Consider the following 72,089-nt stretch of genomic DNA (forward strand, 5'->3'; position numbering starts at 1 on the left):
ATATAAAGTTTGAGATCTAAATGGGGCAGTCAAAGTCTTTCAGTGGTGCCAGGATCTTAATGTTTCACTCCAGAGCTAGTGTGTTCACCACTAATCTATATTGAGCTGCCTTAACTATCTTAGGATATATCACTTCGGATGATCATGGTAAGGAGTTAAATATGTTTACAATATGACTTAATTAGTAAGTAATCAATTTTAGTTCGTCAGGGGAGTGTCTCTTTGCTAAAGTATTTAAGCAAGTTTGCCCATTTATATACATTGACTTAGAGTACTTGAAAACCAAGTTTCCTAGAAACCAAAGAGTATGATTAGAAGAATATAGAATAGGAGATGCCACCATGAGTCACTTTATTTGTCCACCTAGACTAATATTTGCTAGTAGTGCCATCAAAAGATGACTTAAGGATGAATGAGGAACAGAATGTGTGCTTAAAATTGTTCTTTTTGTTCATAGTCCATTCCTCAAACTAGTATTTTAAAATATTCTTCAATTTATTTGTACTTTAGTCTATGAAAATGGGCTAGTTATAGCAAATTTAACTCAGGGATTCTCTATCTTTATGTGGAATTTGATCATTAAGACTTTGAAAGGGAGAGTTCTTTTACCAAAGCCTTTCCCCCAGAATTCTTAGATATTACTATGTATTTTTCAATTCTCTTCTTGATATATTTTCAAGGTTCTAGAAGCTCCCAAATATTTGTCAAATTTCAAAAAGCCCAACAATGCTAAGAATCCATGCTGATAATACTTCAGCACCTGTAATTCCCATCCATGTTTCTCACATAGCTTTCTCCTATTCAAAACCATCCCCCTGGGAAGGGTGTAAGAAAGTTGTATCCTGGTGAAATGGTTATCATTTGGATTGGTAAGAGAGAAAGTATACGTATATGCAAAATAGATGTCTGAAGGGCCATATGCAAGAGCATAAGTTTCAGAGCATGCATTTGAGTATAGTTTGGAGCCTTTTAAGTAGGAGTAACAATTTTTTTCTATGTTGTTTTGTTTTGTAATCTATATGCTGTGGATCATATAAAACAGCTGAGACTCCTCATCAAATAGCTAACCTGTATTGACTGAGAACATCTTGGTAACTTAAGCTAAAAAAATATTCCATTATTTCCCCCTCTTAATTAAGGAGTTTGTGGTAATGGCTACAGCAGCAGTATTTAACGTTTATGCCAAGTCAGCAATAAATTAGGGTCAAGTCTGAATGCATCTAACTGCATTCCCAGCCTGTGTTGTCACAGTACAGAAAAGATTAAGATTTATGCCACTGCTTATGTTAGTTTTTCTTGTGGACTTATTATGGACATTTGTATACACTCTACTCAGTCTTCCATTCGGCAATTTGATATTTCCCACACATTTTATGTGACTTGAAAAGTAGCAGAAGATGTTTCATGGAAAGATTGATTATATTGAATTAGCTCTCATACATTTGGTTTTCAAATATTTTTAGACAAATTTCCTTAGAAGTTTCAGTACAGTAATTATCATGTTTATGACCCAAACTCTATTTAGTCATTTCTAAAAAAATATCAGATTGATATGTGCTGAACCATGTTACCTGCATTCTAGAAATACCTACTGGGTAAATGTTGGAAACATGAACTTACTCTATAATGCATTCCTTCAATTGCAGTGCAGGGAGATGCATTTTTAAAAAGTATTTATCATGGATTCCCATGTTGTCTGAACTCTTAGGAGATAGCCTGTGAGAGGCAAAGTATAGAAGATGAAACAGAGCTAGTTGCTTGCACCAAAGGGACCAGTGTCTATCTCCAAAATATTATCTCTTGGATTAGTGAGCACTTTTAACTTTGGGCTTTCTTCCAGCCAAAGCAGGACTTTGCTTGTTATTTCTGTAGTTTACTGTATATATTGTTAACATTTTCACCCTATACCTTCTTATTACACTGACTTGATGCCAACTTCCTCTGGAACTGCCCCTGCCCTCCCTGCTTGGCACCAAGCACAATTCTCCATTTGTCTCAACCAAGTCAGCGCCCTTAATAGGAGAATACTAAGCCTTACAAAAGGATTCTAGCTGTATGTTCCAACTCATCAGGGAATGACTATAGATTCTGTCTCCTGCCTGCAGGTTATTATTTTATATTATTCTTTTAAAAAATTATATTTAGTGTTTTGTTCCTTGGAAATTGGGATTGTATTTCATGAGTTAAAGGAGAGTTAGTTCAAGATGTCCTTATGGCATTAAAGGAGTATTTGGTTGGAGGCCTATTATGACCAGTGCACTGCTGAATGTAAAAGGAGATAATCTTTCATGTACATGAGGGAATAGGCTTTTTTTTTTTTTAAGATTTTATTTATTTATTCATCAGACACAGAGAGACAGAGACAGAGGCACAGGCAGAGGGAGAAGCAGGCTTCATGCAGGGAGCGCAATACAGGACTCGATCCCGGGTCTCCAGGATCACACCCTGGGCTGAAGGCAGTGATAAACTGCTGAGCCACCCGGGCTGCCCAGGGAATAGACTGAAAACAGAAATGTAAACAACAGGAAGCAATACACACACACACACACACACACACACACACACACGTGAGCAGACGCATCAATGTGTGTATATGTATTTTCCTTTGTTGGGGGGGGTCAGAGGAAATTTCTAGGGATAAGTTCTTGATTGCAATAAATGTACCTTTTCTCTAAGTGACACAAAACAACTCTAGTTTTTATGAGACTCAATTATTCAATAAATATTTACCAAGCTCTGGTTACTTCACATCCACCGTTTGTAACACTAATTGCCAGTGCACTCTTGTTCCAATAACGGGACTTACTTCACTTGAGTGTAAGAAATTGGTGCACAGAATCTTTTACTTGTCACCACTATGCCTGTTTTCTTCAAGAAAATGATTGGGCTCAACAGCAACCAGCACTTCTCTCAAGCAGGTTGTTGGAAGAGGTTAGCAGCAGGACCCAACATTTCAGTTCTGCAGGATTCCTACCCAGACATCAGAAGATATCCTCAACCTTCTTCCTTCCTATTAAATTGATGTCTTTCCAGACAAACTGGAAGTTATTTTGAAGCCTCATGCTTTTATTTCTGCCACAAAAGTTAGTCATTAGGAGCTGTGTCACTTGGCCCCATAATTAAAGCCATGAAACCTGTGCCATACCAGTTGGATGGAGTGCCAAGAACAGTGATTAGGCAGTAGTAGAACTTTCAGAATCACTCCCTCTAAAGCTAGTTAAGAGCAAGTTTATTTTATTTTTTTGAAACATGTATCTCTGAATATATATGTCAGACCCCAGAAGTAGATACCAGGTCCCCTCCTGTTCTCAAGCCTCCTAACATTTACACTTACAATGCTACACAGGCCCCATAGGGTTTACATAACCTGGTTGCTTGTTGTACTGTTTCAGCTAAGCAAGGTGGGATATTGTGCGTATGAGGGGTTGCTGAAATTCTGTTTATGTTTGGATTCTCATCCAGTGATTACGTGTTTCAGGATTGTTGCATACAACCACTGTGTAGTTTCTAGAACAACAGAAGACTCTTTAAATACTTGATCACTATGACCAGTATGTACATACTCCCTTCTCCAAGCTATCAAAATCATATATCATCAGCTTCCCTGTCTCCTTCCATCTCCTTCATGAGTATTTTTTATCTTACTAGGTCATGGTGATCTTTTCTTCCTGTGAATTCCATTATCATCTATTGTTATCAACATCTGACACTCATATTTTCACACTCATATTTTACATTGAAATATCGTATGTTGTCTGCCTAAATAGACTGTAAGTTCTTCAAGGGAAAGCACTGCAATTTTATTCCTTTGTATCATCCGTATTGCCAAGCACTGTGCTGTGCTCATAGAATGTACAAAAGTAAGTTGCTGGGTAAACTGACAGATAAAGAAGTGAATAGGAAGACTATGGGAACTAGTGAAACATTTTCTCAAACTTTATTGAAGATATAAAACTATTTAAATCAGGGCTAAATTATAATCAAAATAGGACTCCTGACTAATAAGAAGTTTGAAACTTTTAAATCTCTTACAAAGTTAAATAGAGTTGACGTGTAACCTTAGTGATTATCTAGGGAAAACTTTCATTTACTGATTGTGTTAGGAGTCTGTAGAGAAACAGAACCAATAGGATATATATGTTATTATATATAATGTGTATATATGTTATTATAGATAGTATTTAACTTTATCTATAATAAGCATATATGAAGAGATTTATTATATATTATATATATTTATTATATATATATAATAAGCATATATGAAGAGATTTATTATAAGGAATTGGTTTACACAGTAATGGAGGCTAGAAGTACTAAGATCTGCTTTCTGCAAGTTGGACCCCAAAGAAAGCCAGTGGTGTAATTTGGTCAGGTCTTAAAGTCCTCAGGACCAGGACTTTAAGGCAAGAAAAGATCAATGATGTTTTATCTCAAGCAATTAGGCAGGAAGGGTTGAATTCTTCCTTCCTCCAACTTTTTGTTCTGACCAGACCCTCAACAGATTGGGTAATACCCACTTATATTGGGGAGGGCAAACTGTTTTCCTAGTTCCACCAGTTCAAATACTATTTTTCAGCAGAAATACCCTCACAGACACATCCAGAAATAATATTTTGCTAAATATCTGGGCACCTCCTGACCTACTGAAATCGACACAGAAAATCACCATCACAATAATGAACCAATTGAAAAGCACAGATTTTGGTGACTTGTCCAAGGTTACTCAGCTGGTACAGGGGAATGTCATGACCCAGCTCCTTTCTCTGACTGATATTTTTTCTATCTTTCATAGAGAGGTCAGTATTTTGGAGATTGAACAAATAACGCAGACAACTGATTCATGGGTTGCCTGTGGGTTGCAGATTATAGACCATGCTTTCCCACATACTGTTCTGTAACAACACTAAGCTTAATGTTGAATTTTTGATCCATTAATATTCTTGTGGTTAGTTCTTTTTCTGTCCAATTTTGAGAAGTGGAAATTTTATTTAAGTTTAGGGCTCATTATTCTTCACAAACCAGAGAAATTTACTGCTATTCTCAGGATATTCCATTCTGCTAAAAGCCTCAGAAATGTCATAGGATGTTCCATATATCTTAAAAAGAGACATTGACAAATTGAAGTGCATCCAAAAGAAGGTGACCAGAATAGTGAGACGTCTGGGAATATGTCATGTGAGGAATGTGTCTGTCACTTTGTGTTCAAATTTGGTGATGTTGAGTCTGAAAGATGCTCCCTATTCCTGCAGGGCAATGATAACTTCCTTCAATTATTTGAAGATCTGCCATGTGAAACTAGGATTCTGTATTTTCTGAATAGGACAAGAGGGTAAAACTTGGGCCAGTGTGTGACAGGCACAAGAAGGCTGGCTTCCACTGCATACACATGTATAAAATAGAGTTCTTGTTCCAGCTCTTTTGTTGATGCCAATGGCGCTCCATCATGGGTCCCTTGTGAGCAAAAGCCTGTATCTCCATGCCAACTGGGAGAATGCTTTGGTGGTTTGTGTTGCTTATTACTTGAAGATTGTGTGATTGTTTGTCACTGAGCTATACCCAAATCGATGAGAGCCAAACTTCACTTGGCAAGTCTCATTCACCTCACTCAGGTGAAGAGCATTTTAGGAAAGGTCATGCTATTCAAAGCTAGTGTTGATACTGGAACCCCTAGTTAATTGCTCATGCTATAGGTAGAGCACAGCTTGAGGTCATTCCCTTCTCTATGTAACTTACCAGAATCCGAAGCTTTCCCTACAGCGATGAAACATTATGGCTCTTTAGGAGGCTGTCTGCATTGATCTGTATGAGGGAAGTAGAACATATTTAGAAGAAATCCTTGTACCCCCAATCTTTTTAGGTTAACAGTAGGCATTCAGGATGCTTATATGAAACAAGTGTAATTTAATGAACTACATACAGCTTTGAAAGTGTTAGAAAATGAATCAAACCATAAAATGTGCCAGAGGTTTTAAAATAAATAAAGTAAGTCATGTTTCAGTGTATTTGAAATAATGTTCACAGCCAGGCAACAGACATAAAATGAATATTCCTTCACTTCTCACCTTGATTAGAATGGAAAGTACATATTTAACAGTTATTTTTGAGTCTTAAATGTGACTCAAACTACCAATCTAGTTATAGTTTGTCTTTTATCTTTTCTTTTTTGAAATGTCACTAAAGCAGTAGTCAAAGTTTATATTTAGGTTTAATACAGATTTCATTGAACATGCAAGTTCCACGATGGAACTCATTTTATTAGACCCTGCACTCAACACAAAACATCAATTGCAGGAGGTCATACCGTATCTTTCTAGCTGTCACACCAATATCTTGCTGAGTGCTGGCTGCAGTGTCTCAGGTTTTTTATTTATACTGGAACTCATTTAGTTTGATCCAAGAGCTATTTCCAAAATACTTGCAGTACACAAAAAAGCACTTTATCAACAGATAGTCCATTGCTTTGGAGACAGGAATACCAGCATGATTCTCTGTGGTCACAGAGATCAAGACAAATGATGATAATAGATTTAATGAGAAACAGTCTTAATTCTAAGAAAAATTATTTTATACTAAATGAATCTACCTGTCCTACACTTGTGTAGCTAAAATAAGATTTGAATGCTTTGCAACTCTTAGGCTTTAAAAGATAAAGCCAATATCTGAAGCTGGCTAATTCTTCTTACTGAATGTACCTGCAGTTATGTAGCTACCACCAGATGATAGAATTGTCTTAGGGTAGAGCAGCACAAACTAGGTCTTAAATTACTACGTCTACATGACCTGCAATAACCTATGAGGGACCTGCACTCTCAGTCCACCACTTCACTACCTTTTCAGAAAAAAAAGAGGAGGGGGCAGAGAAGGAATCCCTTTTCCTCCTTTATTTCAGAGTTAACATACACATTGGATTGAACCAGAGAAAGCAACTGTGAAGATGAACCAAAGTATGGCTCTGGCCCCGTAAGTGCTTATAAATGAATGAGAGAAATAGTCAGAACATGAGTAGGTAGATTAAAGTCTGTGGAAGTCTTTGAGCCCAAGCCAAGGAGTTAGAAATTGGGCTCCCTTTTCCCCCATCTATCCCCGTATTTCATAAAGAATGGGGAGCCTTAGAAACATTGTGAAAAAAGGATTGACAGGATTCTAGCTTTGATTTGGAGAATTTAATCTGGTGAGATCAGTGAAAGACTTCTAGGAAAAAAGGAAGCAAGACCATTGTTGTTGAGGCAGATGACTCAGTTCAAAGTCTGTTGCAATAGGAGAGCTAAGAAGAAGTAGGAGTTGTAGGTATGGAGAGGTAGCAACACCCTTTGTTTTTCAGGAAAATCCATCTACCTTCTTTATATCATTGATAATAGAAATATCAAGGTCTTAAATAAGAGTTTGAATACTAAAACAAATTTAAGATAATGTAAGAAAATTGATTAGGAATCACAGAAGCATTTTAGAAATAGATTGAATAAGAAAGAGGCTTACATCTAAGAAGCCAGTTAGGAGGTGATCAGTAAAATAACCTAGGGGTATTAAATTTCTTGGATTCTTTATTCTAACAATCCTTCCACCCCCTCATCAGTATTGAACCACCACTCTACACAAGCACACTTCTATATGCAGTTTATTTTTCTCCTTAATCCTAGCTGAAGTTTAAACTATAGTCATTTTTAGCTCCATGCTTAGATCTTCCACCATGAACTTCCCCATCTGTTTTTGAAGACAATGAACTTCTCTGAGTAATTGTTTTGGAAACATCATCCACTAAGTTGCATTATATTGTGGAGCCACTAAAGTGTTTCTTTACAAAGAAATAGTTGAAGATAGCATTTGAAAATGTAGGCAAAGAAAATGGTAAGTTGGCCTTCAGGATATGAACAAGATAAAAACTGGCCAGTTCTTGTTAAACTCCTCTCAGAATGCAGCCATGTTAACCTAATGGGAAGAGACTATTCCTTTCCTGTGTTGTGAAAAAAAAATTTTTTGATTTCTTACTAAGTCTAAGTGAAATCATTATTAAACAACAATGATAATATCAACTTTTTGGAAATTAAGTGAACCCCATACGAAATCATATTAGAACATAATCTATCAAACTAGTTAAGAATAATTTAGTATGGGGTTTGAGATTCTTTTTTGAATATTCCCCTATTAAGTTTTCCTCAAAATGCATTGAGTCTTAATTCCAAAAAAAAAAAAAAAATCCCCTTATATCCATGCATGTGTCCATGCATGTATTTATGTATATATATAATGATTCCAATAGTTAAGACATGCTTCAGTAATGGTACTCACAATAGGAGAAATGGTGAATGTAGGCATGACCAATGGTGACTATTTTGTTAATGGAATTTGGAGAAATGTTTATGGAATATCTTGCTATTTGGAAATTTGGCTGAAAATGTCAGAGATAAGCATATCCTTGTTTCATTGGTCTACCATTTTCATAATTTTTAAAAAAGATTTTATTTACTTATTTGAGAGAGAGCAGGAGCAGGTGGCTGCAAGGAGGGATAGAGGGAGAGAGAGAAGCAGACTCCCTGCCAAGCAGGGAGCCTGACTTGTGGCTGGATCCCAGGACCCTAAGATCATGACCTGACCAAAAGGCAGACACTTAACCAACCAAACCACCTAGGTACCCTGGGTCCACCATTCTTAAAGCTTATTTCTTTTAATATCTAGTTATTTTCTCCTGTTTTTTTTTTTTTTCCAACAATGGTAAAAACTATGCTTTCAGGCGGATCTTCATCAGTAAAAAACCCAAGTAACATATAGCAATGAAATCACTTCCTAAATTTTGGAAACTAGGACTAGCATTCTGTAGAATTTATAGTGATTTTCCCTTGCAAATACTTCATATTTTGACATAAATATTTTCCTTTAATAAACTATATAGTATAAAAGTTGAGTCCTCTGTTTTCTTTTATGATGTTTTGGCTACCTTAAATATCTTTTATCAGGGAAGATATTTACTTAAGTATTCAAAAACTATTGATTTTCTCTTGGTTATAAAAAATAAGGTCTAGCATACTTGGATTTGAATCTCACTTTTGCCACTCTTAAGCCAGTTAACCTCAAACTTATCTCTCCACCTAATAACTCAGCATGTTAATGGTTTATTTCATTTTAGTGAGGATTAAATGAATTAACACATGCAAACCATTAATATAATATCTGGCCATTAGTAAATGCCTAAAAATTATAAATTTTTATTAGCATTTTATAAACATAAACTAAATGAGATAATATCACATACATATGAAATTATACAAACACAGTGTATTATAAGACAATAAATTGTAGCTAAAATTTGTCAGGTATAAGATATAGGAAACAAAAATGTTCAGAAGAAAGAAAAGTTACCTAAAATCTTACTAGCCAGTAACAAAAAGTCAATGTTTAATTTATTTTGTTATATATTATTAAATTCAAGGGAGTGTGTGCTAGATACACATTTATTTTCAAAATTATCAATAAATTATAAATAAGAACAGAAGTATGTACATTTGCTAACTGCTTATTTAGTATTATTGACCTCACAATAATGGCACTTTTTTGAAAAAAAAGATTGTAAATTTAAAAAATATTAGTTATAATAAGTTTTTCAAATGGAAAACACAGATATACACTCATGTACCATGAATTAGTCAAGTATTGTTTTGAAATCATCTGAAACTATTATCTGAATTCTTGGTACTCAAAGTATGGTCACTTGGATCAGCACCACCAGTGAAATAAGCTTGTGATAAATATAGACACTTGAGTCTTGCCTTAAACTCATTTAGGCAAAAATCTGCAGTTTGATTAATGTGCATATAAATATCACTCATATATCTTTACATTTGAGAATCAATGTTTTAAACCAAACCAAAAAGGGAGAAAATAGAAATAAAGTTTAGTAGGGTTCCACATAGATTATCAGAATGATTCAGATAAGAAGAAAATAAAAAGTGTTGCTAGTTAAGTTAATCAGATCTTTATATGTCATTGTTTTGTGTGAATAAAATCAAAGCATATGCCCTGTAATAATAATACTGGTGCCTCAATTGTACAAGCTGGTATCAGTATTGTTTGACAATTACTGGTTTCCCTTATTGGTCAGAGCTACAAATAGGACACAAGTGACTTAATGATCTCTAAATATTTGACCCTGGCTTATGCACTCACAAAAATTCCTGCTCAAATCCAAAATTAATAGTACATGTGTATCAGCTATTGTGTACTGAATGCCACACTGAGAGTATTACAGTGAGGAAACTTTTACAAAATAATGTAGACTGATGCATACAATTAGAGTCTTCTTTTTAAGGAAAAAAGTATAAATAAATTTATTTTATTTTTTTAATGGGAATTGTTTTAATATCTCAAAAGAGGTATACATGCAGGAATATGAAAAAAATGATACTTTCATGATTTTCTATTTACTAATTCTTTAAATGCAAGGTTTTTTGTCTTCCTTTCAGGAATGAATGGAAATAAGGAAGAATAATTAGAATATACTTTAACATGTTTACATTCATCTATACATTCATTAAGCAGGAATTTTAAGCAGAGGCTGTAATCTTGTCCACATGGGTTCTACATTCCAGTGAGGAAAAGAGATTATAGACAAATTAAGAATATGACTATATGTTTGATAAGAGGGGGCCATGTTGGGATTTCAGGAAAAACCTCTTTCGAGAAAGTGACTTGAACTGAGACATAAGGCATAAAGAGGATCCAATTGCAGAGCATTCCAGGCTTGATTTCCTGAAAAGCAAAGTCCTTAGGTGCTTGAGACCCGGGTTTATTAAGAGAAGAGCATGCAGAAGCTCAATAAAAATGAGAGAAAAAGAATATTTGAGAGGTAGACTGTAGCCTGTTCATGTCAGAATTTGTAGGCCATGATAAGATAATTAGATTTTATTCCAAGTACAATACAAAACCACTGGGTAGTGAAATTATGATTTATGCTATGAAGTCTACCCTGGTTAGAGTGTGAGCAGTGGATTGTAGAAGGGGTCATGAGCAGGATCAGTGAGAATAAGTAGAAGGCTTTGCGATAGTCTAGATGATCAATTATGGTGGCTTCAACTGGTGAGAGGAGAGAACTCTGTGGATTCTAGCTATATTTAGTGTACATAATAACCATGGAAAACAAAGTTAGTTAAAAAGATATTCACATTTCTGACTTGAGTACAAAGCATATGTGTTAATTTCCTAGGAAGCAAGGATGACCTAGGAGGGCATGAGAGGAAATTTAGGAGTTCAAGTTTAAAATAAGTTTAAAAGGTAATAGATACATTGGAGAGTAAGACAGTGGGCTCTGAGAAAGGTTCACATCCTACCCTAAGTGGTTAATAGTGATGGATCTTGAATAATTTATTTAAGCTATACCTCTGTTTCTCATCTTTTAAAAAAGGGAGGTTAATAATACTTACCTTACAGTGTTGTTGTAAATATTAAATTAGATAATTCCTATAAAATGGTAAAAACAGGTATAAGCAACAAAATAATAATCATCACCATTATGAATGCTCACACAAGAAGTAATGTCAAGTAGAAATGCTGGCATATAAGTTTGAGATATGAAAGAACATGGTTGACATCCCAATTCTTTTAAAAAAGCATTACTATCAAATTAACGTGTTTTACACCTTAAATTTACTCAATGTTCTATATCAAGTGTATTTCAGCTAATGGGGTGGGGAAAAAAAAGAAAGCTTTTCACCTCATTATACTTACTTTGAGTTAGTAAAAAACTATCCTAAGATAGCTTTTGCTATTTTTTTTTAAATCAACCTAACTTTCTTTTTACCCTTCTCTCTTTTTGTGAGTTGCACAGGACAGTTGACATGGAGCTGGGACATAGAGTCAGAAAAGTCATCAAGACAATGGGAAGTCATATTCTAATTCTAAAAAGAACATTTCATTTCCCTTTTTCGACTTTCCAACTATTCCAAAAGTAGATTCTAGCTTTTAATTGATTATATTGGAATTTCCTGCTTAAATAGACCATGACTATTTTCGATAAGAGATGATCCAATTTATCTAAGAATTAACTATTAAAACCACAAGGAATAATCTGGGACTTGCATATTGATTTCATTGTCAAATTAACCTTTGAAATGGCAGTTTGACACAGCAAAAATTCTTTCTTCTTTTGGTCTATACTGTAACAAATTAGAGCAAAATTTCATTTGGGCTTCTGGAGTGGAAGGTTGATTTCTTCAGCAATATAATGTACTCGAACATGAGTTTCATCCATTTATCTATTTAATAAAAAATAAAGTAATTTAATGAATGCCTGGGTGGTAGATACTTTGTCACTTTCTGAGAATTCCAAGATAAATGTGACAATATACTTGCTTTCAAGATGCAAAACCCGTATGTGAAATGGGTTCATCCCTGTTTTGTTTCTTTAAAAGCTTTATAGAACAAGTGCTATGTAAATTTGAGTTATTATTGTTGTGATCATTAATATATGGAAATCCTTTAAGAAGCAAGTATCATTTTTATAACATGTTTTATTTATTTATTTGTTTTTGGTAGCCTCCATACAGAGTCATGCAAAGAGGTTCAGAGAAGAACACAGAAAGTGGCCACCATCAGCATGAAGAACCCAACAAGTCAGACTGGTAAGTGGAAAAGTGATGCATGAGTGTATTTTTCTGTGTTTCATTACATCTGCTGATACTGTTTTTTATTCAAAAATACCTCATAGTTTACAAACAAAAATGAGAGTGTGTCTAAAAGGAAAAATGTCTACGACATTTATTCTCATTACTTTGAAGACCTTAGGAAGGTGGTATTCGTCACGAATAGTCTTGGCATTTCATTATAGACAGATATGGTGTTACAGTAGCTATATGACTTTATGAAAGCTGCTTAATTCTTTGAGTATTAGTTTCTTTGTTTGAAAATAGAAATTATGGGGATGCCTGGGTGGCTCAGTCGGTTGAGCATCACACTCTTGTTTTCAGCTTAAGTTGTGATTTCAGGGTGGTGAGATCAAGCCCTGTGTCAGGCTTTGAACTAGGCATGGGTCTTGCTTGAGATTCTCTCTCTCCCACCGCCTCCCCTGCCCCCCACTCATGCATGCATGCGCAGTCTCTCTCTACAAAAAAAAAATAAAATAAAATAATATAAAATAAATAAAAGAAAAAGAAAGAAAATAAAATGGAGATTATGGTAGTTATCTTGTTATGTTTTCCTAAGAACTAAGAAATTGCATATAAACAATCAATTTATTTAGCATAAAGAGGTTAAAGATACAAGACTAATATTTATTGAATAAATTCCATGTGCCAGGTACTAAGTGGTAACTACTTTATTGCATTGTTTTATTGAATATGCACAACAATGCTTAAGAATAGAAGCTATTATAGTTCTCCCTTTACAGATGAAGAAACTGTACTATTGTAAAACTATGTGAGTTGCCTTTAGATAGCATACTGCTCTGACAGTTGTTTGAGTGCAGTCCTTTCTGATGCCAAAGTTTCTGTACTTACATTCATTCATAAAATCAACAAACATTTATTGGGTAGCTAACAAAAGCCAGGCTTCTTTTGGCCGGAATGCCATGCTATTTCCAAAATGATTATTGCTTAGAATATAACAACTGTATGTTTATAAGACACATTATAGTTTACAAATAATTTATGAGTAAGTAATTTTGTTTACTAATGATATACCCCGTATGAAAGACAAAGTTGGGATTATTACATGTATTTTACAGATGGAAACATTAAGGTCCCAAGAGGTTAACTGACTCACTGGATGTTTTACATGCTCAGTGCTTTTCAGATTCTATGGGTAAAAAATCAGGGTTTTTCTTTGCATATTTTTTAATGTTTTTATTTAAATTCCACTTAGTTAACATACAGTGTATATTAGTTTCAGGTGTACAGTACAGTGATTCAACATTTGCCTACAACACCCAGTGCTTATCACAGCAAGTGCACTCCTTATTCCCCATCACCAATTTAATCCATCCCCCCACCTACCTCCTCTCTGGTAGGACAAACCATTAGTTGTTCTCTATAGTTAAGAGTGTTTTTTGGTTTGTCTTTCTCTATTTTTTTCTTTGCTTATTTTTTCTGTTTTTTTTATATTTTATTAAGTTTACATATAAATAAATTCATATGGTATTAGTCTTTCTCTGACTTCTTTTGCTTAGCATAATACTCTATAGCTCCATCCATGTCATTGCAAATGACAGGATTTCATTCTTTTTTTATGCCTGAGTAATATTCATTATATATATATATATATATATATATATATAAAGATTTATATATTGAAGATATATATATTCATTCTATCTTCTTTATCCATTCTTCATTTGATGGATACTTGGGCTGTTACCATAATTTGGCTATTGTAGATAATGCTGCTATAAACATTGGGATGCATGCATCCCTTAATCAATTTGAATCCATTGCAAATTGAACGTTTTTGCAAACATTAATTACCAGAGAAATAAAATGATCAAAAAATAGACACAAAATGCACATGTCCACATTTTTATTAGTTGTCATTATTCTGCAGACATAAAATTATAGAATGGCTATAAAGGGTTTTAATACTTTCTCTCCATACTCCATTTTCTGTACTCCTCATGATGTAGACCAGTTAGCATTTGCAGACTAACACTAGCCTCTAGACCAGACAGTAAGCTTTATAGCACTGATAGAGCTAATATGAGGCAAACCTAATATTCAACCTGAGACCTTTGTTCTTCAAGTCCAGGTCTTTTCATGTTACTCCATAAAGCCTCAACATACTGGAAGAAACCTGTGTTATGGTCCAAGGTATGAGAAGATCAAATTCCTAATTATTCAAATGAAACAGATATAAGAAAACTGACAATAACAAAATATCTTTAAAAAGTTATAGGAAACAACATTAAAAAAGTGGAAAACATTTGGAAGTTTACAGGAATGATTTCTTTTAAATTTACTTATCAGAAATCAAGACTTAAAATTTTTGATATGTGATATATTGTTAGACTTTCTGAAAATATGAGTTTTTTTTCTCTTCTCTTTTCATTCTGTTTATTTTTGGAAAAGAGAAGTGGGATTTTATTTAGAAGACTGGGCCTTATCAATTCCCAAGCAGCATATAGACCTTGTATAATTCTAGGAGATAAAAGTGGAACTATGCGAGCTATGAAATGAAAATGAACTCATCTTACCACTACATTGAAGGGGCCTGAAAATAAATGTTACTTCTTCATTTCAAAAACTACTAAAGAAAATTGCAGCACTTTTGGTACACAGTAAGATGCACATCGCATCAGCAATGAAAATTTACTTTGTGAGATGGTTTTGCGGCTTTCTCAGTTCTACTGAAATGGATCCAAATATTTACATGTGCTATTTTATTAATAAGTATTTTGCCATCTGTGTCAAAGTAGTATTGCACAGATGTTCAGGAATAACTTTGGTTGTGAGTAAATATTAGAGGAAGATTGAGTTTTTCTCCAAATGATGCTGATAGAATTTTTTTATCATAGTTTAAGATGTCAGAAATAGTTGTTGTTTTAAAGTTATACCAACTTAACAGTGCTTGATGAAGCTTAAAATGACTATAAGGGCATAGAGAAAGGTGGAAATTTATGACTACATTCAAAACTAGGACTTTCAGCCAATTCATTATTTTCTTCTGGAGAATTTCCACATCATCAAATAGAAGTTCAAAATCTGAAATAGAGCAAACTCATGACCTTAATAATATAGACAGATTCTGTGCCCTTCACTTACTTTCTGCCCCTTGACTCAGGTCCAAGAACTGTATCACTGAGAAAGTTAGGTAGTCATACCTAAAGTCAGTGCCTTTGTATCTATTCAAGGATTATCTTTGTTGCTTCCTCTGAAAAGGACAGAGAAGAAAGGACTTTGAGAAATGCATTGCATCCAAGGAGAAAGTTAGGTGATCCCCATAGGCATTATAGGTGTGGTAATATGTGACTAGAGACAATAGTACTCAGTGTGTGTGTGTGTGTGTGTGTGTGTGTGTGTGTGAGTGAGTGATACTTATTAGAGCAGGATCAGAGGACCAACATTTTAGCAGAATGAAGTGCTCTACGTGAATGCCTGCTACTCAATAGAATTCAGGCCTGTGGTTGTTCACAATCTACTTTTCAACAGGGAAGAATTGACACTTTCTGCTAAAAAAACAGGTTAGCAGTAAGATCAAGAGCTAAGAGTGAGTTTTATGACCTATTTGTTGAGTGTCACTACTCTTCAGTAGATTTTTATCATACTTTCCAATTGGTAACAAGCAATAGCAGCAATAACAAAGTCAAACTTGGTTTGGATAATGAGAACTCGACACAGGAAGTGAAAGCCTCAGAGATAAAGCAAATGTATAACAATGAATTAATACATAAACAAGAAAAATATTTTAGGAAAATTTTTGTCATCCTTACAAATGCATTGATTGACTTACAAGTCTTAAAATTGAAGAAGTTTAAATGCAAATGACTGAAAATAAGAAAATGTAAAGAAGGAAGCAACAAATGTCATCAGATTTGTAGCAAGAAAATGAAGAAACATTCCTAGAATGCAGGGGTCCAGGAAAAAATGAGAAAATTATGAGAGAAAAAAAGACCAACATGGAAAAGAAAAATCAAACATACAGGTAAGTATTGTGAAAAAATAGAAAAAGGATAAATAAAAGAAAAGCAGTTATCAAAGAATCATCAGGAAAAAAATCTTGGTCAAGAAAGATAAAGAGTTTCATAATTCTAGTTTTCATTTGCTAAAAATGTAAGTTTTCTGCATATTCCATCAGAATTTCCTATTTTTAAAAGTTAGGAAAATCAAGTGCTGAACAAAGATTATTTTGAATCAGAGAGTTTTGGGGGTTTGTTTGCTTGAATGTTGTTTAGTGCTTCATGCTTCAAGATTATAAAAGTTTGGTCTATTCAGGCTTTCTTGTTTTCCTTAAACAATTTTGGTAATTTGTATTAATCTAAAAAAACTATCAATGCTAGTAATTGTCCATGCATGAACATACATTTAGAAAAAAATACTTGAAGTCCATGCACCAGTGGAACAATTAAGTGATTTTTGCCTCTTTTCTAACATATAAAATAATCATACATTATTATTCAATTAAATATTTTATGAAAATATACTTAAAAGTGCACAAATAATAGGTGAACAACTCAATTAATTATCATAAACTCCACAAACATGTGTAATAACCACTCAAATTAGTAATTAAAATCTAACCAACAAAATTGAAACTTTCTTTTTTTTTCTTTCTAATCATAAATCTCAATCTTCTTTAAGGTAACCATTTTCTTAAATTCTAATACTGTACATTATTTTATATTTTTTGAATTTTATATGAATGGACTGATAGAGTTTATATTTGTTGTGGGACTTCTTGATCTCAATATTATTTTTATGAGATTTCTGTGTATAGCAGTAATTTAATTTTCAATTATGGCCAGTCAGTGGGGCACCATGTATGTGAACATTTCTGTTGGATATACAATCACTTATATGTAACTTATATGTTCACTTTTAGTAGATAGCTGATAATTTTCTGAACTGGTATACAAATTTATATTCCCACCAGCAGAGGATATGAATTCTAATTGCCCTGTATCCTTACAACACTTGGTAATTATCAGAGATTTTTATTTTAACCATTCTGGGGGATGTGCTGTGCTATCCTGTTGTGGTTTTAATTAACATTTCCACAATGACTGATAATTGTGGTGTTGCTCCCTCAGATCAACAATTCCCTTGGTACTCCTAAATTAAAAAGCAAATGAAGATTTAAAGGAGATATTAAGAAAGGTGGTAGCCTTATTCACCTCCACTGAATGAAGATTTGATCTAAAGTGAACTAAAGTTCCCCTTTACCTAGGAAATTTTTTAAAGTATGTAATAACATCTGTTATTAAATGTGTGCAAGTCCAGTAGTCTCATTCAACTTAAAATGCAGCTTACCAATTTGGCTGAACTTTTACTTTCCCTTAAGCAAATTAATGCAATGCAATCTATCAATTTTGTCTTGTTTCATTGGGTACAAACCAATCTTATGACAGTAGAATCACAGCTGAATGGTGACAACTAGAGTTTGTTGCAGGAGAGCAATTGCATACTCCATTTCTGTGTTGGGAAAACTAATTATTTGTCCAGCCATTTGAAAACTAGGGATAGCACATGGGCAGTAGGCGTGAAAAGAATCTAAGAGGGCAGCGTTCATGTCAGATTTTGAAAGAGGGTCTAGGTTTTTCACCTACGCAGCAAGTGTGACAGCTCCATCACTTTCCAGGCATTTCCTCTGGTGGGCTATGCAATGGTTCATTTGCTTCCAGCACTATTAGTTCCCAAACAGTATGAGAGGTTGGTTGATATGTTATTGAGATAATTTAGATGTGCATAATCTGATACTAAGTTGTGAAATGGCATGCTTTATTTTTAATGAAGCCATATTATCAGAGATTAGCTAGATCAGATTTGTGGTTGCTAGAGTTGAGGGTAGGTGGTGGGGGAAGTTGGATGAATGTGATCAAATGGCACAAACTTCTAGTTATAAGATAAATAAGTCCTGGAGTTGTAATGTACAACATGAGTATAGTTAACACTATTGTATGGTATATTTGAAAATTGTTAAGAGGCTAGATGTTAAGAGTTCTTGACACAAGGATAAAAAACATTTTTTTCTTTTTTGGTATCTATATGAGATGATAGGTATTAGTGTGACAAAATATGTGTAAATCAAGTCCTTATGCTGTACATCCTAAAATTACACAATGCTGTAATAATATTCCAATAAAACTAGGGAAAAAAAGAAATTAGATAATTCAACCAAATGCACTTTTTGTTGCAATAAAATGTACATAATATAAAATTTACTATTTTAACCATTTTTTAGTGTATAGTTTTGTGGTAGTGAACACCTTCCCATTGTTGTGCAACTGTTACCTCATCCATCTCCGTAACTCTTCCATACACCAACCTCAATCACATTCAGACATTCTACTGCTGTATTGTTTCATAGATAGATAGATAGACAAATATATATATATATATATATAGTGTGTATCCATTAACAGATTTACAATTACTTTTTATGAATTTGTCTTTCAATCTTTGAGAAAACCAAGTGTGAAATTACAAACCAAAATTATCTTACTGCTATTTATATTTGTTTGTATATTAACTTTTACCAGAGAATCAGTAGGCTCTTCATGTCAACATAGTCCCTACTACATTATTTGCTACATTATAATGTGATTGAAGGGAGAAAAAGCTGAGATTAAGAGTCAACCAAGTTGAAATTATTTTTTATTGGTAGATCAAGTCATTTTATTTTTGTCTCTGTGTATTAGCACCAGAGTTAGTTTGTAATTAATTCTTGGTAAGCAATAATTTTAGTAATGTTTAATCAATATCTACTGTCATTCCCATGATCAAGCAATATGCATGTTTAATCAATATCTACTGCCATTCCCATGATCAAGCAATAGTGCTGTCTGGGTAATTACACTTATGCCTTTTGTTAGATTTAATGTAAGAAAGGAAACTGGAAAATCAAGAAACAACTAGGTAAAATCAGTGCTCTACTAAAAGTCTAAGCTGTTAATAAATTTTCCATAACCATATTCTCACCCTAAAATAAAAACCTGACAAATGGCCTTAACTAAGAATTTCTGAAAACATTTTAAACAAAAGATTAAAGAGATTTGAAAGAAAATATGGAGATTATAATCCATTCATTTAGGCATATCCATTTTCCCCAAGTTGTACCCAGATGTCATTTATGGATTTTCCTGGAAACATGGCTTTCAAAACAGGACCACTTACAATTAGTTTTACATAAAGTGAATTGTATGTTCAACCTGTGCTAAAGAAACAAAAATCACTGGACATAATAGTCATGTAAAGCAAATTTAAAAACCCATTAGTGGGAATTATTAATAAGGGAATATATGAATTCCCATCCATCTTAAACAACTATAACATAAAACTTAGATGTATTTTATATTCATGTATGTTTATTCTTCAAGAAAAATGAACACATACAAGCCCTTCTGAATATATTATTATTATTTTCCTGGTAGAAAAAAGAAAGAAAAGTAGTTATATTGTAACACTGGAATGGAATTTATGCCAATCACTACAAAGCTTAGATTCTGTGATACACAGAATTCCTTTGCTTATTTAGTTATTAGAAGGAAAAAAATAGCAAACTTTGTGGTATGAAATCAGGGTTCATGGCATAGACTAGTAGGATTGCGAAGTAGGAAAAGTTTCCTTGAACAGAATGGCAGTTTCTTTTAAACTCTATATGTTAGGAAAATGTGTTATCTTGATGGAATCTACAGAAAGTCTTAGCAAGATGTTGATGCAGAAAATTCATAGAAACATTCTTGATACAATACCACTGATGGATTCTTGTCTTATAGAGGCATAATATGAATACATTAAAGTGAAAATAAGTTTGTTTCCTGTAACTTCAAATGAAGAAAAAATAATCATCTTTATTAGGACAGGAAGAAGTGAATATAAGACACCGTAAATGTATATGTTCCATTGAAATTTTTTTCCTATCAGCTGTACTCAATTGAAACAGCTAACATAGACTCCAACTAATTTCATTAAATCACTATTTAATTCCTTCACTTCTTTTTTTTAATCATTGAATTATAAAACTTTCTGATAGCTCAATTTGGCTCCTCTCCCCCACGGAAGCCATATCAACTGAGTGTTTTTTCATACAACTGCACATGCTCAACGACATACACACATATATTTGTCTGTAAATTCAAGCAAAAGTCCATGATTTTGCATTTATGGCAGCTCAGACGCCGTTCTACAAACCATTCTCTTCTAACTTCCAAGGCTAAATCTTTTCTATTTAATTCGTGTAACTTGGTTATTTTCTCAGCAGAAGTGAAAGTACTAATATACCTATAATCCAGACTATCTATAGGCCACATTAGAAGATAGATGAGTGTTTTCTTCATCTTCACTTTAAACAAAATATTTTATTTATTAGAGAGAGAGAGAGAGAGAGAGAGAGAGAGAGAGAGAGAGAGAGAGAACGAGCAGAGGAAGCAGCAGGCAGAGGGAGAGGGAGAAGCAGCCTCTCTGAAGAGCAGAGCGCCCGATGTGGGCTCTATCCAAGGACCCTGAGATCATGACCTGAGCTAAAGACAGATGCTTAGCTAACTGAGCCACCCAGGTGCCCTCATTTTCACTTTTATTCCTTTTTTCAATGTGATTATTTATTTTGTTTTGTTTTTGTTTTGTTTTGTTTGTTTTTGCCTTGTGATCCAATGTCTTTTCCTCTGACATCTCACTCCTTTAATAAATCAATTATATTTTAGGCATCTGATAAAAAGAATTTGATAAATTACTTCATATTAAATTGAAACTAATGGTCTGACTCTACTTATAATAGCATTTTCCATTAGTAAGGAATACTGCAGATCTATGCAAGGGATTATAGGCTCTCACGGCAGAAAGTAGAGGTGATATTTACTCACTCTAAAATTTGTGTAATCCTAAAATTTGTTGTTCAAACCCAGAAATCCTTGATAGTGAAAAGGGCACTATTAATAATTGCATGGGGATAGCAGTGTACACTGGAACTGTGCCTGGCAAACCAAAGCAGATGGTTCCCCAACCTACAATGTTATTTTCTAGCCCTAGGCTTCTCCATCCAGAGTATCCAGCCCTTCATGTGGTTCCCACAGTTTGCAGACATATGCTGTTTTGTAAAACTTCAGATCAAACCAAATGGAGAGTATTGCTCATTAAGGTGTCCCTGAGATGACTTAGAAATTTTAGGATAGGCAATTTTCCAAATTTTAGTACAGAAAATATGGTCAGTATTAGTATAGTACATGGTTAGTACAGTATGTGGTCCCTTGCAAAATGCACTGAACTTATTGTCTACTCTTTTCTACTTTTCAAAAGTCAAGTTATTGTTTAAATCATGCTACTTCATTGCACCTCTACTCTTTCTATAGAGCGGTGGGAAAAATAATTAAAATAGAGAATGCTTAAAGATATTTCCAGTACTGATATTCTAGGAGTCTAAGCAGGTGTTATGATAAGCTTTCCTGTTTCCAATAAATAACATCACAAACTAAAAAAGTCATTTATATATAATTAATGTGAATTTTTAGATCCCTCTAATAATGATTGAAAAATGACAGAAACCTTCAACTTCATTTTTCCCCGTTTATTATATTGTTCATGCACCAAGTGTGCTTGATTTCTATTGAAAATGAGATGCTACTGAAAACTCCAGTATAAGATTTTTTGGTGAGAGTATGATCAATGTTAGTGCCACATGTGACCCTGCTTATTGATCATGAAATGAAAATAAGGACACTAGTTTTTGTTTTATTGATTCCTAAAATATTATTTAAAACATATTGTCTCTAATAATTCCATATTATTTACACTGAAAGAATAATATCATTTGGGGGACTCTGGGATGGATTCTGGCAATAAAAATGACCACATCATTGTTTCTCTTTACCTATGCAGTAATGGGTAGAGTTAGGTTCTCTGGGAGGTTCATTCACTTTCTCTGGCTTTAAGATAAAAAACTAGCATGAGTTAGAACTAAAGTTAAGTTAGCTTTGCGCAGTGGCAGTATCGTAGCCAATGAGGTTTATCCGAGGCGCGATTATTGCTAATTGAGAACTAAAGTTAAGCAAAGATAAATATAAATACTGGTTTTAAGTTAAGGAAACTTTGGGAGAGAACCAAAACAGGTTTTAGAAGCCGACAGATCACACTTCAAATTTTGACTCCACTGATAATGGCTTTGTAACCTTAGACACAGTTACTTATCTTCTTTGAGCCTTAGTTCCCTCACATGTAAAATGGACTATTGATATTTGAGTCATGGAATAGTTGAGAAAATTATATAAGTAAGTAGAGCTGTTGCAGTCACTATAAGGTTATAGATCTCATGCCATTAATTGTTTCTTGATTGAGAATATTGGACAAATACAATCACAAACTGCTACTTCAAATACTTGTCTTTGGTCTTGGTCTATTTCTTAATCTTTATCTGTATTAGACTTTTATAAACTATCCCCGTGCCCTTGCTACCTCCCACCCCAAATAAAATAATTAATGACACTAATTTGCAAGCTCTGTTGATCTCAGACTAGGTGATGTATCAGCTGATGGGAGTGATTCCTATATTTCAAGACACCAGTGCCAAATATTTGATACCCATAGAGCAATTACATTGCATCCTAAAGAATCCAACATTCATTTTTATTATTTTTTTTTAGTTTTTTAGTCATTTGTAATAAAAAGAAATGGATATGTGTCTAGCTTAGGTCATGGGTACTTTATTTAACGCAAAATGTGTTACGATATTTGACAGAATAAATGAAAATATAAGATCCCCTACAAGGCTAGAAAACACCATTTCCTACAAATCCCCCAAATAACTGACAGTGAGGGATGAATGGTGGGGGGAGAACATGGAGGTTATGAAAAGACTACTTGCATAGTACTTTAGGCTCCCACTGAGGTCGATCAAGAATTGTCTTATTATCTCAACATTGTGTAATATGTTCCAAATGCCCATCTGGAATATTATTTTGATTTGTATTCCTTTAGAATCAACTTCAATTTCCAGTACTATCTTCTATCATTTTATGTTGTTATAAAGGTGAATCACATATTTGTGGCAGATTAGATTTCTCTTTGTATTGGGGGAAAAAAAGAAAAGGGAGATGACAAGGAAAGAGAAACAGGAGTGGATTTGTGCCCAGATGTTTAGGATCATACTATAGTTGCAATGCTATCTAGGTATTTTTAACCTATGGAGATTATTTTTTAATTCATCAACTTTTAAAATGAATTTTTAATAAAATTATAGTTAAGAGGGAAAGAGACATGGAGTTCTAGACATTTTTAATCTATTTGCATTATGAATCGCTTCTTAGCCTTTTGGCTAAGATCTAGTGTATTTGCATTATGAGGTGAAATTCTTGATAACTTTTTTTTTTTAAGTTTTTACTTAAAATCCAGTTAACATGCAGAGTAATATTAGTTTCAGGTGTACAATATAGTGATTCATCACTTCCATACATCACCCAGTGCTCATTACAGAAAGCATACTCCGTAATCCGCATCCACCTATTTAACTCATCCCCACCTCATCTTCTGTCTGGTAACCATTAGTTTGCTCTCTGTTGTTAGGAGTCGGCTTCTTGGTTTGACTCTCTCTCTCTTTGTTTTTTCCTTTACAATGTTTAGAGCAGCATTATCTACAATAGCCAAATTATGGAAATAGACCAAGTGTCCATCAACTGATGAATGGATAAAGAAAAGGATACACAGTGGAATATTAGTCATTAAAAGAATGAAATCTCACCATTTGCCACAACATGGTTGGAGCTAGAGAGTATTATGCTAAGGAAAATAGGTCAGTCAGACAAATATCATGTGATTTCACTCATATATGGAATTTAAGAAAGATAACTTTTCTTAACTCTCTCCCCACCCTCCCCTCCCTGTAACTTGTCCTGGAGACTAGGAGAAATATCTTATTTGAGATCCCTTCTCAAATACCCATACACTAAAGGAATTAATTCCCAAAGGGAAAGTAAAATGTCCTGTCATAAATGTACTGTATTTAACATTGTCTTTTCATTGAAAGAATGTTTTTCTACCTGCATGGCATTAAGATTTTCAGCTTCCTCATTTTTTCCCCACGGCACTCCATTCTTATGTATAATCCTAGTTGCATCTTTCATTTTTAGAAAGTGGCTGATAGTCCAGATTTTTTTTTTAAACTTACTTTTAAATTTTTTTTTATTTTTATTTATTTTTGATAGTCACACAGAGAAAGAGAGAGGCAGAGACACAGGCAGAGGGAGAAGCAGGCTCCATGCACCGGGAGCCCAACGTGGGACTCGATCCCGGGTCTCCAGGATCGCGCCCTGGGCCAAAGGCAGGCGCCAAACCGCTGCGCCACCCAGCGATCCCCGATAGTCCAGATTTTAAAAAGCCTTGCTCTACTACAAGGCTGTTTTCAGTTTTGGAAAATATGTTTAGATTGGCATAAAGCTAGGTTTTTCTAATAGTTCTCAGAAAGCTTACAAACACACTAATCTTTCACTTGTCCAGAGGTTATTTATTTTGTAACATTGACCACCAAGAACATGGCTAAGATTGTAAAAGGATTCTGAGATTTAAGGAAAATAGGTACCACGACTCATGTGGGTTTTTTCACACAATATATTTTCTCTTATATTAAGCATAAATCTAACTGGTTCTATCATCTGGTTCTCCAGGCCACAAAGAATTAGAAAGGCAGAATCTGTGTATTTATTTATTTTTTATATGAGCAATCATCTGATTTATAAAAAGATGCAACAACATTTAAAATGATACAAAATAACAATTTCAAAACAACCTCAAAAAATGAATATGTTTAACTATACTCAGCTCATAACAGAGCAAATGGGTAAGAAGAATAATTCACACTATAGGATATTGCTAATATGAACTGGCAACAGGAAAAGTTGGTAAAAGAAGGCAGAGAGACTCCTTTAAGAATTAGAACCGAGGGTCTCCATAATCATCTGGCATCCGCTCAATGCTGTACCTATGGTTAGAAATGTACATGTTGGGAACTCCAGGAATCTTCTGGATCTTTCCTGTAAGGTCCCAGTCAACTGTGGCCACAATATAACACTTGTGCTGAGTTACTCTCTGTACTAAGCCTTCATCTGCATAGGTTCTTTTGTGTGTGCATGGCAATCTTTCTAATCTTGGATCCTTGGTAATCCTTAGAGCCACTCGATACTTTTGCCCCAGTTTTTCAATTTCAGCCATTACACATTCAGTTATACAAGCATACACTTGGCATACAGACAGACCATCATTAACTGTACTAAGTCAAGTTTGGCTTTAATGGAAAAGTTGATAAAGTTGGTATCAAGCACGATGTGGTAAGGTGTGCCCAGCTATGTGTTATATTGGAAGAATAAGCAGGAAGGATGTTGGGGGACTTCTCTCTTTCCTTGAGTGTGCTGGGATCTTTCTTTTCTTTCTTTCTATGTTTGAATCTATTCTCTCCATGGTTGCATACTTTCTTGCTTTCTTTTGCTTCCCTATGTTCATGCCACACTCTTGTTTCTTCATGACAGAGTCTGTTTAAAGTAAATGTACTGGCAGTGTCAAAAAGGACAGCTGACAGAACAGTAATGGAGACACTCAAATGTACAGATTAGAAAATTTACAAAAATGAAATTACTGTTATATTGAAGTAAATCCCTTAGATGCCAAAAAAACAAGTATATGTCTAGTTTATTGTGTTTATGTCTAGTTTATTGTGTTTAAGAAAAATATGAATATGTGATATCCTTTTTCAAAAGAAATTGATGCAAGTCAGCTGCTGATTTTTTCTGAATGTGTTGTTCCATGTTTGTAAGTTGTCATATACAACTTATGCAGGTATTTTCTTTGAAAGTAAATAGATAAACATACTGTCTTCACTTCAAATTGCAAAGGACATACGATTATATTATAATAGTATAGAAATTTTAAGTCCTCCATATATTTCTACTCTTTTAAGAATACCAGATGATCATGTATTCATTTGATAAACACGGTATTTTCTGAGAATCTTCTATGGACCAGGAACATCGATTCTAAGAATACAACTGTGAAAAAGATATTAGCTGCACGTGGAGGAGCAAAAGTCTATATTTGACCCTAGGTCCACACCAGTTTCATACTGAATGTCTCTTTACCCACTCACAAACATTCAACGAGATAATACAAATGGAATTTTGTGGCACTTAGGAGAGGCTTACTCAGTCTTCACTGATATTGATTCAATTCACAGTACCATTTATTCTTCTCCACAACCCAATGAGGTGAGGATTACTACCATCCTTATAGACCATCCACAGGTTACTAAATATCTTGAACTCAGATTCATCACCTATAAACTAGGTATATAAATATCTAGCTTACGGGATTATTGTGAAGATTCAAGAAAAACAATTACATGTGAAATATACACTATTTGTTTTGAGTGTGCTCCATCCTAATCTTTCATTTTTTATTTTATTTATTTTAATTCCAGTGCAGTTAGCATAGAGTGCTATATTAGTTTCAGGTGTACAATACAGTGGTTCAACAATTCCATATATTACTCACTGCTGATCAAGATAAGTGAATTCTTAATCACCTTCACCTATTTCACCCATCCCCCTATCCACCTCTCCTCTGGTAGGCCTCTGTTCTCTGTACATTAGAGTCTGTTTTTTTGGTTTGTCTCTCACTTTTTCCTTTGTTCATTTGTTTTGTTTCTTAAATTGTACATATGAGTGAAGTTATATGGTATTTGTCTTTTTATGACTCGATTATTTTCCTTACCATTACACTCTCTATACTCATCCATGTTGTTGCAAATGGCAATATTTCATTATTTTTTATGGATGTACCATCTCTTCTTCATTTATTTGTCTATTGATAAGAAGTTGGATTGCTTTTACACTTTGAATCTTGTAAATGATGCTGCAATAAACATATAAAGGTACATATATCCTTTCAAATTAGAAGTGAGATTACTAGGTCGTAAAGTTGTACTTTTAATTTTTTGAGAAACCTCTGTACTGTCTTCCACAGTACTTACACCAGTTTGCATTCCCATGAGTAGTGCACAAGGGTTCCTTTTCCTCCACACCCTTGCCAACATTTGTTGTTCCTTGAGTTTTTTATTTTAGTCATTCTGACAGGTGTGAGATGATATGTCATTGTAGTTCTGATTTGCATTTCCCTGATAATGAGTGATGTTGAGCCTCTTTTCATGTATCTGTTGATCATCTGTATGTCCTCTTTGGAGAAATGTCTGTTCATGTCTTCTGCCCATTTTTGATTGGATTACTTGTTCCTGGGGTGTTGAATTGTATCAGTTTTATATATATATATATTTTGGGTACTAACCCTTTATGTGATATGCCATTTGTAATTCTCTTCTCCTATTCAGTAAGCTGTCTTTTAGTTATGTTGATTGTTTGCTTTGCTGTGCAGAAGCTTTTTATTTTGATGAAGTCCCAGTAGTTAATTTTTGCTTTTGTTTGCCTTGCCTCAGGAAACATTACTAGAAAAATATTGCTACAGCTGATGTCAGAAAAATTACCGCCTATGTTCTCTTCTAGGATTTTGAAGATTTCAGGTCTCACAGTTAGATGCTTAATCCATTTTTTGTTGTTTTGTTAGGATAAGCATTTTATTTTATGTTTTATTTATTTTTAAGTGTGTATTTAAATTCCAGTTAGTTAACATATAGCATAATATCATTTTCAGGTTTACATTGTGTTTGGTGTAAGAAAGTGGTCCAGTTTCATTATTTTACATGTAACTGTCCAGTTTTCCCAGCACCATATATTGAAAAGACTGACTTTTTCCCATTGGATATTCTTGCCTCCTTTGTCAAAGATAAATTGACCATATAATTATGGGTGTATTTCTGGATTTTCTGTTCTTTTCTGTTGATCTATAGGTCTATTTTTGTGCCAGTACCATACTGTTTTGATCACTATAGCTTTGTAGTATAACTTAAAGTTTGAAATTGTGATACCTCCAGCTTTGCTTTTATTTTTCAAGATTGCTTTACTATTTGGGGTCTTTTGTGGTTCCATGCAAATTTTAGGATTGTTTGTTTTAGCTCTGTGAGAAATGCTGGTGGTATTTTGATAGGGATTGCCTTAAATGTGTAGTTTCCTTTGGGCGGTATAAACAATATAGCAATATTTTTTTTCTTCCAATCCATGAGCATGGATTTTCTGTCTTCTGTTTCTTTCTTCAATGTTTTATAGTTTTCAGAGTACAGATCTTTCACCTCTTTGGTTAAGTTTATTCCTAAGTATTTTATTAATTTTGGTGCAACTGTGAGTGGGATTGATTCCTTAATTTCTCTTTCTGCTGCTTCATTACTAGTGTATAGAAATGAAATGAATTTCTGTACATTGACTTTGTATGCTGTGACTTTACTGAATTCATTTATCAGTTCTAGTGACTTTGATGGAGTCTTTTGGGTTTTCTATATAAATTGTCATGTCATCTAGAAATAGTGAAAATTTTACTGATTCCTTACCAGTTTGAATGCCTTCCATATCTTTTTGTTGTCTGATTGATGTGCCTAGTGTTGGAATAGAACATACATTTACTGGTGCCAGGATTTTATTTTATGGATAATTATTAAATAAATCACTGTTGTTGCATTGGCATTCTGTATTACAGAATCATATTTCATTCACATTTGGGCTCTATATCTTGTTAACAGCTTACCCCTATTTCCAAAACCCCCTAAAAATAGGTAATTTAGACTCTTCATTGCTGCTTTTGACTTGTTCTTTTCTTTAATTTTCACAGTATCTAATTTTGGGGCATTGTTCAAGATGGATGATGTGGTTAGAATGTGTAGCTAAAGATGACCTTCAAGAGCAGGTAGTTGCTCTAAATATTTTCAAGAGTAGGATGGGGGAAAATGTGAGGGTGTGTCTATGCAGAGTTAGGTAAACCTGACAGTGGTCATTAAACAGGAACCAGGAGCAAGAGATCCCAGAGAGAAAGTAACAAGGAAGCACTTACTGGAAAATTACTGGAGTAATTACTGGAGAGGAAAACTTAGGTCCCAAGAGGATCAGTGCGATGAGAATTTTAGATCCAAAGCCTCTTGAATTCTTGGCAATATCTCTAGATATGAAAAAATGACATATTAACAGTGATTCAGTTAATATAACTGAAATGAAGGCATTCTTCATGGTGAGTAAAATAATAGTTTGCCAAGAGACAAATAACAAGGTTGAAATGAAAACAATAGGAAATTTAGTTAATCAGTAGGTGGTTTTTGATTTCTGAACACGTGTCTTACACTATATTAGACATGAGGAAGTATAAACATGTAGTAGAGCATTGATTTAGCCTTCAAGAAATTTGTAATACAGTTGGAGAAGTATCATTCTTCATTCTAGAGAAATAAAAAAAATATATATATATAAAACTTCAGAGAAGTATTTGTGACAAATTGTTTGTTTGCTTCTGAGACATATGACATCTGGTACATTATGTGAACTAAAGCCAAAAGAACAATTTGTTGTTCATCTCTTAAAAGTAATCCTGCCAGTTCATAAATTCACATCAAGTCAATTTTCCCAGTAGTTCTCTCCTTACATGCTATAAACCTGAACAGCATTGAGAGAAATTGATAATTATAGGCTCCTTTGTAATTTGCCTTGTAAAATCTTCTCATTAAGATTCACTTTGTGGTACCCTGCCTGGATTGCTAATTCTTTTCAATGTGAATTCTTTGGCTGAGTTGTGTTGTTAATCAAAATGTATACCTCCAAGCAACTTTTTCTATGAGGGGCAAAGAAATAGTGATGATACAAGAGAAAAGGAAACCGGTAATGTGAAATCTGTATATAATGTTGCTCCTCTTTTCCCTGGTGGGAAACATAGTTTTAGATTTCTGGAAATAGTATTTACATAAAAACTTTCTTTGTGGCTAGGTGACAATATTGTTATGACAAGATTATGACATAAGATTTAGTTTCATTAATATATCTTAAGACTTCACTGTTTGCTTTTCCAGTATTTCAGTCCTCTGTGAACAGCCTTTTAAAACTTTTTTAAAACTATACAATGAGATGTGTAACTGGTCCTGGGTAAGAGTAAAGGTTCTGTTCTCATGGAAGGAGAATGTCATACACAGAGACCTTGAGCACTTTTTTTTTAAGATTTATTTATTTATGATAGACATAGAGAGAGAGAGAGGCAGAGACACGGGAGGAGGGAGAAGCAGGCTCCACACCGGGAGCCCGACACGGGACTCGATCCCGGGACTCCAGGATGGCTCCCTGGGCCAAAGGCAGGCGCCAAACCGCTGAGCCACCCAGGGATCCCCTTGAGCACTTTTTTAAAACCATTTTGACAGTTCAAGGTTTCTTTTATCTCCATAGCTTTCTACATTTCCATGATACTTGACTGTTTTCTTCTGGAATTAGCTCTGTGAAAGATCATGTTCACTTATGATTGAAGTAGCTATTTAATATTACTTCAACAATTTCAGGGAAGTGCTCTCTCCTCACAGATTGTAGAAAATGTTTCTTGCTTTCATGGTTCTTCCAAACTAAGGAGACACTGAAGAAAAGACAACATTTAGAAAAGAAAGAGTTAACCCACTTTTCTATCTACCCATCCATTTTCCTCTTAGGTTCTTGATTTTAACTGCACCCTGCACTCATGCATTGATTTTGATTGTGTGCTTTTTTTTTTTTTTATCATTCAACAACAAATCTGGTGTTTTTTGTTTCATTTTTTTATGACTATTAACTTTCCTGTGAGCACATTAAGGAAGGGTAGATTTGTAATCTTTGTCATCATGCAAGCATTTACGTAGAAAATCATACTAATGTTCAGATTATTTTGTAAATTAAAATTTTCTTATCAAATATATTGGATTTATTTTAAAAGTGTGTTCCCCACTTGTATATATAGTGTTTATCAGTCAGGACAAAGAACTATTTTAATAGTCTTTTATGAAACATCAGACATACAATCCTTGTATTCTAGAAAAATTGTGAACTCAGGATCACTTCAAATGTTAATGTTTTTTGTCCACTCACCAATGCCTCTCACCAGGAGTCTCCTGTATAACTCATATTCTCTCTGTGTAGCAAGCATGATGATTTTCTATATGCCAAACAGAAGGGAAATTTAATTTTAAACTTCAGGAAATAGAAAAGCAATAGAGAAAGTTAGTGAAGGGTTTTAAAAGTATACTAGAAACACCAAAGATAAAAACAAAATGATTTTGGTAATCCTTAGTGCTTGTTCTTAATACTAATGGCTGCATTCTGAAATTCGCCTAAGGAGCCTGAGAGGTGTCGAAAATGTTTCACATTGTGTTCTAGCAGATGGTTAAGTAGTGTTTTTTTCCTCCAACTCATTCATCTAAAGCTCTTTCATCTGTATTAAAATTGTCCCAAAGGAAAAAATAAGTTTCAGAAATGTTTGTGATCCTTTATTTTTTTGGGGGGAAATCCATTTTCTATGATTTCTGTCAAGTGCAAGAACCTATTTAAAGGAATTAACTGTGATAATTCACTGCTTTGAACTGATTTCTTTTGTGGTATTGCTTCCCACACTTTCATTTTATTTCATTCAATTTGAGTGTCTTTATCTTGAGGTTTTATGATCAAAAATCTATACAAAGTATATATATATTATGTGTGTATTCTAAATACCAAAAATCTACTTAAAATGTAACCTTTGAGCACCTACTTTTATTACAGACTTCCCCATCTCTACTCCACCCTCTGATGTCCATCTCTTGCCTGCTCATTGATCATTTAAATACATTATACAGCAGGGTTTATATCAACCCTTGTCAAAATTCTGTTTGAGTTCACCGTTTGAATATGATGTGTGTTGGAGGCTGGTGAGTAACATGTGCTGCTTAAAATTAAGTACAAGTGTTGAAAAACAATTTTAACAAAGTATCACAAAAGAAAACTAACATATAAGGAAAGGAAAATTAACTTGTGTTTTTTTTGTACTGAAACTTGTTATTTGTGAATCTAAGATTCTGAAAGTTAATAATGTAAGATAATAAGACTAATGTCTTAACCAGAAATTAGATCCTTCCATGTGTGCTTTAAAACAAAAAAAAAAAAGATTTTATTTATTTATTCATGAGAGACACGCAGAGAGAGAAGGAGAGACATAAGCAGGCTCCACACAGGGAGCCCTATGTGGGACTTGATCCCAGGACCCCAGGATGATGCCCTGAGCCACAGGCAGATACTCAACCGCTGAGCCACCCAGGTGTCCAACCTGTGGGCTTTTCAAGTAACCTCTTGAAGAGTGTTTTCTCTACTTCTGGTGGCACTTATTATTCAATACTGATTTTGATATGTTTTATAAGAGCCTATTTCCAAGCCCTTCTTTCATGTTAATCTTTATAGTCCTCTAACTTCACCAGTCCAACCATGAATGCAGATAGACTGCAGGACAGCTGTAGCCAAAATCAAAGGCATGTATCAATATTCAATATCTACATGATTCGGAAGAGCCATATAAGGGATTTTTTTGATGGCACTAATATGAAACAACTGTAATGTCCCTGGCACTCAGTACAGAATTAAGATAGTGTTTAAATAACATGCCATAGGCTCCGAAGGTGGTTGCCAGAGTAGTTCCAAAAGTATCTTGAGCAGCAAGAGCATCAATGAAATAAAGGGCTCAACACACATTTGGGTGAATCTGTTTCAGTGTCAGCAAGAATATGGTAAGATTTTCTAGAAATATAAATTGGACCATTTTACGCCTCTTAAATTTTTTTTTCCAGATTCCCTGTAATCTATGTAGTGATCTTAAACTTTGTAAAGTAAGTATCTCTAAAAACAAAGAAGAGCAAACATGAAATTTCTTTGTCTTGAAATTAAAAAATGTATCTGAATGATTTACTTCACAATTTAAGAGACTGTTTTAGAATTTTACTACCAAGCAGAACAGATAGACCAAAAAAATTGCATATTTCCCCTGTATATTTTAATATTGCACTGATAGTACCTTCAGCATTCATCCATTCATCCATTCTGTTCATCCAAAAAAATATCAATTGAATACTTGCTCTTCAATATAGAGTATTAAATGAGAAATTGTATTAAATGATGAAATTGTATATGCCTCACTATATTTTATCTCTTTATATGACTATCTTAATAAATTTAATTTTTTGAGAGCAAGGGCTCTTTATATTCACTCTCATATTCTAATGACTAGCATAATGCTCAGAACATAGAAGATGCTGAGAAAATATTCAATAAGTAAAAATGTTTGTTAATAATTATTTATAAGACCTTATGGTACATTATACATTACCCTTTGAGTTCTTAGTCCAGTATCATTCCCCTCAAATCTGCCATGTGTTTTTTTGAGTCATTGATCTTAAATGCAAATCCAAAACTCTCCTCAGTTTGATATATTTGGCTTATTTCTGGCCTTTCCAAGTTTTGCACCAGAAAGTGTACATTGTAAGAAAGACATGTAAGACCTTTGATTGTCTTATGCCTGTTCTCACAGTTTAAATTTCTACAACTCTCATCCACTCCATTACATTCCATTTTGTTTCACAACTATTTACGCATGATTTTTTATTTAGCCTAGACTTTCCTTCTCTCTCAGATGTAGCAAATTCCTGCTCATTATTAAAGACCCAGCTCAGTCATTTCCATGTCTATGAAAGCTTCCTTGATCCCCAGATGTAACTCCTCCTTTTTGTGTGCACTTTGCCTAATTTATACTTCTATTGAGATACTCCCCAAATCACGTTCCGAGGAATTTAGTTCTGTAGGATACTAACAAGCATTACTGCAGGGAGAAAAGGAAGTAGGGAATATCCTCAGCTCCAAAAAATTTTAGGAGTTGTGTGTTAAGTAAAATTAAACAGATGTTTTTATTCCAGGAGTAGTCACAACCTTTATATTCTCATATTCACTGTGAGTTTTTAAGAATAGGCCATATATTATATAGACTCCCATGTAGATTTCCCATGTAGATTTCCCATGTAGATTTCCCATATAGATTTCTCTATGGAATGCTTCTTTCACACAATAATGAATACCTCACGAAACTCAAGTATTCTACTAATTGTAGTTTATGAAAACTCTATTATTTTGCTTATTATTATTTCCTCAGAAACTGTAGGCTCCTTAAGGTCAGGGTCTCTGTGCTATGTATCATTTCTTACTCTTTACTTAGTAGAATGGGATGATTTTTTAAAATATAGATTTAGTTTACAAATGAAATATTATAAGTCACATGTCATCATGAGGATAAGAAAAATGTAATTTATCCATCTGTCTTATTTGTTTTGATCTTGTTTGAAGTAGTAAGTATGAACATTGGATGAATTAATAATTAAGTGAAACATGTAAATGATGATGAAAATTAATTTTTTTCCTCCACATTGTCCTTTTGGTAGTTAAAGTTTTTCATCTGCTAAATTTCACCATTACACTATATTTTTAATACTTAGAATACTTTAAAGGTAATACATACTAGAATTATGTTTTGTTAAATAAAGTATTTAATGTTGGTAATTAATGTTTTCATCATTTTAGATATTATCTGTTGGAATTTTATAGAAAAGGGTCAAATTATATAAACCACATTTAAACCTATATTTTATTTTTTTTATTTTTTTATAATAAATTTATTTTTTATTGGTGTTCAATTTACCAACATACAGAATAACACCCAGTGCTCATCCCATCAAGTGCCCCCCTCAGTGCCCATCACCCATTCACCCCCACCCCCCATCCTTCTCCCCTTCCACCACCCCTAGTTCGTTTCCCAGAGTTAGGAGTCTTTATGTTCTGTCTCCCTTTCTGATATTTCCCACACATTTCTTCTCCCTTCCCTTATATTCCCTTTCACTATTATTTATATTAGTGAAGTAAGTCAATCAGAGAAGGACAAACATTGTATGTTCTCATTCATTTAGGGAATATAAACCTATATTTTAAATATTTATTTGTTTGTTTAAAAAAATTGTTTTTGATTACAGAGGGAGAGGCAGAGAGAGGGAGAGAGATTCTTAAACAGGCTCCACACCCAGCACAGAGCCCTGATGCAGGGCTCAATCCCATGATCCTGAGATCATGACCTGAGCTGAAGTTGAGAATCAAATGCTTAAACTACTGAGCCACCCAGGAATCCCCAAATCTATATTTTAAAAGGCACGAATGTCTCTGAATTTACACTCTAACAGAAATCTCTTTACAGTATGCGATTTAACAGTAAATATTCTTACAGATGAATAGTAAAATGCTACTAAAGTGCAAACATAGGTACATAGATTTTTATTTTGTTTTCTTCCATTCTGAGTCTACATAGCCAATGGTTTGTTCTCATATGTATTTTAATGAGCAACTGGTTGAAAACATACATTGCTTCTCATTGTGTACCTAATTTGTAGCAATGTAAAAGATTTTAGTAAAACAAAACAAAACCCCTGCTTTTTTGTGAATATTAATTGATTTGAGGGAATTTTTCTGGTTGCCTTATTTAATTCACCAATCAATTTGATGAAAGAAATAAAATTTTGACCAAATTTTTTGCATATACCTTCTATCTCACTTTTTAAACATCATTTTCCCAGTGTTACACCATAGCTTGCAAGGACAGATAAGCATTCTGTTATAATTTCTCTTCTATTTTTTCCCTCTGAAATATGATTATTTTCTTGGCTGTTACTTTTTGAGAAAACAATTTTGAGAGAAATCTTAGTAAGAAACAGTACTGTTAAACAGTGATGAAACAGTTTCATCACTGAAACTCCATTCCCTATTTGGATAGAGTTCTTATGAAACATAGAGGAACATTCAAGACTCATAATAAATGATAAATCCTTATTGGTTAGGTACATGGATCTATATTATTGTTGAGTGATTTGACACAAATTCCACACTTCCGTTCAAAAATTTCATCTCTTTTCACATTGAAGTCACAGTTGTTGTCTCTTAAACTACTCTACAGATGCCCTACTCAACACATGAAAATTTCATAAGACTTTTTCTTTTCAAAACAAAGGAGAGGACTCAGGCCTATTCAAACTATTCACCTCAATTAAGTGATAAAATCAATGAGGATAATGGGCCATTTAAGTGAAAGTATTATTCATTTTTTATATGACTTGACTACATTTTTATAATGAAGAAAAGTATCAAATAAAAGCACCCAGATATCTTCCAAGAGGTGATATACACATTTAAACGTTCATGAAAATGTAAGTTATATTTTTCATTATGGCAATTCAGCTGCCAGTCAAGAACACTGTGCTCTATCCACATGATATATGGATTATTGTAACATAAAAATAATGTTTTTGGAAGAAGACAGATGTGGCCAGCGAGTACATGAAGAAGCATTCAACATCACTAATCATAACAAATTAAAAAACTACAAAGAGATCTCATCCTGCACCTGTTAGAGGCTACTATCAAAAGACCAGAGATAACAAGTGCTGGCGAGAATGTGGAGAAAAGGTAACACTTATTTACTGTTGGTAGGAATATAAATTGGTACAGCCATTATGCAAAAACAGTGTGGAGGTTCTTCTAGAGGCTGAAAATAGAACTACCATATGATCCAGCAATCCTACTTCTGGATATATATCTGAAGGAAATGAAATCACTATCTTATACCTCCATGTTCACTGAAGCACTATTTACAATAGCTAAGACATGTAAAAACCCATCAACAGATGAATGGATAAGAAAATGTGGTATATTTACATACATACTGAAATATTCTTCAGCCCTACACAAGAATGAAATCTGCCATCTGTGACATCATAGATAAATCTTCAAAGCATATGCTAAGTGAAATAAGTCAGAGAGAGAGCAAGTGAGAGAGAGAGCGGGTGATGAATACTATATAATCTCACTTATATGTGAAATTAAAAAAAATCAACTCCATAGAAACAAAGAGTAGATTAATAGTTGCCAGAGGCTGGGGGTGGGTGAAATGAGATGTTGGTAAAAGGGGACAAACTTTCAGTTACAAGTTGAATATTTCCTGGGCATCTGATATACAGCTTGATGACTATCATTACCCATACAGTATTGTATACTTGAAAGTTGCTAAGAGTAGATCTTAAATTTTCTCACCACACTTTCAAAAAGAGCACTTCTTTCAGGTGCTAGATGTGTCAACTAACCTTGTCATGATAATCATTTCACAATATATACATGTGTCCAATTACCATGTCGTACATCTTAAGCTTACACAGGGTTATATGTCAGTTATATCTAAAAAAAAAAAAAGCTGGGAAAAATAACATGCTGGAGTTAGATTAATTTTAAAAGGACACTAGATAGAAAAACATTCAACTTGCATATGAATGGTCAGGCTTCAATGTTTAAACTATTTTTATTTGGGCATTTTCTGAATTTCAGAATTAAAAAGGAACAAAGAGGCTCTAATCCAAACTGACTTCCAAATTATTGATACCATTCTAAATGTTTAAGAATGAGAATAATGGCTTCCCCCAAACCTACTCAAAATATTTTTTACCCATCTGAATAGTACCTACTTTCTTTAGCTTTCTTTAAATTAATTATGATTCATCAAAGAGGCAACTTCTTATAAACCATTAATACTCAAACTTAAGTGAACTTAAAATTTACCTGAAAAGCTTGTTAGAATGCAAATTCATAGGACACATGCCAAAAATATGATCAATAGGTCTTGGTTTTAACTTAGCAATCTGATTTTAAGGAACATCTGGATGAATCTTGTGGATGCTTTACAGATCCCATCAGGACATAATGATTGACAGTCCAAGGAACAATGTCCAAAAAGTATAACAAACAGTTCAAGTGAATTTTAGACCATCCTGCAAACAGGAAATTTTAATCCACAAGATAGACATTACAGGAAGGGAGTACAGATGATAGTGTAATTCATGAGTAATGTAGAGTGGTGGTCACTATGTGTCTAAAGATCCAAGAAGAGTCCCGCCCTCCCTCCTTCAACACAAGGACCAGAGGGTAAGAAAAAGAGATTCAACTACAGCCAGCTTTCTAAGTGAGGCAGAAACTATTGGATAGTTCAGCCTGCTTTGTAAGTTAATTTTAGGTCCCTTTGGATGTAAGATTACTTCTCTACAATGAGTATCAGAGCTGAGATTTCTCCCAACTAAATATATTGCTCTTCAGTAAGTAGCAAGGCTTTGACTAGATAGATAGATAGATAGATAGATAATAGGTAGATAGTTATGTGATTGCCATAGTCCACAAAATATGTTCTATCTTGACATACCACCTATGGCCCTATACTCTTAGTGGTATTTCTTTTCTCTGTTCCTTTGCTACTACTTTCCTTGATTTGTCCTACATTTCAGTCAAACTGGATAATGCACTTTTCCCAAACTCATCCTAATTATTATTGTGGCCATTCTTCTCTGACACTCTTTCTTCTATCTGATGTCCTATTTCCACATGTCCTATTCTACCAATCTTTCAGGACCCAACTTAAATGCCACCTCCACCTGGAAGTCATTTGTTCTTTATGATCAGAGGGAATTCTTTTCAATTTCCACAGCACTTTTATCTTTACTTTCTTTTCTGATCTTTTCCATGTTCTCATTTCTATTATGGTATCTGCATTTGGAGCCTCTCCTTTTTGAAACTGTAAGTTCTTTGGAATCAAGGACTGTGTGTGTGTGTGTGTGTGTGTGTGTGTGTGTTCCTCTTGAAATTTCCTTTTAGCACATAGGTCTATACATATGATAAGTTTGCAAAACATTTTTTTAATGGTTGCCTTCTCCTCCCTCACATAGACTGGAGGGAGGATGGGGAGAGACATGAAAATGTGAGACTTGAAATTTCATAGGCAAATGCTTTCTATTTCTTTACATGTCCATGTGTCTATTAATAAAATCTAGAATTGCATTATAGTAGTTTTTAAATGATTTTTGTGGCTGTTGTTGCCTAACTTTTACTACCAGTCACATCATTGACCATTAAAAGCTGTGGGATTTTTAAAAATATTACCTTCTGTATTTACCCAGGCAAGTCTTCCCTATTTTGTGTTTGTACAATTTTCAAAGCCATATAGCATTTTAATGATATTTTTAATGTTGTCCTTTATTCTAACCTTTCCAGATATTTTTGGATCTTGACCAACTCTGCTACTAAATAGGCTAGCTGTCTCCCTTATGCTCTCATTGTCAGCTCTAATATGCACATTGGAGAAACCTAACTTTTCTGTTTTTAAGCGATTCATTGATGAAAATGAACAGGACAGGAAAAGAGAACTCTCTTCTAATTTGCCTCAGTTGAAATCAGCATATTTTGAATCCTCTAATATGACCATAATCCTCTATCTTATCCACAAAGATGTCATGAGAGACATTTCACTGTCTTAATGTAATCAACATCTCTTTTTACTTTTTTCTTTTTTCTAAAATGCCTGATTCATCACAATAGAAAGAGGTGAGTTCCTACATTAATTGAGTAACTTAAAGCTCTGTGGTATAAACCAATGAATAATTTTGGGTAATTTACACAGTGGTCCAGTGTTAGCTATGCATTTATATTATAATCAACCCTCACACAGGAGATCTTATTTATTTTTTTAAAATAGTGAAAACATAATTTTGTTCTAATATGCTGATTTTATAGCAAATAAGCAACTTGCTTCCAAAGTGATTATTTTGGTCTCTTTTATTGAGCTTTTAGTTAGTGTTACCTAAAAAAAATAAGGAAATAATTAATTTACTAGGTTAATGTAAATTCTACCATGAGAGGAATTTACAGACATTTAAAATTATTTTTTAAGATTTTATGTATTTATTCATGAGAGACACATACAGAGAGAGAGGCAGAGACAGAGGCAAAGGGAGAAGCAGACTCCGTTCAGGGAGCCCAATGTGGGACTCAATCCCAGGACCTCACTATCATGTCCTGAGCCAAAGGCAGATGCTCATCCACTGAGCCACCCGGGTGTCCTGACATTTAAAATTATAATTTTAAAAAATGGTATCGATTTAGAGTGCCTTCTATGTAAAAGGTACTGTGCTCAGTGCCGTAGGCATATCACATCAATTGTCATCACAGTCTTATAACATAAGCATTATTATTATTATCATCCCATTCCACAGAAGGAAACCTGAGATTCAGAGTCCCATTCATGTATTCAATGGTTGTTGATGAGCAATCTGTTATGTCTCTTGCACAAAGTTGGCCCTATTTATACAGTTTCTTGTTTACACAGTTTCATTGAATTCATGTTTTGAAGGGAGCTGGAATTTCCATCAACTCACTAGAGAAATACTAAAAAAGTAATTAGAGACCAAATCAGTTGGTTTCAATTATGAAAAGTGCTACAGAGAAACCCAGAAGGGGTATGAGATTATACAGCAGACAAATGTGATATAGTCTGGGGGAGCCAGGGAAGGTTTCTGAGTCCGGAAACATAGGAGTTAAGCAACCAAGGAAAGGGCGTCGGGGGAGGAGGGATCGAGAGAGTGTGGCGGGGTCAGATTATTTGAGGCGAAGAGAGGAGCATCTACAAATGTTCAGATATGGGGAAGAAGTCTATGCTTTTCAGAGAATGAAGGGCAGCTTGTGTGATTGTTATGCAGAGTGAGAGGGAGCAAAGGAAGGAGACTGGAGCTTTCAGGGGCTTCCTGCAGACCACCTGTTAATTTTAGATTTTAGACCAAAGGGAATATGACACAAAAGGCTTACTTGCTTATTTGTATTTTGTTTGTTTGTTTTAATTAGGAGTGAGCTATAATCAGATTTGTTCTATAAAAGATTATTCTGACTGCTATTTAGGGAATGGACTAGAAAACAGCACAAAGAGAGGAAGGAATACCATTTAGGAAGCTTTTGCAGGGGTGAAGGAGAAAGATAACAGTGCCTTGGAGCGAGTAATGGCAAAAAGGATAGAAACAATGATGTAAAGAGAAGTTTAGGAAATAGAACTGGCAAGATTTAGTAATTGATTGAATGATGTGATGAGTAAAAAGGAAAAAGCCAAGGCATGTCCAGCTGAGTGGATGCTAATTAAATAGTTGCCTAAGGACAAATAGCTAATAAGTATTAGGGATTTGGACCTTATTCAAAATTTGTGCTATTAACATTGTCATCTTCTGCAACCCAGCTTACCGTGGTCAAGAGTCCAGTATTTGAAATTTTACAGTATGACTTCAGCAATATAAATCCTATAATATAAATGCTTGGACATATGTGATGACATCCTGGAGAGACACATGCAAAACGAAATGGAATATGGAGCAGGTTCAGGTTCTGTTATTCTAGATTTATTGTGATTCTTCAGAGTAGCTGAAAAATATGGAGTTCTTCCATTCATGTTTCATTCTATAAACTGCTGGTAGCAATAAGTGTAATGAGGTTATTCAAGGTAAGATGAAAAGTAACATTCCCTAGGATCCTTGGATAAAGAAAAACTGTCTCCCAATCACAAAATCATACATTTTCTGTATATTTTTATATTTTACTCTGTCTTATTGAATAATACTAAAATTTCTATATATTTCTCAAATACTGTATAACCATTTGTGCAAAGCAGAATTAATTACATCTGAGATCAGATAAACTGTCTCTTTTTTTTAATGCAAATACCTTAATAATGTGAAGTAGTAAATCACAACCCATAATGTTCTTTTCCCTACTGGTTAAAAGTTGATCATGAAAGGAATTATAGCAACAGAGTTTCATCTTTAAAAATGTTGCCACCAAGAGGTAACTTTGTCACTAGACAGAAATGGTGCATTTTTTCCCCCTTGCATCCTTGAATTTTTGTTTGAGATTTTCTTCCAGGGGACACCTGGGTGGCTCAGTGGTTGAGCATCAGCCTTTGGCTCAGGGCGTAATCCGGGGGTCCTGGGATTGAGTCCCACATCGGGCTCCCTACAGGGAGCCTGCTTCTCCCAATGCCTCTGACTGTCTCTCTCTCTCTCTCTCTGTGTGTCTCTCATGAACAAATAAATAAAATCTTAAAAAAAAAAGATTTGCTTCCAAAATATGTAATTTCAAGTTTATTCCACAGCTCTAAATACTATTCACTATAAAATGTATTATTTTTTAAAAATAATTACATGTGGACACTGCACACTTTATTGAGATGAAACGATAGGAATAATAAAATGTGTAATTATTTTATTTTATTTTTTTAAAGATCTTATTTATTTATTCATGAGAGACACACACACACAGAGGCAGAGAGACACAGGCAGAGGGAGAAGCACGCTCCATGCAGGGAGCCCAATGTGGGACTCGATCCCGGGTCTCCAGGATCAGGCCCTGGGCTGAAGGTGGCGCTGAACCACGAGCCACCTGGGCTGCCCATTGGTAATTATTTTAAAAGTTTCTAGCGCCCCACAGATTGTGACATAGTTTTGTCTCCTTCACAAGTCTACCTAGTTTTTCCTTTTCCAATAGAGCAAAGCTAATGATGCCAGATTACACCACATCTGTGGAGGATGAACTAGGTCCATGGCTTTATTGCAATCCTCAGTGTGGTTGGGCAGTGGGGCACATTGGGAGAAACATGGCAGTTATCAAATGAAAAGTAATATCCTGTTTTGCAGAATAGAACAATTTTCATCCCTATTGATAAGGGGCTCAGAATTGAGTGAATTAAGAACTAATGATAGGTTCTGAAAGTAAAGGTTAAGAAGCAGCTCTTAAGAACATATGCTTTTGGGATACCTGGTGGCTCAGTTGTTTAAGCATCTAACTCTTGATTTCAGCTCAGGTCAGGTCATGAGATTGAGCCCTGCATTGGGCTCCATGCTCAGCCTGGAGTCTGCTAGAGATTTTCTCACTTCCTCTTTCTTCTGCCCCTCCCCCTCCTAGCAATAAATAAATAAATAAACTAACTAAACAGTTTTATTGAGAATATCATTATGATGGAGTGGTTAAGAACAAAGGCTCTGGACTCTGGCTCTGGCACCATCACTTACCAGCTCTGTGTCCTTTGCCAAGTTAATTCAACTTAAATGAGGTAATCACAGGATTGTTGAGAGTTTTAAACAGCATGACCTATAGAGCTCTCAGGACAGTGCCTGATACATGGTAAGCACTAGAGAAATGTTAACTGTTTAATTATTTTTTTAAATTTTTATTTATTTATGATAGTCACACACACAGAGAGAGAGAAAGAGAGAGGCAGAGACACAGGCAGAGGGAGAAGCAGGCTCCATGCACTGGGAGCCCGACGTGGGATTCAATCCCGGGTCTCCAGGATCGTGCCCTGGGCCAAAGGCAGGCGCTAAACCGCTGCGCCACCCAGGGATCCCCAATTGTTTAATTATTATATTGTTATTCTCATGCACTTACCCAGCCATACCATTCAGTAATAACGACAATGGTGAGCACTTGGTAAAAAGAGAAACAAGGTAATTGGTATAAGAACATATCTTCTTGTTCATATTTCGCCCATTGTCAATTTGACCTATTAACATTAGTTTTTCCTCTTCTGCTTGTGCACATACCATGGTCCATATAAAATTATCAGTGGGGTAGTCCTTCTTTTATTTTATAAAGATTTTATTTATTTATTTGAGAGAGAGAGAAAAAGAGAGAGTGTGCCTGAGTGACAGGACAAGAGCAGAGGAAGAAGGAGAAACAGACTTCTTGCTGAGGAAGGAGCCCACCATGGGGCTCGATCCCAAGACCCTGGGATCATGACCTGAGCCAAAGACAGATGCTTAACCAACTGAGCCACCCAGGCATCCTGGCAGTCCTTACTTTAAAGCTTATCAGTACATCCATGTGGAGGTCTCATCTTTAGAAATCCTCAATTTGTGAAAAAAAAAAAACACAACTACATTGTTTAGGCTAACATATCAAGTATGTCAAGTGTATTGAAGTATATAATGAAGTTCTATCAAAGAAAGCAAATTTTTACCACAAGATTTTTTTTTTTTTTTTTTTTTTTTTACTTATTTTTTCATGAAAGAGGCAGAGACATAGGCAGAGGGAGAAGCAGGCTCCATGCAGGGAACCCAATGTGGGACTCGATTCCAGGATGCTAGGAACACATCCTGGGCTAAAGGCAGGTGCTAAAGCACTGAGCCACCCAGGTGTCCCAAAGATTTTATTTATTTATTCATGAGAAACACACACAGAGAGAGAGGCAGAGACACAAGCAGAGGGAGAAGCAGGCTCCATGAAGGGAGCCCCGTTCCACCACAAGATTTATATGCCTTTCTAACCATGAAATTATGTTCTTAACTAATGAAAAACCAGGAATTATAATTAGAATATATGTAAATGACAGAAGAATGCGCATATCAGTGATAGCACTCAAGAAATGTAGATGGGCCTAATTATTCAGTGGAGGACCCTGGCTCTCCTGAACACAATCGTTTGATTTCCTTTGCAAGGTGAGTCTATGTTTGAGAAAAGAAAAAATATGAATGCATCTAACTGAAACATTTGCTGCTTTGGCTCTAAAAATAGGAAACTAGTGAGGAAATAGAGAAAAGGGACCCCTGGTGCACTATCAGTGCATGAGGAATATAAATTGGTACATCCACTATGGAAACTGTATGGAAGGTCCTCAAAAAATTAAAAATAGAACTACCACATGATCCAGGAATCCCATTCCTGGGCATCTAACCACAGGAATGAAAGGACTATCTCAAAGTGATATCTGGATCCCATGTTAATTGCAGCATTATCCACCACTGCCAAGGCATGGGAACAACCTATCTGTCCATCAACAAATGAATGGATGAAGAAAATGTGATATATATATCTGTAATGGAATATTATTCAGCCATAAAAGGAGGAAATTCTGCCATTTGTGCAACATAGATGGGTCTTGAGAGCATTATGCTCAATAAAATAAGTCAGAGAAATACAAGTACTATGTATGCTCACTTATATGTGGAATCTAAAAATGTCAAACTCCTAGAAACAGAAAGCATATGGGTATTTTCAGGAGCTGGAAGGTTAGGAAAGTGGGAAGATATTGGTCAAAGGATAAAAACACTTAGTTATAAGGTGAATGAGTTGTAGGGATCTAATGTACAGTGTGGTGACTATTGCTAACAATACTGTATTGTATATTTGAAAGCTGCTATGAGAATAGGTCTTAAATATTCTCACCATGACAACACCATAAAAGAAAAAAAAAAGGTACTAATATGATTTGCTAACTAACCTTACTGTGGTAAACACTTGTAATATATACATATATCAAATTATTGCATATTTTAAATTTACACTGTGTTATTGCCAATTATATCTCTGTAAACCTGGAAACAACAACAAAATAGGGGGATGAGACAGGAAAAAGTGGTAAGAATTAAAAAAGAACACAGGTAGACAGGATAAAAAAATCACGAAACATGGATCTTTGCTTTTTAATTATATGTACTCCTGACAATTTTAAAAGTATATAAACTAAACGCTTAACAGTGGTTAAATCTTAATGGTAGGATTTAGGGATTATCATTCATTTGTCACTTTTTGCTAAATACTTTCCAATTATTCTACTGTGTATCTCATATGTCCGTAAAGAAGAAATAAACAGAAATGCAAAGTAAGCTGACCAAATGACAATTAGTAGGGTCCATTTATTTTTATAATCTGTAAAACTGAACACTGTTTTTATTATGTTCAGGAAATATTGTGGAGACCTCCAGGAAAATGAGAGCCTGCAGAATTCACACAAGTCAAATAAAGTACACATGTACAAAAGCATGGTCAGTGGCAGAAAAGTTTTTATAAGATAATAATAAAATGGTCTGACCAATGTAAATTTTGAAGAATATTCTCAATAAGAAACAGTGGTGAAGTCAGAGGTGTCTGACTTCAAGGAAGGTGACTTCAAGGAAGTCAGAGACAATTAACACATTCTTAAACACACTAAGTTATTGCATTCTAATTTTTGCAAATTAGACACTTCTAGAGAGTTATTTGCTTGCAGTAAATCTCAAATAATAAGTGATGATGTGAATAATGAATGGCTTACTCACTTAATAAAAAATGAATAGTTGACTCTTCATCAAGGAAAATAAATCAATAGAACAAAATATTCTTTTCTCCTTTGATAGAGAAAAGGATGTGTATGAAAAGCATGGTATCTATAAATACATGATGAAAACTCAGAAAATCAATCTCCAATAAGATACCAAGGGCCCTGTCTTGGGCAGTGTTTCTCAATAGATAGGGACTAGATCTGTTGCATCAGAAATATCCTGGGAAATTTGACCTTAGACCACCAAATCAAACTTTCTGGAGTCACAGAGGCATCTGTGTTTTCAAATAAATGCCCAAGGTAAATGTGATGATTGCTGAAGTTTGAGAACATCTAATGTGAACTGTGGGCTAAAATCCAAAAAGATTAGCAAAGTCATAGATTACATATTTCTCTTTCAACAAGAGGCTTCTTTATTTAACTGAAAATTAGTTTAATATGTAAAGTTCCATCTGAAAAGGATGGGTTAATACGCTACAAAAGGGCAAATGAATTTATAATGCTATGCTTGTATACAGACTTTTTGAGATATGCCTCTAGGTCATTTTTATTCAAATCATTTTATATATTCTGAATTAATATGCAAACTGGGAAAACCTTAAAATACCTTGTTCTCATTTGCATAACTGATAGAAATAAAATATTCTTGTTAATCACTGAGGCATATGTAGTATGTTTCAGCTGATTAATTTTGTTTTAATGTGATCTCTGTTTTTTTCTCCACTCCATAGAGCAGTCATGGCTGAAACAGAAAAGCATTCTCTGAGATATTTATGTCTTTTAATTATATCCAAAGGTAAATTACTTTTATTTTCAGAGTTTCTGCTTTCTTGTTCCTCTTCTGTGGCTTTTATAAAAAGGCATAACTTCAATTTAAAAAGCTCTAGATAATTTAAGAAGCTAAAAAAAATAGGAAGAACTCATTAGGCCAATAGTATGGGAATATCAGGGGTAACCTTCCAGCCTTATAATTTAGGGATTTGCTTTATCAGGGTGGCAACATTTCCAAATTCCTCTGAAGAGCTATAAAGACATTTTCCTAGAAGCACACTTTTAGAAATGTCCTTGTATGTTTCATTGAAAGTATATCTGTTACACTGTATAATCACACTATTCATAATTCTTTTTTGAATCTTTGACTTATGACAGATTATATAAGCTAATCACTTAAGTATGCATATTTAATATTCTGGAAATTTTTTGAGCCTTCCATATCCCAGATATATCAATACAGAAAATGTACATGCTCCTCAGTATGTTTTTGCTCTTTAAAAACAGAATAGTGAAAAATCAAGGTTTTGAGGATAACAAAGTGTCATTCTGTAAAAATAAAATATTAGTGATACAGGCTAGTATACTGTAAGTCCTTTTGGGCTCTGTTATGCTATGGTAGCAAATAAGACTAAATTTCAGAGTCTCAAAAAAACCTGAGATTTATTGCTTGTTGAGACATATATCCATCATATTATACTCAGTTCAGAATTTTGGCTGTCAGAGAAGCCACTATCTGGAACATTGTTTGGCCCCATGGCAGGCAGAAGGAGATAGCAATAGGAATCCTACATTGGAGCTTAAAGTTTCCTCCCAGAAGTGACACCTATCACTGGACAAAAGCAAGTCACATGGCCATACCTAACCACAGTGAGGAAGGAAGTACAATAATACCATATACTGAGGAGAAACACAAATATTTAATAAACAGCCCTGTGACTATCACAAGGATTGTGGTATACAGAGCAATTGTATGGTATTTTCCTTTCTTCTTACTTCTTGCTGACATCAAAATTATCTTTCATACCTGCCTTTCTGAAATGTAAGGCAAAGGCAATAATCTTCAGTGGCATTAGTGAAGATTTATAAGATCAAATTATTATCACTATTTGCTATTTAGCTGCATTGGAAGAGAAAAAGACTGGTTGCATGGTGTCACTTTTCAACAGCAACAGAGATCAATAGGATGAGAAAGAAGGTCATCATGAAAGCCCTAGGCCTTTGGTGGAACAAGCAAAGGAGAAAACTAGATTACTGGAACCAAAGGCAGTGATTCCAACTTTGTGATTTTGCCCATACTTCTAAATCACTTGCCTTGCAATTCTTGTATAGAAAGATTTTTTTTTCATTGTTTTGAAGATGTCTAGAAGAGGAAAAGGTAGCTAGCTAGCTCTATCGTGTTAGCAATGAAAATTTAAACTGATGAGGAAAAATTGCTTGGCAGTGTGTACGATGCTGCATTGACAGATATCGAAGGCTCTACTGTGCCAAATATGTTTGTCCTTCAGAACCCCTTTTCCTCCTTCCCTACCTTGCTATGATCCCTGGAAAGCTGATGTGTGTAGCTTCCTTGCTCTTTGGCTTTCTGAGTTTAGACAATGGATGCACCATCAAAAGATGAGAAGTGGGAGGAAGAATGAGGTTGGGATATTTAATCCCCAGTACTTTCTGCCAGGTCTTCACATAGTGGCTTCAGTCCTTTACTAAAGGCTACCCATTCCTGTCAGATGGCTGTATCCATAGAAGCATGCTTTCAAGGTCCCATTAACCATTCCTTGATCTTTCTTCTTTGGGCCTCATGGTGGTAAGATCTTTCTGCTTTTTCTAGAGCTGGAGTACTTCAATATCTCTTGTTTGTTTCTCCACCTTGTCATAATTTTGAAAATATTCTTCTTTAGTTTTCTCCCCCCAGACAGACTATCCTGTGTGTTTCCTGCCAGAGACCTAAGCCAGTCAATATTTCTAGGTATTATGACATATGTTTAGATCCAGTGCCAACAATCAAAATGATTGGGTTACAAAAGTCTTGGCAGAAACTACTCTCCATTAAGATTTCATATTCTTAGTGTCCCAAAAGTACTTACTGTTTATAAAGAATGAATTTAAGTCTTGACTTTATCAAGTTAAGAAAAATGTTTGAATTTTTTGCAGTTGCATGTTGTTACTGTGGATAATTTGTTCAAAAGCTTCTGAGATACTGTAGAGTGGGCTATTGATTATGTTAAGAACAGAAAGAGGGACTAAGTATTAATAAAACTCCAAGTTGAGAATCCGAGTAACTACTCTCTACTGTGGATCACTGCTAGCAGACATAAATAGAAGTCCTAAGAATGAAGTAAACAGCAAGAATGTTAACCAACCTGTCAATCAATCAGTAAGTATTTACTCCTCTGAAACCTCACATGCTCCCAATCCACTGTTTCTATTGATTTATCTAAGACTTTTCCAAGTTTTGTTCATTGTATTATCTTTTATATTGATTTTTATTACTCTCTATTGACCCCATCACACATAATAACTACAATATTACTTGGTCTTTTGTTCTATCACTTTTCACCTTAGTCCAATTCTCTGCTCTCCAAGGAAAGAACTGATTCATGCACAAAAGTAGAAGGCATATTCTCATTATAACCCTATAAATCAGGGACAAAGATCAAAGGACAGATATATAACCCTACATTCCAGCAACAAGTCTACATTGCTCATCTTCCACAACATTCTCATTCTTCATTAAGTTCATTAGTTTCTTTGCAGAAATCTTGAAGTGAGATGGAGTGATGGGCATCAACCTTCATAGTTGAGCTCGTGAGAAGTTACGTGGACCACTCCTCTTTCATTCATTGTCTCATTTAACATTCCCATAGACTTGGGAGATGAGACATTGCAGCTTTTCCTACTTTAGGAGTTTTCCTGGTTAGCAAAGCACAATAACGCTACTTCTTATGCATATTGATATCCCTGTCATAGATGTGACACAAGTAATTCTTAGGTTACACAGTCCTAAAACTTCTTGATCATCAAATTATGAAACCTAGTTAAAATGACTTATAAGTAAGAGTTGAGTTACTTTACAATAAAATTTAAAAGTTTTCCCATTCATTCATTTAGCATTTCATACTTATATCCTATAGAATTTGGTCTCTAGTGCCTAATTATTTCTTCTTTTTAGTGGTTTTGTTTTAATATTTATGAATCAAATAGTCACCCTATGTTTTAAACTGTAAAAAAAATTCTGCATGTGATATACTCCTTTTCCCAAAAGTCAAATTTTCCAAAGAAAAAAATGTCAGCACTGATAAAGGGGAATACATTTTAAAAGTGAGTGAAAGTGTGAGAAAAGAAAAATGTAGGGCAGCCCGGGTGGCTCAGCAGTTTAGCGCCGCCTTCAGCCCAGGGCATGATCCTGGAGACCTGGGATCAAGTCCCGGGTGGGGCTCCCTGCATGGAGCCTGCTTCTCCCTCTGCCTTTCTCTCTCTCTCTCTCTCTCTCTCTCTCTCTCTCTGTCTCATTAATAAAGAAATAAAATATTTAAAAAAAAAAGAAAAATGTAGAGGTTACATTTGTTCAAGAGAGAGTATAGAATGGTCTAAACCATCCATAGAATGGTAAAATATATTCTTTGTTGATTATACCTATGCTTTTCCACCCTTCTTTTTTCTTTTGTGTAAATATTTGAACATTTACATAGAAAAAAAAGGCCAATAGCATTTTTAAAAGAATGGAGAAAACGAATATCCAGGCTATGAATGAACATAGAGAATAAAGTAAAAGTGGGTTCACATGATGAATCAGAGAAGAAGCAAAGAGAAACATTTGTATCTGTTTGTTTTAACTTTTCCATTTGAAGACAATATGTTGAAAATTTTGGACCAGAGAGCAGAAGAAAGTAGGGCATTGATGGAGAATGTTGAAACAGAAGACCTCCAGCTTGATAGAAGCCAAATGCAAGAAGAAAACAAAAATAGTATTTCTTATGTCTCAAATCAAGATTACTCCATTTGCTTTTAGAAATAGATCTCAAATCTGTTCCCTCCTTTTCACCAGCACAATCTTATGCTTAATGGGTTCTGTCTCCTCTTGCGAGGTCATAAAACCTTAAGTAGAGAGACCAATCCAACACAGCACAGTACCCGACATAGAGCTTTCCAAATGCTATCTGTGGAATAAATCAGAAAGAAAAGAGCTGTAGGGACTAGTCTCTATGTCCAGTGGCCTAGATCTTCCCATTTTTATAGGTATGGAGTGTGTAACTGGGTGAGGAGGACAGAGATAACTAGCTTGGACTTTTTTAATTTAGAAAGTCTTCAAGATTACATGTGATCTACTTGCTAAATCCCAATGCTAAATTTTATTCAACCATTTTACCCATTCCACCTCTTTGTAATTTACCACTATTTCAGAGAAATAATAGACATTTTGATGCTAAAACGTTATTTCTAAGAAAGCTAAACTGTTGTCTAGTTCTTCCTGCCCCCAGATTTTTTTCAAGAGAATCAAGATTGGAATAAAAAATACATATTCTTACGGGTTATATAGTGCCACATCCCACCTGTTCCAACTCTCTCTAGAATTCTCTAGAAATTCAAGTAAGACTTCATACAACATTTGTTTTCTGTGAATGAAATTGATTGTTATTAATCTTCAGTATATTTGGCTGATAATTTGAAAATATAGTTAAGATGAAGTTAACATCTCTTTTATATGCAATGTTCTATTATGGAAATTAATCAGAATTAAATACAAATATCAGAATCCTTTATCTTAAAAGTGCAATTAATATAGTTAAAGTGTATCTTAGAACATTTTCCTATTCTACTCTCATGATTAATGTGACCATAAATGCAAAGAAAATGGAGACAGAATTCAGGTCTGAAAGCATTCAAACTGTCCTTTATTATTTCTGGAGCTATAATCAAATTAACTCATGTGAATAAATTTATTGTTTGTACATTTATATTGCTACAAAATCAATCACAGTTAAACTGAACTGGAGACTATTATGATTGCCTCTCTGAGCTGTGACAAGGAAAGTTTTGCTTTGTGATTTTTTTCGTCATCATTTCCTTTTCTTTTTCCTGAAATTGCAATTGAAATGCTCCTATTTTATGTGAAATAGTAAATATTTTGTTATTTTCCTAAGTAAATGGATGTTGATTAAGACAGAATAATTTATTGAAATCCAATACAATTTTGGCTCAAAGCATATCTTTTAAAGTCAAATTGGCCTGTTAGTAAAATTCAGTAAATGTTTCAGGAAGTTTGACCCATAACTAAATCATCTTCTTCCTATTACTTCTTCCTTTTAAAAGATATGGCAAGCTACTGTATACTTTCTTTTGGATTAATAAAGGTCTGTATCATATCTTATATGTGTGACCTTCTGACTAGTTACAGGCAAGGATAATCACCATTTTCCTATGATCCTACAGTACTTTGTATATTATGCAAACACAATACTATTTCACATTATCGTACATTCATGTTATATTATCGCTATGTGGTTAGATGGCTATTTGGGTCTGTGTACACTGGATTCTGAGAGCAGGGATCAAATTTTAATTACTTGTGTTTTCCCATCATCTACATGTTTAAGAAGAAAGATGGAGTGTGTGAATAAGAGCTATATTTCAAAGGAGAGGGGAGTCACATCAAATATTTTAAAGCAAGAGCCTGGACACTTTTCCATCTTGCATTTGAGGAGAAATCAGCCTAAATTAGAATTCACTTTGGAGGAAACATTTCAGATAGCCCATTTAAGTTAATTGAACTTCTGTTTATTACATAAAACTGCATCTATAAATGTCAGTGTTTCAGCCACAGGGCCTTTTGGAAGAGTCACAAAATATACTGCAAGAAGCCTCCATGAACTTGGAGAATGAACATAAATGGTCTTTTATTTCTAACTTCAGATTATTTTCCAGATCTATGTAACAGTTGTTAAGCTACACTTTCTTTTTCTGTTAAATTATGTAATCAAGGTCCACATTAGTAGAAATTGCATGAATTTAAATCTTGGCTAAGATATTAAAAGTCTTTATTTCCTCCAAACAATAGTTTTCTAGATCGGTCATTTCCAACTGTTTAAGGGATATAATTCATAATTTGACTTTGATGGCTCTCACGGTCTCTTTCTCCTACCCTTTCTTCTTCATTTTTTCAGTGTTTACTATACCAGACATGAGGCAGATGATAGTGAAACACAGAAAAATTAATTTTAGTTTCAGTCCAGTTAGGGTAGATACTATACGTGGTAGGCTGACTCTTAGATGACAGGTAATGATTCCTGATACAGTATTCATGCCCATGTGTAATCTCTTTCCCTTAAGTGTGGGCTAAATTTACTAACTTGCTTCTAATGAATAGAATGTGACATGTGATGGGATATCATACCTGAGCTTAGATTATTCAAAGGACTATAACTTCTGCCTTGGGGTTTCTTTCTTTTTCTTGGATCACTTGCACTAGGGTAAGCAAGTTGCCATGTGTGAGAATCCCAATGAAGAGGGATCGCCTGGTAGAGTGAAGAACTGAGGTCCTCAGTCCAATGGCATAAAAGAAACTGAGGCCATATGAGTAAGCTAGGGACTGGATCTTTCAGCCTCCATCAAGTCTTGAAATGACTACAGCCCTGGTTGACACCTTGACCACAAACTTAAAAGACATTGAGCCAGAACCATCAACTGAGCCAACTTTTTAGGCTATTAAGTTTTAGGGCAGTTTTATTGCCCAGAAGGAGATCACTAATGTGATAGTGAATGCAAACAAAGCCATTTATTATATAATAGTATGCTAAAGTCCTCTATAGAGTAATATAGGGAAACAGAATAAGTCAGATGTATTTACTGTCTAGTGATATCAGAAATCTGAGTTCAATATTGAAAGATAAGATTTTCTCTGGGAGAATGATGTTGGAATGAGAAATAAATTATCCCCAAAGAAGGAAGTTGTGTGAATAAAGTCTCTAAGATATGAAAGAATATGGCACATAAACTGTAAGTGCCTTCTCCTTTGTACTATGCCAGAACATAGGATGCAATATGAAATATGCATCTTGTTTTTTTTTAAATCTTATTTTTTTTATGATTTATTTATGATAGTCATACAGAGAGAGAGAGAGAGAGAGGCAAAGACACAGGCAGAGGGAGAAGCAGGCTCCATGCACCGGGAGCCTGACGTGGGATTCGATCCCGGGTCTCCAGGATCGCGCCCTGGGCCAAAGGCAGGCGCCAAACCGCTGTGCCACCCAGGGATCCCTGAAATATGCATCTTGTATGCCGTAATGGTAAGCTTGAATTTTACCTGTTGGTCCTGGGATGGTAAACTGTAAAACACAGTTGATGCCTTTCACCCACCTCATTCACATGGCCAACACTCTTAACAGGGTCCTCTTCGTCAAGACTACAATCAACATCAAGATCTTTTTCTATATTGTACTCCAGGCAGCTGTTCTCAATTCAATCAGTCAGTCAGCATTGAAATGAAGCATATGAGCCTTTAAGAGTTGCAGCAAATACCTAAAATTACACACACATGCCTGTGCATGCACATACATACACATTGTAGGAGAACACTGTCCCTCCTCTGTCACCTTGGGGACTACTTACTCAGAGTTCTTTCTGGTGTTTTTGGCAATCAAACTCATACATCTAACTCAATGAAAGCAATGTGCAGATTGTCTAAATCACCCTTGTAGGTGCTTCAGGGGATTGAAGAGGCATTGATTTAATACATATTTGTTGAGGGGATCCCTGAGTGGCTCAGCGGTTTAGTGCCTGCCTTTGGCCCAGGGCATGATCCTGGAGTCCGGGGATCAATTCCCACATCGGGCTCCCTGCATGGAGCCTGCTTCTCCCTCTGCCAATCTCTGTGTCTCTCTCTCATGAATAAATAAAATCTTAAAAAAAATACATGTTTGTTGAATAACTGCAAATCTCATTACACCCTATCTAAGGCTATCTTCAATTTCTTGCTCTTCTCCCTCTTTTCTCTACTTCTCAACTTTAAATATATGAATTTAGGTCCAACTGAACACCATGGGCAGCATTTTTGGTAAGGTTGAAAAACCAGCAAAGAACAGACAGAAATGAAAAAGTGAAATACTTTAGTGGTGGTGGGGATGGTAATTAATTAGTTTTGTAAAAACTCAAAAACTATTTTTACCACCAATTTCTACTATAAAGCTAAAGGATTCTTTAGGTTATTGTAAATTTCTAGCATTTCAGGGTTCTCAATTGAAAAAAGTGGGAGACGTTGGCCTGCTGAACAGCCTCATATAATGTTACCGGTTGTGCAGAGCTCCATATCATTCATTAGTTTGCCACTACCTATTAAAGAATGGTTGAGGACAGGTGGACCTCATCCACTAGAGAGAGAATTATGCAACTTTTTTTTATCTGATGTTTAAGCCAGAGGAATATATCTTTGGAACCAATATATTGTCCTTAATCCATAATGGAAAGAAGGGAGGGCTTTGTTATTCTTCTATCACATTTTTGGCCTGATATTTGAATCTCTTTTGAGGTTAGAGGAAGAAAAAAGTCAAGATATGCAATGTATTCTTAATGCACAGTGCCCTCTCAGTGTGTTCTGCAAGCTTACAGAGGCAGGATAATGCCAGAGAACTCTTTATTTCTATCTCATTTTTCTTTAAACAGATAAAAGTGCTAAGGCAACATTAAAAACTTACTGAGCTGTTAAGATGATTTATTAGAATAGTACTGTTTCCATTTTCCATGGCTATGATACAATTGTCAGAAAAAGTATGTAAGTAAACACTGGGCTTTCTTTCAACCAAAGTTATTTAATGAGTTAGACAGATAGTTAAAGCAAGATAAAGAATCTTGTTTTCTCCAGCTACCTGCTTGTATTAGGACTGCCTTTTGATCACAGGATAACAAAATAGAACTAGGAAGTACTAATAGTTCCCTACTTTATATTGCTTTACATTCTCCCTATATGCAATAAATATTAATTTCATTATTATACAATTGAGGGAACACACCCTTGACAAATTCAAGTTATCAAAAGTCATTCGTAAATGACAGAAGTGGTTTCAAATCCATGTCTGATTCTAAGGTTTGTGCTCCTTCTGCTATAATCAATGGCAACTACATTTGAGACCACCATGTCCTGTTGAAAAGCAGGGTTAAGCTTTATCACAGCCTCACATCTCTGGTTAAAGCTGAATAAATCACCCCATTTTGGGGTCAATTGAAGCTGTTGACTGAAAACCCTACTACATTGCCAGGTAGTTGATAAGGTCCAGTCATTTCAATTGGATGACTTTCTTAGCAATTAACCATTCTGATGAACCAGAGAATTGATTAGACATGAAAGTAGCCTGCTTTTGGAAAATGAAAACACAGTCTAAACCTCACCGTTGCCTTTCTTTATGGAGAAGCAGCTGTTCTGCTTTATCAACCAGAGGGTTAAGGCAGACAAGATCCTCATTCCACCTTTGCTTATTACTCACATTGTGATTTTCTTAAATGCTTTTCTCAAACATTGCCCAACGAATCCTCTCAAATATCAGAAACCCTTGTTCCTGATCCTGAGATGAAATATAAAAGCCAAATAGATGGCTGTTTTGTTTATTGTTCTGTGAAATTACATTATTAGGAGAGGCATCATTTTAAATTAGGAAGTGATGCATGACTATAACTGGTTTCAACCCGTTACCTTTTTATGATTAAGGAATATTTTGCCATGTTAAAAGATCCTGGGGAAATGATTGCATATGTTTCATGATGCTCCTGTCTTGGGTGTACCTAACTGTATTACACACACAGAATCAGTGCAAAGGAAACACAGATGTGATATTGTTAGGGGGAATGGAGAATAAGGTCTAAAATGCATTATCATGATACTTACCTTGGATTGCTTTTTACCTTCGCTTAAAAAATTGTGGAATAGGATCATGATATGCTTGGTAAGAATAGAAGCGCAAAACCCAAGGTTTAAGAATGTGGGATGAACCTTTGCAAAATTCATCTCTGTCACTTATTAGTTGTATGAATTTAAGCCAATGGCTTAACCTTTATAAATAAATAGCTTCAACTTCCTGATATAGAAAATGAAGCTTCTTACCTCATAGGGTTATGGTAAAGATTAAGGAGAGAATATGTATCAAGTGCAAAATACATAATGGATGCTCCATAAGTAACGGTGGCTATCTACGTATAGCAGAGCCCTGAAACAAAGGGAGCTCTTGGGCACCTGGGTCGTTCAGTCAGTTAAGCATCTGCCTTCAGCTCAGGTCATGATCCAAGAGTCATGGATCAAGCCCCACTTTGGGTTCCTTGCTCAGCAGGAAGCCTGCTTCTCCCTCTCCTTCTGCCTGTCCTATTTATGCTCTCTCTCTCTCTCTCTCTCTCTCTCTCTCTGTCAAATAAATAAGTAAAAATCTTAAAAAAATGAGAGGAGTTCTTAGTTTGTCTTCTCCACTGGACTACATCTTTTGGTGTTTTAATATCTTTGTATCCCTTTAATTTAAGTACGTAGTATAGTGTCTGGCAAACAGGGAGGATTCATATGGAGTTTTTGAATGAAAGAGAAATAATGGGAAAGGAAAAGAAGACTCCTTTGAAATCTGAAACCTCTGAGAGATGAAAAAAACCGAGAGCACAAGTTTTCTAAAACACCTCTTGTGTGCTAAATGCCAGTCTTTGTTTACGTATCATGTGTGATCACTAAAAAGACCCTGACAGAAAAAGCTGTTCTTGACCCCCCCTCCTCACAAGACAGCATACTTTAACATATCCCTGAAAGCCTTTGCTAGTTAATATTGTGGGCTGAATGATGGCAAGAGGCAGACCCTAAACTCCTTTGCTGACGTCCTTTGTCCCCAAATAATGCTACATTTTTGTAGACCTGTCAACCATATGGAATGGTTTGTAAAGTGTTACTTAGTCTTTTTTCAACATTTATTGAGGTACTACTACTTGACACACTCTGTGTTAAAGCAATAGACATACACTCTATACTTCAATGATACGGAATCTCTTACTTCCTGATCATGTTCTCTCATTCCTAAGCCTGTACACATACTTTCCCCCCTGCCATTTGTTCTACACATCTCACATTAAATGTCCTTGCTTACAAGAAACTTTCTTGAACACTCTAATTCCATTAAGGGTTCTCCCTATATGATCTCATAGCCCTTTACTCTTCATAGTATATTTGAAGTAATACAGTGACCATACATATTCTAGTCAGTTTTCCCAATTAGATATAATGTGTCTTGATAGTAGGACTGTGCTTTTAGCAATTTTTTTTGTATCATCATTCAGTTATTGGTGAAGTACTTGGCTTATGATAAGTGCTCAACCAAGTATTTGTTGAATAAATGGATAAATCAATGGGATGAAATTTAACCCCCTTTCCCACTGAAGGGGTACTAATATCAGAGAGAAACCTAGTGTGAGAGCAAGAGCAAGATAGGGAAGGAGGGATGGAAGGGTGAAGAGAGAGAGAAAGAGAGATAAAGAGAGAGTATACCTTTAAAAAAGAAAATTATAGTCAAGTATAATACGAGTTCAAATAAAAATCTGAACTTAAATCATAGAGGAAAAGGGAAGAAGTAACATTGAGTTGAATCATGATTGTTAAAAGAGCAGTTTGGTGGGTAAGTGATGATCTATGTTCTTTTTGCTAAGGAAAATAAAAACAATCTAGTTATAAAATCAAGGAAAAGGTGCTTGTCTCATTTCCTTTAAATCAAACACTCTAAGATTGCTTCTATTGAACCTCATCCTTTTGGGTGGACCTTAAGCCTACATGTAAGCCCTTTGCTTCTCAGGAAAAGCTTCTCCATCCTCATCTTTTACAAACATGGCAAAGGATATAAAAGTTATCACAACATACTGCATATTAAAAAAAAAAAAAACTTCTATTCACTCTCTTCGAAGTAACAAACAACAAAACAAAATCAAACATTCTTTTGAGTTGTTTTTGTAGCAATGGTGGTAGAATTGTGCTATTCCATGCAAAATATTTCCCATCTTTTCTACTTCTAAATTGTTATGGTTATAAATGTAACTTTTGATTCACTGAACTTACAGTTTTATTTAAAAACATCAACAATGTTACTTATTTTTCAGATATATGAGATCAGTCCTGGTATTACAAGCCCTGTGTATATGTCAGATGACAGTATATTAGTAAACAAGGCCATTACTTATCCTCCCAAAATATAAATAGACTTTAGTTTCAGATTTCAAAACTGTCATCTACTTGAGTTTTAGTACACCTCATACACTGCTGTAATTGCCACCTGAATTTAACAGTTTTGGTACCTTCCAAAGTTCAATTTTAAAAATTAGGAACAGGTATTATAAACTCCTGAACTGATGCTGACTTTTTAGGTATATTTTCTAGCTAGCTAACTGTTACCTGTCCACTATTTTTTGCAAGTGAGGATTCATATATATCACATGTTTTAGGAAGCGTTGTGTATCTATCTCATTTATGGCCATATAATGTAAGCACTTTTATTTGGGGGGAGGTATTTTAAGCCTTTTTTTTTTCAAAAATGTTTATTGATATGATAAACTATTATAATTGTATTATTGTGTGTGTGTCCATTGATCTTCCATTTGACCTTCATAATGACAAAAAGAAAAATTTCATTTTGAGTGGTTGATTTCAGAGATATAGTTCAAAGTACCTTGAATGTGCTCAACTTCAAAACAAATGACTCTATCTCCTCTAAAGCAAAGCAAATTATAGTTATAGATGAATTTAATCTTGAAATGAAAATATGGCTAAAGTGGATCTCAGAAAGAAGCAGGCTGAATAGGCATTTCAAAAGAAAGCAATTTATCTGCATTTAACAATAACAACAACCAAAAAAACCACAGTGTCTAAAGAAATTGCCCTGTGAAGGAGTTCCCTTTTTGACTTCTTTGGACAGCCATCATGTTGTGAAAATATATTTGTTATCACAGAGTGTAGGCAGCTGGTACAATGAGTATATAGACATTACTCCTTAGAGAATATGTGGTAGTAGGTAAGATCCCTGCTTTTATTGTTCTAAATCATTAAACATAATTTACCTTTTGATTTGCTTCTGATTGGAAAAATGAATAACCCCATTCCAAAAAAATGAAAAGTAAATAAAAAGGCTGTAATGTTGGATACCACCCATATCAATGTGATCATATGATGGGAATATTCCAGGTCATAATAAAAGGAAAAAGAGGGATCCCTGAGGGGCTCAGTGGGTTTAATGCCTGCCTTTGGCCCAGGGCATGATCCTGGAGTCCTGGGATCGAGTCCCACGTTGGGCTCCCTGCATGGAGCCTGCTTCTCCCTCTGCCTCTCTTTCTCTCTGTGTCTCTCATGAATAAATAAATAAATAAAAATCTTTTAAAAAATAAAAAATAAAAAAATAAAAGGAAAAGGACCTACAGCATTGCACACTATTTTGTTTTGTTTTGTTTTGTTTTGTTTTGTTGTTTTGTTTTTTAAAAGATCTTATTTGGCAGAGGGAGAGAACATGCACAAGCAGGGGGAAGGGGCAAAGCAGGCTACCTACTGAGCAGGGAGCCCTACGCAGGGTGGATCCTACAATCCGAAGATCATGACCTGGGCTGAAGGCAGATGCTTAACTCACTCAGCCACCCAGGCACCCCTAGCATTGCATACTATTGAGAGTATATGTGATTTTTTCTTTCATAGTAGCTCTAGATGAGTTTGTTTTTTCATTGTGAAGATACAGTATATAAAGGCATTTAAAGAAAGAAACTATAGGAGTTAAAGGAGATGAAATAATACATTAATTATATATTAATAAAAAAACATTAGGGCAGGGCTACCACAATGTGCTAGAAGATTTAAAACTAGAAGTCCATGGAATACCTATTACACATGAAACATTAAATATAGTATGGTAGTTTCTCCTCATTGCAGCTATATAAGGTAGGTATTATTATCCTCATTTTTTGAAGTTAAAAAAGGAAAAATTTACTCATTTATCTAAGATCATAGACCCAATATGTGGGAAGGATTCCAAGTGTGATGCTAGTAGTTGACCACTTTATTGTACTCTTACACAATCCTAGTCTTTACATGCGGAACTCATTAATGTGAGAGTAAGTAAATATAGTGCCTGACTTTATAGACAGTATAAAAGAGAAATCTAGCTTGGGTGTAATAACAGGGATGGTAGGTGAAATTATAGTACAAAAATTAGTAATTAATTGCTATTACATGGTTGTCCTAAAATGACATGGGGTTACATGTCAGTTATTAATTGCTCTGTGAAATCCTACCCCTAAATATTGTGGCTTAAAAACAGCTTCCAATAATTTAGTCCATAATTTTTCTGGGCAGTTCTTTTGGCTGGGCTTTGCTGGTCTTAGCATGCTTGATCATATTTGTGCAGTCAGTTCGTGTGTTAAATGGGAGGTGACTGGTTCCAGATGGTATCACTCTCATGTTTGGCAATTGGCTGGCTGTTGGCTGAGGGGCCTTTGTTCTCTTACACCTAGTCTCTTCTCCAGCAAGCTAGCTAGGTTTATTTACCTAGCACACAAAGAAAGGGCTCTTGAAATCTAGCATTGGGTTTTATACAATTTTACTTCCTTCATCTTCTTTTAGACATATTAAGGCCAGCCTATTTTCAATGGTGAGGCAAAACATTCCTGTTCTTAGTGAGAAGAACTGAAAAATATTGTCACCCTTTTTGCAATATACCCTGGCTTATATGGAAGCGATACTACCAATTCGCTTAATTTCCTTATAAATTAGCATGGCAGACAATATGGAAAAGAGGAAAGCAAGCAATGTAAATTAGTGGCCTGGGTTTTTGTAATCAGCCTCAACACTACTGCCAGAGATCTGGGAAAAAGAGCCCCCCTTCTGGCCAAGATACTTCATGATATTTCCATTGAAACCTAACCCGGAAAAATAGGTCAGTTGATGGACCTGCTTTTTTTTTTTTTAAGTTTTTATTTAAACTTCAGTTACTGATGAATGGATAAAGAAGATGTGGTTTACGTATACAATGGAATATTACTCAGCCATTAGAAATGACAAATACCCACCATTTACTTCGATGTGAATGGAACTGGGGTATTATGCTGAGTGAAATAAGTCAATCGGAGAAGGACAAAAATTATATGGTCTCATTCATTTGGGAAGTATAAAAAATAATGAAAGGGAATAAAGGGGAAAGGAGAAAAAATCAGTGGGAAATATCAGAAAGGGAGGCAGAACATGAGAGACTCCTAACTCTGGGAAATGAACTAGGGGTGGTGGAAGGGGAGGTGGGTGAGGGTGGGGTGACTGGGTGACCGACACTGAGGGAGGCACTTGATGGGATGAGCACTGGGTGTTATTCTATATGTTGGCAAATCGAACACCAATAAAAAATAAATGTATATTTTAAAAAAGGCAGAATTTCCCCCGTGAAAAAATAAAAAATAAACTTCAGTTACTTAACACACAGGATAATAAGATGCACCTGCTTTTGAAATTAATGCTTAGAATACAGGAGGAAAGACAAAAAAGGCATTATGCCATTTCTATGAATGAAATCCTGAAAAGGAGCAAATAACTAAATATCCTATGCCTTCTTGCCCCTTTTTATAACTTAAATTTTGGTCAGTTGATATTAGCTGATATTAGTCCTCTAGAACAGATATCCTGTGTTTGTAAAAGATACACAGTAGAAAAAATTAAATATTGCCTGTCAGCTTTCTTTTCACATGACCCTTTATAAATATGCATAATGATTATAAGATTTAGTCCCTCCGGGGATGCCTGGGTGGCTCAGCAGTTGAGTGTCTGCCTTTGGCTCAAGGCATGATCCCTGGGTCCTGGGATGGAATCCCACATTGGGCTTCCTGCATGGAGACTGCTTCTCCCTCTGCCTGTGTCTCTGCCTCTTTCTCTCTCTCTGTGTCTCTCATGAATAAAATAAAGTCTTTAAAAAAATATTTAGTCTCTCAGAATTATCTTAGCCACCAGCTATCCTGGAAATCTTATTTTGAACAGGGTGTCAGCTAATTTAGTGACAGGTAGCATCATTAATTGGTTTAATTGTTACAGATGCATATATAATTCTTTCAACTTAATATAGGGCTCCAGCATCTCCTGGTTTCCTCTGTTTTTTTTTTTTTTTTTTGAGCAATACATGCACCCCTATGTTTATTGCAGCATTATTTATGATGGCCAAATTATGGAAGAAGCCATGTGTCCATTGACAGATTAATGGATAAAGGTGTGGTATATTTATATAATAGAATATTGCTCAGGCATAAAAAGAATGAAATCTTACCATTTTCAACAACATGGATGGAAATAGAGGGTCTAATGCCAAGTGAAGTAAGTCAGTCAGAGAAGGACAAATAGCATATGATTTCACTCATATTTGGACTTTAAGAAACAAAGCAAACAAACAAAAAAAAAGAGACAAACCAAGAAACAGACTCTTAGCTATAGAGAACAAACTGATGGTTACCAGAGGGGAAGTGTGGGGGATAGGTTAAAGAGGTGATAAGAATATACTTATCATGATGAACACTGAATAATGTATAGAATTGTTTAATCAATATGTCCTATACCTGAAACTAATATAACACTGTATGTCAACCATACTGGAATTCTTTTCTAGTGTCTCAGAAAGCATGGAATCTGTTCTGATATGCAGAATCTTAACATATTTTTTTTAATATAGCAGGGCATACTTTATTACAAGCTCTCCTCAGAAAGGAAAGTTCTTAAAGATTTTATTGATTGCTACATCATCTCCAAATTTTCTCTAAGTTCTAAAACCATAATAACCTTTACTCCATAGTGATCAAAAAAATTGGGGTAGAGGAAAAGATATTTGATATTTGCCATGAGAAATCTTAAGTTATAATTTGATTATGTATACCATCAACAGCTATGTCCTCTTCAATGATACCAGAATTCTTGAAATATGCTTAGTTTTTAGTCTTTTGCTGACATTCATACTTCAAAATCTTAAGTCACAAAGGGATTGAATAATGGATGAGAAACTCTGCTTCCTCTCAATACGGCCATAATATAATGATGAATACAGGAGAAGATATTTCAAATTGGTTAACCACACACATCATAACATAGGGCTATTTTACTTTGTGTAAACTTATGGATTTGACACAAAGAAAAGGAGGAAAGGGGCAAGAGTAAAGTTTCCAGAACCTTATAGAGTTTATACCTATTCTCTTTGAATGTGAGTCACATATCCTTTATATAGAACAATGACACTGTGGTTCTGTGCCACTGGACTGTGGGTCCAGTCCTGTGTCCTGCAACCCACAGTAACCACAGTAATCCCCACCTCACCCCGGCCATAGCAGGGAATGTAAATAATCCCTTTGCTCTGCCTCATTCTGTCTCTTTCAAACAGTGACATACATGTGCTAGTTCATCAGGAAGCAATATATATGAAAATGTAGTACAACAGATGAAGCAAGGATTTATAGTGAGTCAACAAGTTTAAATTGAAAATTGTGTAATCATGAAGGAATGTTCCTATTTTATCTGTAAAATGGTGTTACTAAATATCAAGAAAATGTCACCTGATGTTTCCTAAAATTGACTTTGTAATTAAAAAGAGGCTTTATTAGTGGTTAGGTTTAAATAAGAAGTCTGGCAGTTTTTTAAAAAAAGAAGGTTATTTCTAGAGTGCCCACTTTCTGATTTATGTCTATACATCACTATGTTTGAAGATTTGGGGAATATAATTTTATTTGGGCAGCAAGATTTTCTTGGTGAGGTTACAAATATAGAAATATGAAAACTATAAGAAATTGCATAGAAAGACTGAGTGATCTACTTCTCTATTTGAGGCAAGGCTTTCTTAACTTTTGACTTATTATACTACGGCCAAACCTGCAAATGTGTCATTTGGTGTTGATTTTTTTCCTTTATATTCTCATTTTTCTACAATATATTTATTTTATGATTTTTAAAATATTATGATTTGCCAATTTGTTACATATTTATAGCCAGATTACTTATTACTTTTTATGTTCCATTTATTTTTCATTTCACACTTCAAAAAATTTTAAAAGAATTTTATATTCACATACAAAATTTGTATATATGCATATAATTTTTTTTACCTTATTACTGACAATGTTGCAAATCTAGTTGTTTTGCAATAGAATTTAAAAACTGCTAGATTATTTTCTGAATATCATTTTTAAATTGCTGAATTTTGCTTGTTTTTCTTTTGCTAAATGTGGTTTATTTCAAAATTGCAAAATTAAGAAGTGGTATTTTTTCCCCATTCATCTCCATACTTGAATCTTTGTTCTTAAAGGAAATTGTTCCATTTTAGATTTTGTGATTAAATATAGGATGGTCTAATGGAGACAGACTGGCCTATATATAAATCTTATCTTTTAACAACCTAGTTTAAGAAAATAACCCCGCTGAAGATGTTTCCACCTCAAAGAAGTAGAAATAATACTAATTATTGATGTGTACTGCAAAAGTAGTGTATGCAAAGTATCTATCACTCAATAAATATTTAACAAATATGTATTTCTATGTTTTCCTAGCACATAGATTTGAAAGAAAACAAAAAGTCAAGAATAAGTTTTTTAAAAATAAGCAAACACAAGGATCAAATAGTTTTTATACTATTGGCCAATCAAAGAAAAAGATGGAATCTCTTCTGTTCATCTTGGGAACCCTGATACCAAAACAACCTAAACTATAAAATAACACAAAGAAGACAGAAGATAAAAGTTGAAAACATTCATTCAGTAACTTAATAAAAGAACAATGTGCTTTAATCATGTAAATGTTAGGGTTAAATAAAATTATGAAATGACTTGTGTTAATTAATTACACTTATAGATCAAAGCAGAAAATATATATGAATATTTTGACTGGTACTAAGAATGCATTTGTTGAAATCAACAATGTTTATTCCAGATTTAATAGCCAATTCTTTAATTTAAATAAAAACTTGGAAAGAAAAAAAAGGGGGGAGAAAAAAGAAAAGAAATAGGCAAACCAAGATATAGACTCTTACCTAGAGAGAACACGCTGATGGTAACCAAAGGAGAAATGGGCGTGGGAGCGATGGGTTAAATAGGTGATGAGGATTACCGGAGTGCAATTGTGATGAGCACCAGGTGTTGTATGGGAGTGTTGAATCATGATATGGTACACCTGAAACTAATATTACACTGTGTGATAACTGGAATTAAAATAAAAACTTGGAAAAATAAAAAGATAATTATTTTTTAAAAAGACTTTATTTTTAGAGAGAAAGAGAGAGCTTGAGCAGGGGGGAGAAGCAGAGGAGGTGAGAAAGAAGGGGAAAAGAATCTCAAGCAGACTCTGCACTTAGCACAGAGCCTGACACAAGGTTTGAGCTCACGACCTTGAGAGTGTGACCTGAGCCAAAACCAAGAGTTGGACATTTAACCAACTGAGCCACCAGGCACTTCAACAATAATTCTTTAACACAATGAAAAATACTATCTTAAACCAGCATTAAAAATTACACCGAATAATGAAATAGTGCAGACATTTCCTTTTACAATCAGATTCCTTCATAATCAAAAAATTTCCATTATAATCAAGAGGCTATGGACTCTAATTTTACATTTATTAAATATTTTCAAAGTGCTGAGCCCTGAATTGAAATGCTCTTTTTTAATCCCCTCATGTACTTTAGCAGAGTAGGTATTGCTTTCTCCCTTAGTTCACCGAGGAGAAAACAAGGCAAGTATGTTTCAGGGAGGGAGAATAAATTGTCTAACATTACATAGTTAATAAGTGGCAGAGTTAGGACTTAAGTTACTTCATTCTAATTTTAGGACCCATTTCTCTTAAATATTCAGTGCTTTCATACCCAATAAGAATGCTAAATACATGCTCAAGGCATCAGCAAACTAGGAGCACCAAATGTAATGTTAAAAGAATTTGCTATTTGCTAGTTTAAAATAGCAGTCAGCATGGGGCAAAAGAGTGGGAACTCTCTTCCATTTCATTACAGTTATGGCTCAGTATAGTTTTCAGTGCTTTGTATCGAAGGGTCATAATTCAATCCTCTTCCTCCTGCCAAAAGAGTAGTAGAGTTATTAGAGAAGATGACAACAAATTAATTCATATGTTATTGACAAACATCTATTCAGAATCTGCCTTGTGCTAGCTACATATTTTCTTTAGGATGAGAATATAGAAATGAATGCAATTGAGTCTTTTAAGATGCTCACAATTTAGTGGGTGAAGCAGGAATATATACATCATGCAGTATATAATATGTGCAAAAATGGGAAATCATACAACAGACACAATTATCACACAGGACATAAATGATAAATTATCTGAACGTGAGGGTGTGAATTGATTATCTTTAATGAACTCTTGAAGGAAATGACAGTTGAGTAGAGTTTTTCGAGATCAATAAGATTTCACCGTACAGAATGAAATAGCTTGACATTGTTTAGAGAAACATAAGCCATTTGCTACATAAGGGAGGGATTTTGTCTTCTTTACTTTGTGAAAGCATCATCCCCTAATAATTACGTAATATACACATCTCCATATTGTCAAACTAATCAAATGATCATTTTAAAGCCAATGCCATATTGCAAATATAGTTATTACTGATATGAAGCCCAAATAAAATATGTTAAAGTGACCTGCTTTTTTTTTTTTAAAGATTTTATTTATTTATTCATAGAGACACAGCTAGAGAGAGAGGCAGAGACACAGGCAGAGGGAGAAGCAGGCTCCGTGCAGGGAGCCCGATGTGGGACTCGATCCCCGGGTCTCCAGGATCACCGCCCTAGGCTGCAGGCGGCGCTAAACCGCTGCGCCACTGGGGCTGCCCGAAAGTGACCTGCTTTTATTTTATTCATTGTGACATTTAATTAACTATGGTACCACATTTAAAATAAGGCATGCTCTATAGTAATTAACTATATAAATAATTAGATGACTAAACAAACATATTTAATATGTCTTGAATTGCTATTGAGTATAATTATTGAATTTAAATTTTGGAAGAGATGGAATGCCTGGGTGGCTCAGCAGTTAAGCATCTGCCTTTGGCTCAGGTTGTGATCCCAGGATCCGGGATCGAGTCCCACGTCAGGCTCCCTGTGAGGAGCCTGCTTCTCCCTCTGCCTATGTTTCTGCCATTCTCTCTGAATAAACAAATAAATTTTATAAATAAATAAATAAATAAATTTTGGAGGAGATATAGAATGATCCTGTGGTTGTTTTCCTTGATTTTGGCTAGAGAAGAACTTGCTGAAGGTGATTCAACCAAGAAATAGGCAGTAGAACTTAAAAGTCAGATCTTTCTCTTTCCCTTTTTTCTCTTCTGTATCCTTCCATAATGCTTAATTCTGACTTCTGTGTTTAATAAAATTCATGATTATAATATACATGAATATTAAATAGATATTATCCAATATGAAAATAATGGAGACTTTTAAGAAAAAATATAATTAATATTCTAGCAATTTATCATTTTATGTTAATGAATATTTAGCCAGCTACAAATGCAAGAGACACAGTGTAATAGTAAAGATGACTCACCCACTATAATGTTTGCCACTAAGCTGCTACACTTAGAAAGATGAAATGAGAGAAGAAATAGCTCTACACAGAGCAGTGTTTCAGTGTGGTCTGTGGTCAAAATCACCCGAACAGATACCTGACCTACCCTGAACTAACCTAAAAATAACTTCTAAGGCTAAGCCTGAGAATTAGAGCCTCTTCAGAGTGACAAGCATGGACCTTTCTCCGGGAATCTTCATTTACTTCTGTTTGCTTTGTGTCAACTATATGTAAATGTGTTCAGTTTCTGGATATGCAGTGTCACCTGTGATGTCCCGTAAATACAACTGGAGGTTACTCAGAACCGTGTAGGAAGATTTTGGCAAAATTATCTCCATTCTTTTCTCTTTAAAATACAGTCATTCTTTCTTCAAGTCTCTTAAGTACTTTAATTCCTCTCTTTATATCGCATTCCCTAGTATACATTTCTGAATGAAGGCACTAAACATTAAATGGATGGTGAGGAGGAGGATGGTTCTCTAGAGCCTTCCATTTCTTTTCTTTTTTTTTTTTCCTAGACCACAAAGAAACCATTCCACTCCCAAATCTTTATTTGTGCTTTATTCTAAGTAGAGCTAGATTGAAGTACTAATTTCTCAATTTTTCTTGTGGCTCATCTTCAAATTAATCTAAATATTTACTCTCTCACACATACTTTGATATCTTTTTCTTCTTTTTTTATCACTTTACCTTCTCACCTCTTTGGAAAACAAAAAAATGGAAGTTGAAGAGGGGAGAGAAAATGTCTAAAAAATATGAATGCCAGCAAACTCTGCACATTGATAATATATTTACTTATTAGGTCAATCTGAGAATTTAAGATATAAAATCTGTATTTTAGACTGAAAGCCTTAGGATGCCAGCTATATTTTATTCATTGTCTTATATGTACTGAACTCTAAAATAGCTGAGCCAGATGTTGGCTTACTGGCTTTGGTAAACCAACACCAAGTCTTGAGATGTCAATGAAGGCTATGTGTGGACCTCTGAACTCCCTGACCCTGATAACTAGAAAAGAACACAATTTGTTTTTTTCATATTTTAAAATATCTTTAGTTATAATGAAATACAAAGAAGAGGAAAGTTATGGGAGCTTCATATCAGAAAAATTGATTTTTTCTCTATCATTCTTGCAATCACTGAAATAGGATGGCATCTGTATTTTGGCCATTCCCCTTCCATAGCTAACTTTCTGCCTTGCTTGGGATGAATAATGAGAAAGTGGAATATTTCTTTACCAAGTGTGCAATTATATGGCTACTTCTTTGCTATTCCCTCAACTTTTCTCTTCCCCTTAAACTATTCTTTTCCCCCTTAAGAATCTTCCATAAATAACTTTATGCAGAGCAACCCTGTAGGAACATATTAACTCCTTTCTCCTACAATGTTAATAACTTACTTCTTAGTTCTAAGTTTATTTAAATAAATCTATAATTCATCTTTCCAGACCAATTCCAGATTCCATCCCTATGTCGTTATGTGGTACACTGCAGTATAATTATCATTGTGTATTTACATCTCTCCCTGTGAGATTGGAAACTCGTTCAGACCAGAGTTAGAGACGTATGTATCTCAATGTAACCAAAGTCTAGGATTGTGTTGGTTTTAATAGTGTTGTCTGTTAATGGAATAGGGCTGAACTCCACTGAACTAGAGCCATTCCTAAAAGAGCTTGGTTTAACATTGACTTAAAATGTCCCTCCCCACCCATTTCATGCTTCAGAAAATCAAGGGCAATTTGGCTTTGTCAGAGTCCTTCACAGACTAACTATTTTCCCAATGGACATCTTTTATAAATTTCATATCCATATGTAATTGAAAGAGTCTATTTATATTGCAAGAAGAAGTTTCTATGGGCAATGATTTGTACCTCCCACTAGGCCAAGAGTCATGGTCACAACTTACACCCTTACATACTTAATACTTATGGTAAATTGTGTACTTGTAAAGATGTGGGAGGGTATATAAATACATATGTGAATGTATTTCTTTTATTAGCACAAAGAATTGAGTACATACATATACTTTCTCATCTCTGAAGGTATAATAGACAAATGTGTGCATACAATTTAAATACATTATGCTACATTACATGCTTTGGTCTTAGCATTCACAGCTTAAATACAGTCAAGTAAAAGCAACTTCATAGAATGTGCAGCTCTCTGGGCAAAAGCACTCCACTCTTCACTGCTTTTCAGACAGATTCTGACCTTTTCTAAGATACTTACAGTGAAGAGATAACATGTCAAAATTTTTTCTTGATAGACATTTTGAGGGTCTCTCATATGGGATTTGGAACTACATATGCTGGGATAGAAGGCATCCACTCATTGTAATTCATTTGGAGCACTTTGTATCCTGAGTTTCCCTATCTCTCTAAAAATAATTAATGCTTCACAAAAGGTAATATCTCTTGAAGCAAATTTAATTTAAAAATCTATATTAAGTGATAGTGAGGTGATGACACACTTTAGTAAATGGTAGATGTTCAAAATATTCCTAGAAACAGGGTGTGTGTGTGTGTGTGTGTTTTAAATTCAAGAACCACAAAGGAGAGAAACCATAGCAATTCTGTTCTTTTTCAGGAATGCTGGTGGTTATAATGATAACTCCTATCCAAGCTTATTAATCTAGCATCTTTAATTAAATTGGAACATGATTAAGTATTTTATTTAAAAGAAAGTGTTTAATTTAATAAAAGGATATAATTTTGTTTTACTTGGTTTGCTTTACAGAGAAGCCAGATCGTTCATAACTTGCTGTCACTACTTCCGTCACATAAGAGTGCCATGATGAGCATTTTTGCCCGAGATTTTGATAAACTCTTTGAGTAAAATGAAAACCCTTAGTACTTAAAAACACTTTTTTCAATAAAGTAAAAACTATAGAGTGGAGCTCATTTTGTTCAAGTCTTTGATTCAATACAGTATATTGTATTCTGCAAAAATTAAAACTTGAATAATGTCTTAAACTATTGTTGATCTTCCTGATTATAATAGAGGTCCTGGCTATAGCTCAAATGAACATACCAAGAGATAAGATTTTTCTTTATGAATTCATGTACAATTATTTTTAGCACCTACTATGTGTCAGCCATTGTATAATAATGACAAAAACAGATATGATTATGACTCTCATAGAATTTATTGTCTAATAATTTTTTCGTAAAGGCCCAGATAGACAACTAAAAACTGAGGAAGAAATTGATACAGGCCATAGCA

General features: G+C 34.6%; 2 pseudogenes; one reads left to right on the forward strand and one right to left on the reverse strand.

Annotated features, from left to right (window-relative positions):
• The first annotated feature begins 22,593 nt into the window (after positions 1–22,593).
• Positions 22,594–22,721, forward strand: LOC112927631 (U4 spliceosomal RNA; annotated as a pseudogene).
• A 2,823-nt stretch (positions 22,722–25,544) lies between these two features.
• LOC112927595 (rRNA-processing protein FCF1 homolog pseudogene) lies at positions 25,545–44,043 on the reverse strand (annotated as a pseudogene).
• Positions 44,044–72,089: the final 28,046 nt, after the last annotated feature.

This window comes from Vulpes vulpes, chromosome 12 (genome assembly GCF_048418805.1).
Source record: "Vulpes vulpes isolate BD-2025 chromosome 12, VulVul3, whole genome shotgun sequence".
In the NCBI taxonomy this organism is placed as follows: domain Eukaryota; kingdom Metazoa; phylum Chordata; class Mammalia; order Carnivora; family Canidae; genus Vulpes; species Vulpes vulpes.